We start from the raw sequence: 72,089 nt of genomic DNA on the forward strand, positions 1-72,089 counted from the left end.
GATATACTCTCTCTCTCTCTCTCTATATATATATATGTATATATATATATATCTCCATATCTCCAGAGAGAGAGATATACTCTCTCTCTCTATATATATATATATATCTCCATCTAAAAGCAGAAGCATAAAACATTATACCTTTAACATCAAGATCCAGTTAGGTGTGAGCCCCACAGGCACGCTGCTGGGCCCATGGGACCTCAAGTTTAGTTAATTCCAGAATTTGCCTTTAATAAGTTCAGAGTCTTAGTATCTAAATATATATTTTAAAAGATGTCTAAAACAAGTTTCCTACTAAAAAGTGTATATATTATATATACATATATATGTATATGTATATATATACATATATATGTATATAGTATATATACATATATACGTATATATTATATACATATACATATATATGTATGTGTGTGTGTGTATATATATATATATAGAGAGAGAGAGAGAGATAGTATTAAACAACTACTGAGTGAATAGAAGCTGAAAGTAATTTCCCACTTAGGAAGAAGTCATTTTGACTATGAGACTAAGCCCCTAAGTGAACTGTGATTCCCACACAGAGTTACTGTAGAAAGGATTTCCACATCAAATAGAAGGCTGAACCAGAGGACCTTTAATAACTTTTATCAGTTGAGACTGTGAGATTCAATGACTCCATGACACTTGCAGATTCAGCTTCAGATTTCAGCCACTTTACGGGAAAAAGAGACACATCGAAATCTTGATCCTGGGACTTGCAACCCCACAGTGGCACTTCTCCAAGAAATGGATGGTTTTCACCTGTGGGAAATAAAATAAGTATGAAGGTTTTTAACAATGGGAAAAAAGAGAAGGATCATCTAGCAGTGATTATAACCTAGACGGCCTAAGACTTATCTCTAAAAGGACCCAAAGCAATGAACTTTCTCCTCGTGTATAAAAAAGGCCTTTATGCCCTATATTCTCATCATTGAAAGAGGTAGACAACAGGAGGGGGGCAAAATATGGCCTTCCAGATGTGTCAGGGTTGTGATAAGTCATGTTTAAACTTTACCCAAAGTGAAATAAAGTGTCAACAGAAACTCCTGTCCAAACTCTCTGATCAGGTCAGGCAAACAACCAATCGAAAAAAAATCAATCAAATGTGAAAGGTGGCCCAAAGGGGTGGGAATGCTTAACTCCGGGATTCCCATAGAAGCCAGGTCTATTTAGCAACATGTTTCTTGCCAGCTGCTGCTTCTTCTTGTGGTCCTGAAACAGCCAGAAAGCACACCAGAGGGTGTCCTTTCATGAGCTGGTTTGACCCTGAGCAGGCTGAGAAGTTGGTGGCATTTGCCAATGCCATGAAGAAGGAAGGATTCTGGGATGGATGAGCTCAAAACTGATTGTCTGATCAGCCCCAGGGTCAGTGCTTTGAGAAGAGAGATGGCCTACACTCCTAAGAGGAATGGGAAATTTAGCCTTGATCTGGAATTCTATAAATGCTCAAAGAAATTAGTTAGTTCTTGAAGGTGAAAGAGGAGAGCAAAAATGTCTAAGTACACCTGGCAGAGTGATAGCAATATGCTTCCACATGGCCTGTCCAGTTGGAAACAGACTGCATTTCCCCAGGGGTAAGGAGTCAGCAGGAATCAGACAGAAGCTTGAAGCCCAGCCAGACAGACTGGTGTTTAGGACAGGATTACAACTGCAAGAAGGAGGTAAAGTATATATAAATCAGAAACGGGAGAAAGGATCCAATCTTATGAACGGAATAAATATGGCACAATTCAATGGGTTTTGTGGACAAGAAGGTGTTTGGATCTTACCTTCCACAATAAATCAAATTCTAGACCCCTAGTGCAGATGGAACTCTTAAAGCATCACCATTCTATCTGGGTACGCCCAGGAACCAAATGGGCTGATGATTTCAGCTAGATAAGACTGGAAGACAGCAAGGACTTGGAAATGTACTCACAGACCCTCCTACCTGTGATAACTGACTTCAGAGCACACCTTCATTCCCACCTTTCAATATTTTAACATGGGACTGAGACTGGGACAGAGGTTAATGAGGCATCTCAAGCCAATCAAGAACTAGATCCACATAACTGCATTTGATGGGGAATAAAAATTACTACAAATAAAAAAAAAAGTGTATATACGTTAACCAAGTAGCTATAATTCTAGGGTCTTATTTTTAAGGAAAAAAAATGCATTAAAGGTAGAAAAGGAGAAACGTAGGTGGAGGGAGAGGAAGAAAGCTGGAGAGGAAGGCATTTTGAACATCTATCACCATTATATTGGGAACTTCACATGAACCATCTCATTTACCTCTCACAAAATCTATGAGACTGAGACAATGCTGCTTATTGTGGCATTGTTAATCATAGCGAAAAATTGAAAACAGCCTTCTTGTATACTGCTAAGAGTGAGTAAGCACTATACTGCACCCTCACAATGTTTTACCACAGAGCCTTTAAAACTGTTTAAAAAGAATTCTGTCCTGATAGGCAATGTTCATAGTACAATGGTAGTAGAAGTATATAAAATTGATTATGAAATACAATTACCAAAATAATTATATATTTTACTTGTTTATATGTGTGTATGTATGCAGTATAGCTGTATCTTAATGTATCCACATGTTTATTAAAAAATTAGTGTTATAAATGGGTGGTGGGATCATGAATTATATTTATTTTCTTCCTTACTCTTTTCTATGCTTTCCAAAATTTTACAATGAGCATAACTACTTTTATAATAAGACAATGAAAATCTTTAATATAAATATCTTATTTACCATATGCTGTTAATGCTAATATCCGAACATACAGCACTTTGCTAAAACACCATCATCAAAGGAATTGACAGGGCTATATTTGTCAAACAATGACAAACTACAGTCAATTGGAAAACACCTAAAATATGTCAATAAATGCTCTGCTGCTATCGGCCTTGCAATATACTTTATCTAGTCTCATAAAAAAACAACATCACGAGGTGTATGACCCAAATATATATTCAATGTGTTTCTAGTTTGAAAATAATATGCCCTGATAATGTTCTCCATTGCTATTGAGACTACTTTGCAACTAGAAACATTTGCTTAGAAAATGATTAAAATCATATATGTGTTGTTATTCCCACTTTTAAAAATCTAAATAGTAAGTTGTAGTTTGTAGCATGTTTTATTAATCAATACCAATCCTAAGATAATAAGCCTAAGATAAAGAGTGTCATAAACATTTTAATAAGAACATATGGTGCGGGAAATTGACAGAGCGAGGCCTTTGAAGGGCGGTTTTCTTTCTCTAAAGTAAGGTCATAAAAGGCCTTGTGAGATGAAAATAGATTGGGTAGGACCCGGTGGTCCATCACTGAGTGTGGCAGGCAGCGGGTGGCTTCCTTCCTTCTGCTTAACTCTATAGCCCACCTGTGCCCTCATCAATGGCCTGGGACTCTAAGTCAGAGAGGGCTGAAAAGTGCTAATGAGACAAACTGGAAGGCAAATCATATTTAATGCCAAGAGACGTAACTGATTTGGAGTTTAGCAGCTATAAAATCATGACTATTCCAAGATTGTCCAGATAGGAGACTTTTCATTATATTCAAGAGTTTAGATTTAGGCAAGTAGGGTTATGTTATCTAGAGGACTCCATCTTGTTAAATACTCAAGTGTGTTTCCAAGGAAGAGTATACAATATCTTGCTTGGAATATTACCATGGATAAGGTAGATATTAAGAGTAAATGATTGCCTACACACAACCATTTGAAAAGCAGTAAAAGAGACCTGCAACCAAAAGTGTTTTCTTCCTTAAAGTATTATGATACCTAGGGTTTCACCACTGGAAAATTGAGCTAGGCATTTTTTTTTTCAAGAACCCCACTTAAAAAGGCTAATAGAGTTGCTAGTGGTAACACAAGGCAATGAGTTGCTGACATTTGGCCACAAAACAACAAATTAGTGTGTGCTCCTCCATAGATGCAGATATCTGAAATAGCCAGAACACTGCTCAGAGAAAAGGGGAGAGTCTCCAGAAGAAAAAAGACACCAAAAAATCTGCAAATGATGGAAGGAGAAGTAGTCCATGGGAAGCAATGTTGAAAACTGCATAATCCTCAGTCTCACCTTGGGTGGCTCCTGCGTTTGGTTCTCCAAGGCAGCAGGAGGGATGAAATAGTCATGAACATTCCCTTCAGATCCAGAGTTTCTGCATCCAGTTATTACATCCATTGCAAGTCTCTTAGTGACCTCCTTTCCATTTCTCACACAGAAATGTGTGAGATGACACATTGTGAATGGACACAGGACCCACCAGAAGGGGAGGCAGACATCTTTTGAAACCAATCTTGATAAAGGAGGTGCTTCCTTTTTACCCCATAGTCAGCCAATTTGTTGCCTATAAGCTAAAAACCAAACCCAAATACTGAATTTGAAACAGCACAATGACCACCACCATCTGAGCTCTCTGGAACCTACAGGTGCTAAACAGGGTTTCTCAACCACAGCACTACTGACTTTTGGAACCAGTTAATCCCTTGTTGTGGGGCAAAGGGCTGACAGCTTTCCTGCACAGCGTAGGGATTTTAGTGGCATCCCTGGCCTCTACTCACTGGTTTTCCCCTAGATGAGAACCACTGCACTAAATGAACAGAAATCTTTATTCTCAAGAAATGCAGGCTACATAAGTGCAGTCCCATCTCATTCAATGCTTTGTGCCAAAGTTCCCCACTGGACTTGCAGCATGATTATAAACTCAGGGGTAACAGCAATGGATGCCTCTTCCAGGTCTATGCAAAAGCTTAAACAATAAAAAGACAATTCCCATTACTAGGAGAGACCCTCCCAAGAAGACCATCGGCCGATAAGTCCAAAAGCCGTTGGGTTCTCCGCATGTGTGGTCCTAATTAGGAGATCTGGGTAGCATTTGTAAACAAGGCATCTACATCTTTGTCTAACTGACTAGTTATCATCTAGTCATACCCAAAGTTAGTATGGGTAGTTATCATCTCCATAGGGCACATCTCAGTTGACTCATAGCAGAATCACCATAAACATCTCTATGATTCCCCATGGTATATTGTCACTCTGATCCCTGGCTGGGTTTGAGAACATATAAAAGATAGTATAAAGACTCTCTATCCCATCCTGGTACCATCTTGCAGTGGCTCATCTGGAGTTAGAACCTACCTATCTCTTGTCTTCAGAGTCGACGAGGTACCTTGGAATCAAAGACCATAAAAGTCAACGCTGGAAAGAACATAAAAAACCACCCAATCAGCCCCTCATTTCACAGCGAAATTGGAAAGGGTTATCAGCTAAAAATGGACTGATCTAGTTCATAGCACTAAGGAAAAAATAGCCTCAAAGCAAACAGAAACCTCAAACCAATGACAGTCAATCCTGCTTGGGTGGCTCTAGCTCTTTGCACGAAAGCAGTAAAGCCCTCAAACATTTTTTTTCTTTTAATATTTTTAACTTGAAAAACTAAACATGCTCTATAGATCATTTTTGAAACTCCAAATGTTTAGAAAGGCAAGCTTTTTTTTTTTCTTCACTCTGAGAGCACTAGACAGACTGGTAGAAAAGGGGGAGGCAAAGGTGGATTATTTTTTAAGCCATTCAGTTATCCCCACTTTCTCTGATCCTTTCCCCTCCCCACACCATCCCCTGCTGTCATTTATCAAGACTGCTCCAATCCTGTGGAATTCCACTCATTCTTCATCAGGGCTTTGACCTCCTCCAATCAAACAAGCAAGGTACATTCTGGGAGAGCACTAATTCCAGGGTATCGGGGGTGCAGAGGAGGAAACAATCGATGCTCCAGGACTTTCCCACGCTTAGTGGAATCAATTTTATCGGTGTTTGGACACTGGGTGTCAAGGCTGATCAAATGGAAGCCAAAGGTTCTGTGGGGGAGGGACTGACAGAGGCTGCTGCTGAGGCTTCAGTCATGGGACAGCTTCCTGGAAGGGGCTGGTTCCCTCAAGTCCAACTCATTCGGAGGGACATGAGGATCACACTCCGCCAGCGCAGGTGCTGAGGGACCCTCCCTCTAAGATGTGAAAAAGACCCCAAGCAAAGTTCCCAATGTGCCCTCTCTGAACCTTAGAAAACCACAAGGAAATATGGATTGGTTCCAGAAAAAGGCAGATGCCACAGGCACTGGGCCCTGCCTTCATGATTGCATCAAAACTGTTCACGCAGCTGCCTTCTCTCAATTATCCAAGAGCTGTTAGTCTTCATGAGTCTTGTCCAAATCTTTTGCCTTTTCTCTTCCTTTGGCTGTTTCCTGGGATCGTGATGATTACTGCTCTCATCCAAGGTGAGCAGAAGGTGAAATTCAAACCGGTCACGCTGCTGCCTGATAGAATGTTTGGAAAGAGAAGGCAGGTGAAGCTGCTGCCTCAGTGGAGACCCTGACCTTCTACTTGCTGTCCCTCCCACTTTCTCAAGGGCACCAGTCTATGCTACACCTCTGAGCTGTGTTCACGTTGCTTCATCATTCCATGGCCCTTTGTCCCCCAACCCTTGCCATCTACTGAATATCCCTCCTGATAGCAGGACTCAGTTCATGCTCCTGGGTGAAGCTGTCCCTAATGTGCCCTAGTAAGTTGCCTCTCCTTCAACTCTGTTCCCATTCTGCCAGAAATAAAGTGACTATAATTTTTTGTTAATGTTTGAGCTCCTCTGAAGGCAGATTCATCTTTACCTGATTCATCTTCACGTTCCCTGGTCCCAGCACAATGGGTAGTATATACTAGACGTTCTATAATTATTTGATGAGCACATTAATCTGTAGATTTTTATAATCAAGATTCTTTCTACTCCTTATAATTCCAGAAACTGGGGCCTTAAGTGGGTGCAAATGTTTGTCTAAACCAATATATTGACTGCTCTACAAGAAAATGCTGGTGTGGTCCTTCAGATATTCTGCCAGGTGCCTCCCCAGCTAATCCCTGACCGTAGCCTCAGCCCAACTGCTCTGAAGCTTCTAGTACCTGCATGGCTGGACAAGGGACACTGGGATCACCACCCACAACCCTGCATGCTGCAATCTTCTTCCCACACCAACCCCACTCCCTCTGCCCCAAGCAAGAGGACTATGCAAACGAGAGAAGGCCTAGGATCTCAAGTCCCAGTGACTCACCTGCCAGCTCTAGGCATACATATATGACCTGTAGACTTCATATTAAATCATCCTCTTCCTGATACCAAACATCCTTATGGATGACTGGTACATCCTCTGGTAATCCAAAAATGTCCTACATACCTGTGTGATGTAGTAAGCTACTGTCTCCCAGCTCCCAAACCTCCAATACCCTGCTCTGGGACGCTAAAAGAGTCTCTGCAAATCATGTTTTTCCTTTGTTAGTTGCTTCTAATACATAGATTCTGGCAATAGGGGACACTAGAGGGAGATTGGAATCAGGAGAAGGCAGAATGCATTTCCCCACTTTTTTTTACTTGCTGCTCCCGCCAGTGCTACCTAGCAGCAATACTTCATCCTTACAACAGCAGTTGGATACAGCCCCCATCTCCTAGAGTCAGCCTCAAAGTGCTTTCTCAGAGGTGCAAGCTCTAGGAAGTCAGTATTGCTCCTTCCTTAGATATTTGAATTCCAGCTCTATAAGATCCCTCCTTCAATCTCCTGGGATGCCATCAGCAGCCATATAGGGCCTCCCCCTCAGAGGCTGGCCTTCAACTCCTCAAGGCCCTTCCTCTGATCCTTTAGGTTGCGATAGACCTAATCTTTTCTCTTATTCCCCAGCCCTGGTAGGGGTAGCTTCTTCCTGCAGTTACTATCTCTATGTTATCTCATTGTTCCCATTTCATTACTTCAGCCTTCCAAAAAGGCTGAAATATATATAACCAACTTCCTAAATTAAATCCCCTCTGTTGAAACACCTAATGTGCTTTCTGTATTCCTGCATGCACCTTAACTAACACAATATCCCAAAATTCTTTCCGGTTGTTACCTAAGGGAGAAATCTGAAAATCAACTCAACATAATGCTTAGGAAACAACAGGTGCTGGAGAGGATGTGGAGAAATAGGAACACTTTTACACTGTTGGTGGGACTGTAAACTAGTTCAACCGTCATGGAAGACAGTGTGGCGATTCCTCAAGGATTTACAACTAGAAATACCATTTGACCCAGCCATCCCATTACTGGGTATATACCCATAGGATTATAAATCATGCTGCTATAAAGACACATGCACACGTATGTTTATTGCAGCACTATTCACAATAGCAAAGACTTCAAACCAAATGTCCATCAATGATAGACTGGATTAAGAAAATGTGGCACATATACACCATGGAATACTATGCAGCCATAAAAAGGATGAGTTCATGTCCTTTGTAGGGACATGGATGAAGCTGGAAACCATCATTCTCAGCAAACTATTGCAAGGATAAAAAACCAAACACCACATGTTATCGCTCATAGGTAGGAATTGAACAATGAGAACACTTGGACACAGGAAGGGGAACATCACACCCTGGGGCCTGTCGTGGGGTGGGGGGAGGGGGGAGGGATAGCATTAGGAGATATACCTAATGTAAATGACGAGTTAATGGGTGCAGCACACCAACATGGCACATTTATACATATGTAACAAACCTGCACGTTGTGCACATGTACCCTAGAACTTAAAGTATAATTTAAAAATAATAATAAAAAAACAAAAAACAAAATGGCAGCAGAGTTTAATTCACGTATTTCACTATGGTTTTGATACTAGTGAATACTAGTATCAAGTATACGTTGAACAAATATCAAAGTATACTTGTCCAAAGTTATTTGGACAAGCCTACAACGTCCTTGAGTTTTCTAGTCTTGAAACCACAGTGGGAGCAGATAATCTCCGCTTCTTGCTCTGTCTTAAAAATGCAGCAAAAAGACAGTCCACATAAAAGAGCTTTAAGGTCTATGTTAGAAAAGCACCATCAGCAATACGTAACTACTTTGACTAACAACAGGCTGCAAAGACACTCCCTAGTTTTGATCTCAATAGGCTCTGCAAAACAGTTCTTTCACCGATGCCAACCACACAGGAAATATTTCAGAGCTGCTGCTTTGTGGAAGGTTCACACCTTGATGGGAAGAGGTTTAAATCTCCCATTTCCTGTATTGATAAGAGCATGATCACCTATTTTCAAAATAAGGTTCATTCTCAAATGTTGCAATGCCAGGCAGGCCATCCTCTCTGCTGGGAGAAGTACTTGTTGGAGGGTGTCAGTTTTGAGAAAAGGATGAGAAGCAGAGGGAAGGGAAACAGTGGAGTAAGGACAGGAAGAATTTTTTTTTCATGTTTGGAGCTATGCCAAGGTGTTATATTTCCATTAAGAATGGCTAGATCTGGAAGAAACTTGATGGATTAGTGGAAAGTGGAGGTGGGGAGAGAAGGCGGCACCATCAATTGCTGAAATTGGCCCCAGACAGGTTTCCTCATTGTTCTGCCAATTGGTTTTGCAATAAATTGGAGGAAATTTGGCGAGATATTCAACCAGGGCATGGACAGTGTACTAGGACCAAAATAAACAACGGTGAATAACTTGGCAGTTTTTCATTGGATATTTCAGAAGTGAGTTATGAGACACCAAGTTGTGAGTTATTTCTTACAAGTTTACATAGTGAGAATTAAAATAAGGCGACAGATGACAAGTTTTGCTCTTAAAATTTGGGAGACAAATACCAAATAGGAAATCTGGTTACAAAACATACAATGACCTGGAGAAGAAAAACAGAATAAGGTCAAATATTTGAGATGACATAGCACATAGTCAACATATTGAACTCAAAGGATTTACCCCAGAAACTCCACATACAGAAACTACCCAGAATATCTAGTAACTTAGGATATTTTTTTTTCTGGAAAAAGATATTCCTCATATGCAGCCATTGCTGTATTTTCTGGAATGAGTATCTATCAATTAACAGAGATTTTTAATAATTTGTTTACTGTGAACTCTTTTGGAAATTTGGTGAAGTCTATGGACTTCTTTTTAGAATTACATGTGTAAATGCATAACTTGAAACACACCGAATTATAAAATCAATTATATGGCAATGCAGTTGCAATCTAAAAATATTTAGAAAATAAAATTGTGAAACATAACACATATGCTTCCTTATTAATGCCTCCAATAACAAGACCTGAAGGTGGGTCTACTAACTACCATAATTTTGAAGCAGTGAAGACTATAGATGATATCTTGAGATTTTTACAACACTGCAGTGTGATATAAAAATACCTATGATTTTTGTCAGTGATAAAGCCTTAGTTATGACCAATACTATCGTGTCTTGTCACATACACTTGTGATGGAAAGAAATACTACATTTCAAATAGAGGTTAGAAAAAATAAAGATGTAATTTTTTCCTATCCTGACTTAAGGATTCCAAGAATTCTATTCATAGATCCTGTTTGTAGGGATCTATGCACACTGAGCTAAGGATTCATGGACAACTCTTAGACCTAAATATTCACATGATTTTTAAATAACCTTTTTTTTCTATTTCCCCAAAAGATTTACTCTATTCATTCCAAACAAATGGTTTCCTTCTAACATAAATCGGGTAAGACCACACCCTTATTAAAGACTTGGAATGAACCCAAATGCCCACAATGATAGACTGGATAAAGAAAATGTGATACATATACACCATGGAATACTATGCAGCCATAAAAAAGAATGAGATGCTGTCCTATACCGAGGCGTGGATGACACTGGAAGCCAGTATCCTCAGTAAACTGACACAGGAACAGAAAATCAAACACTGCATGTTCTCATTCATAAGTGGGAGCTGAACAATGAGAATACACGGACACAGGGAGTGGAACAACATACACCAGGGGCCTGCCAGGGGGTGCGGGGGGAGGGAGAGCATCAGGACTAATAGCTAATGCATGCAGGGCTTAATACCTAGGTGATGGGTTGATAGGTGCAGCAACCCACCATGCCACACATTTACCTATGTAACGAACCTGCACATTCTACACAGGTATCGTAAAGCCTAAAATAAAACAAAATGTAAAAATTAAATAAATAAAAAATAAAATAAAATATTTAAAAAAACACTTTTATGTTTTACGGTTTCAGATCTCAGGGGTAATATAAAGATATCTCACTGGTAAATATGGGAAGAATAAAATAAAATAAGGGGGAAAAAAATTCTTGCGGGCACTCGTTCTACGTTGTGTTCTAGGTTTTTCACATCGTATTTATATAGCTCAGAGCCACAACAGGAAGCAGATGGCACATTCAAAAAGGGATGATTTAAGAAAGGTTGATTTACAGAGGTGCGGTATAGGGAAATCACAAAAGACAACGCAGTAACCTGGGGCTTGCCATTTTTAGACTCAAAAGGACAAACAGAGGCAGCAATTACTTGATCCAATTAGTGAAAGGACAAGTTGAGTTGGCCAGCTTTAGAGAGTCAATGATCTTCACTCGGGGGAAACAGCCAACCCAAAATGGCTTCTCACGTAGGAAGCCACTGGAGAAAATACCCTAATCTTACTTTCCTTCCCTTTTCCTGCCTCTTGCCAGGGTTCTCCACTGAGTGAACTCAACCAGGAGCCAAAGGACATGGAAACCCATTGATGTCCCTCCCAGGACAAGGTGGATGAACAGAAATTGATCTGAAATGACAAATGGAAGAAATACAATGCAATGTTGATGAAATTTCATCCTCTGCCCCTCTTTCCTCCACCTCTCTCACCCCTTGTTCGTAGATACTTTTCACCATGGACATCCCAAAGCTTCCCAAATATACCACTTCTTTCAGTTGTCTACACATTAACACAGTCTACACTAGTATACCATTTGCCTCTTCCTCTAGTTGAGCTCCTAGTTCTGTCCTTACTTCACGTTCAGGATCAAGCTCAAATGTCACCTCCTCTTGGAAGCCTTCTTCAATATTCCACAGTGATTTTCATCCATGCTTGCCTCTGTGTTTCCCCAGCACATGCATCACTGCAACATTCCCCAAAGCATTTGCCTAAGAACATGAGTCCTGAAAGGTGTTATTAGGTGGAACATGAAATATCAGGATACCTTCCAGTATTTTGGAAGGTGATACCTTTCTACATTGCAGCAATTACCAAATTCCTGTAGTCTCTAAATGAAAAGCCCCCAGAATGAAGGGGCAGATTTGTCTGAAGAATTATTCAGATAGCAGTGCAAGGGAGAAGCAAAAATAGGAAGAGACTGTGCCTTTGTTGGGTACAAGGTATATCAATTATATAGCACTGCATAAATACACAGAGAACAAGATTCTTCCTCTAAATCACAATCCTGGTCCTCATAGAATAGACCGTAAGGAATATGCTTATTTAAAATAAGAAAATATCAATTGCATGTAACTTCAACGAGAGCAGGAAGGTCAGGCCAATCAGTTTATAAGGAGTGAAAAAGTCTAAGAGACCAGATGGCACAGAGACAGGAAGCCAGAGAGATGAAGACAAAAGTTCGTTGGTAATATCGGCAATTCTATAGCTATATTTTCGTTGTCTAAAACTTATTTTTTATAAACACAGCCATTTCACATTGTGCACATATTATTTCTTCCTTCTGATAAAAATCTGTTTAAAAAACAGTCCTACTTTTGAAAAATGTTAGGCTATCTTACAGAACAAAATAAAAAGTCTCTTAAACTTCAATGTTTATTGCTAAGTGAAAGAAAACAATCTGAAATGCTCTATGCTATATGAGTTCAACTATATGACATTCTGAAAAGAAAGCAAACATTGGAGACAGTAAATAGGTGAGTGGTTGCCAGAAGTTGGGGGAAGGGAGGCATGGATAGGTGAAGCAGCGGGATTTTTAGGGCAGTGAAAGCACTCTGTATGGTATTATAATAGTGGATGCATGTCATTAGACATTGGTCCAAACCCATAGAATATACAACACCCAGAGTGAACCCTAATGGAAACTATGGGCTCTGGGTGATAATGATGTGTCAGTGTAGGCCCATTGGTTGTGAGGAATGTACCACTCTGTGGGGCGTGTTAATAGTGGAGGAGGCTGTGCATGTGTGTGGGGGCAGGGGGCTACAACAGTTACAAAAAGTATAATCACTCTCTTTACTTTTTGCTCAATTTTGCTGTGAACCTAAAACTGCTCTAAAAAATACAGTCCAGTTGTTTTTCTTTAAAAAGAGAACAATTAAAAAGAAAAACAAAGTCTCCTCTTCCCACATTCTCCAATTTCCATAAGGAAAGGAGAACAGCACCCTCATGGGCTAAGCACAACTGCAGCCATGTCCCTGAGAGTGAGGTGGGATGTAATCCATAGAAAATTGGAGGACCTTGACTCTGCCATGTCCTCCCCACTAGATCTGCGTCTACCAGAAACTTTTTATGTCTTGTTCCTAGTCAGTAGGGGGTTTGTTCACGTAGCTCCTAACCCTATGTTTTTCTCACTTTACAGAAATGTCCCACCCCAAAGCAGCAATGGTACCTGAACCACCTCAGTCCCTGGTGGACACTATTTTTCATACACACCTTGAGGAATGCCCTGGAGGAATCGCTTGGCAATCATCAGACGAGAAATGCTCATGGTAAATTGTGGATTTCTTCTTTAGCTCCTTTGGGGGATGTTACGGATATCATGCCTCCATGGCCAGACTGTTAGGAAAGTTTAAAATCAGAGGTGATTACCAGGGAGTGGGTACCTGGAGCAACCTGGAAGCAGGGCGCTGAGACCTGTCACACACAGTCAGGAACTCCATCAGCAGCTGATGTTGGCAAGGCCCTGAGACCTTTCCAAAATACCAAAAGCAAATTCATCTCTTCCAAATGAGCTTCCCTAAACTTGGTTATTAGAGCCTGACCAGTTCAGACGGCTGGGTTCATGGAAATGAAAACCATTTTTCTTGTGACCAACTCAGAGTTTCCAGTCTAACAGCCACAGCAAGTAGCTTGATCTCTTTTCTACTCAAGTTCACAAAAAGGCAACAGGTCCTCAGAGGGTTGAGCATGTCTGCATTTTCATAAGAGGAAATAAAACAGAGGTAATATGCAGTAATGAAAATCCTTTGGGGGCACTGGGAACTCAGATCACTTACTTTCTATGTGCAGGTCCTGACTTCTCTGCACCTTGACTTTTCTATCTGTAAAACACACCTAGCAAACTTGACTTCTAAGCGTGTGATGTGATATAGCTAAAGAAGTCCCAACAAAGCTGGGAATTGTTCATCCCTTGAGATTATCCACTCATGTTGCTCCCTGTGTCTCTTACTCTCCTCTACACATCTATGCATTGCCAACTTAGCATACTTGCAAACAGCTATAAAAACTGAATCTGGATCTCTCGGATCCTTCCACAAATTTTTAGATATAGAAATACTGAACGAATGCCTGGAAACTAATTTATCAACCTCAAGAATGGATTGAAGAGTGTGTGTGTGTGTGTGTTTGTACATGCATATGTGCATGTCTTCCAAATCACTTTATTTTTTGACAATGGCTACAAGAGTTACAAAAAGTATAATCAATTCTTTTTTGGTTAATTACATTATGCCTTACTAAGGACAAAAAACAAATATGAAGACTAAATCTTACCCATATTGTTTTTTTCTCAATTAATGTCACCAAGTGTATCAATGGATTGTTTTTGGCTGCAAGAAACAAAACACCCAGTTAAAAGGGGTTTACACAGTAAGGACACACCAATAAATGAGGAAGTAGGTGGCTTCAGGAAGGGTTCATTCAGCAGCTCAATAATTGGTCTCTCTCAGAGTCTCCTGGCTTTCCCTGATGGTTGCAATTTGTCTGTCGCAGCATTAGGCATTACTTCTTACATGGCAAGTCAAGGCAAAAAGGAAAGGCCAATTTTGATGAACTGTTTTATGCAATATTTCCCAAGAGTGCCCAGCAAATTCCTGCTGTCTTTCTTGTACACCAAGTTTAGGATGCCCACCTCTAAGCCAATTGCTGGCCAAGAGATGTTCAAGAGCGTTATAATTGGCTCAGATCAATCAAGTTCCCTCCCTTAGGATCCTCCTGGTACACCTGCCTTGACACATTGCTGTTTAAACCTCGACCCAATCAAGGTTCTGCTAGGAAGGGAGTAGCAAGAATGGACACACTGGGTAGATAATCAATAGTTGCCTAGTTACAATACTTTCTTCATTGCTTAAATATGTCTGTTTAAACACAAACTGTATAAACATTCTTAACTGAATAACAGATTACATAGTTATCTGCAATTGGAACAGAAATCTACTGTCTATATGACAGAGGTCTGGAAGTCCTTTTTATGAATTAAATTCAAAGCAAATTTTCTAGTTTCCAACTTTTAAAAAACTTTATCTAGGCTATTAAAATCCTAACATTCTTATAAAGTTAATCTTTCCTCCAAGGTTCTCTCTTTTTTAGTGGTTGTAAGACTGAACTGCCAATCAAAGATCTAAATATGTATCAATAAGTGTTAATAACTAAAGCTGATCATCTTTCATCACTTCTGTTTTTATCAGACAAAATAAAACAAATAAATCAAACATTGCTGAGACTGGAATGATTATAACTAAACTCAGCTCACAATGAAGTGGTGTGTATGCACATATGTATCTTTGTGTGTGTGTGTGTGTGTGTGTGTGTGTGTGTGTGTGGTATTAGTCATCAACTACCCATGCTGACCTGTTAGCAATAGGGCTTGTTGATATGATTATTTGAATAAAGCTATACATTTCAAGTCCACTTAGGAAACCAATCAGCAATAGCTCTGAATTTAGTAATAGCTTAGATATTTTCACAAGGACCAGGCCAAATGTGTAGTCAGCCATGTTTAGCTTTATGCTGACATTGGAACCAATGTCCGAAAAGGGGAAAGCAAAGATATTCAGAGAAAACAACTCCAGAGTCAAAGGAGGTTTCATGCCAGCAGAAAACACACTTGTAAAGAGAATGAATGTCTGTTTTTCTGCTCTTTTATCCCCTTATAGAACTCTCCCAATCAGCATCATCCGCTCTCCAGCCCCCAACGTTTTCGTCCCAGGGAGCTAGGGCTTCTTTCCTAAATAGGCAACTAACATTGCAACCTTCCTCCTCGCACCCCCACCAAAGCTTACCTATCCTGTGTCCCGTTCCAAGATGACCCTGCTTGAAGTGATGGAAATGAATCCTAAAGATGAAATTAAATGTCACTGTACTCATGGGCAATAACGGTTTGGGAATGAGACTTGCAATGGAGCAGTTGCTTACAGGTCATGCCCAAAAGGAGTAATTCCTCCTGCAGATCACAGGTATCTCAGAGAGGGAGGGAGGTAGACAGCTCTATTTGGGACAGGAGAGGTGTCTCCCAGATCAGACCAAGGTGGTGGCCTTCAGTTCCATTTAGGTTTCTGGACAGCTCTGACGACAAGGACAGAGGTTTGGTCACGTGGAGGTCTTGAGCCCAAGTCTCTCCACTTTCAACGTGCACAAGTCACAGACACAGCCCTCAGAACCTCCACAGCAAAAGGCTGAGTCCAACTCAGACTCCACAAATTCCCTCTTCCCTCGCAGGCCAAACAAGAACTAATTTTAAACCACCACAACCCAGCTTGGGGAAAAGGCCCAGGAAAGCTCTGCAACGGAACAGACAAAACTGTGCACTCCACCCAAGTTGTTTACTTCTCCACGGAGCCTTTCAGGGACTAAACACTGGTCTGGGGTTTGGGATGTCGTCCATTCTACCCTGACATTCCCTTTTCAGGTTAGGATGAGGAAATCCATCCCCACATTGGTCCCCACCTAGCCGGAAGCTCCTGCCTTTGTCCTCTTTTTGGTTTTCATTAAGAATTCAAGTCTGGATTCCTATAACACAAGAGCTGAAGAAAGAGTCCTGCTAAAATTTGTCTATACCATATACACACTTAAGCTAGAAGCTTCTGTATCAGTCAGGGTTCTCCGGAGAAAGAGAACCAATAACAGAGTTTTTATATATATATATATATATATTTCATATCATTAAGAAAAAACAATAATTTATAATTTGTTGTATAACATAATATGGAATATAATACATAATATAACACAATATGGAATACAATATATAATATAACATAATATGGAATACAATATATAATATAACATAATATGGAATACAATATATAATATAACATAATATGGAATATATACATTATATTCCATATTGTTATATAGCAAATTATAAATTATTATAAATGCATGTATTTATTATGATATATATTAGATATCAAATTATAAATTATTATAATTTAAGTATTTATACATAAATTTACATGTACTTATAATTTATAATTTGGCACATAACATAATATAGAATATATCATGTAATATAAATTTTATTAGAAATAGCATATAATTATATTATATAAAGGTAACATAACTGTGTGATAGTTTATATAAAATAATACAATAACATAATATAAAATACAAGTATTTATTAGCTTATTTACTTTCAGGAATTAGCTCATGCAGTTCTCAGGGCTAGAAAGTCTAAAATCCATAGGGCAGGCTGGCAGGCTGGAAATTCCTGTGTGAGCTGAGGCTTCAGTCTTAAGGCAGAATTTCTCCTCCAAGTTTTTGGTCCCAAGGCCTTCAACTGATTGGATGAGGACCACCCACATTATCCAAGGTAATCCCCTTTACTTAAAGTCAACAGGTTGTAAATGTTAACATCCACAAAATACCTCCCTAGCAACACTTAGATTATTGTTTGATTAAATGACTGAATACTGCAGCCTGTCCAAATTGACACATAAACTTAACCATCACAGCTTCCAACAGCTTTGCTGGTATCTGAATCTCTATGAAATCCTTGTATGATAGAAGCTTTGGGGTTGTTCAAACCTCTTAGCTATGTAAAGCCACAGACTTGGTGGACCTAGGATACACGGTGTAACTCCACCCCAGGTCAGGCAGTGCCACCCCAGAAACAGAGGTCTCAGTACCCAATAAAGTAACAATAAAACTCTCAGGTTGAATGCTTATTATGTGTTAAGCAATTTGCTAAACACGGTAGCAGCAGCATTTGACAGGAGCTATCTCACTGAAATCAATCCCTCACATTCTTCCTTTAGAGATGAGGAAAATCTAAGGCTCAGAAAGGTTCTGTCACTTGTCTAAGGTCACACGGTGTTTTCAGTGGGGGATTAAGATTTGAACCTGACTATTCTAACTGCTGAGGCCTGCACCATGTCCTGGAGAAAAATGTTATCTCCAGGTCTAAAAGTGGATAGATAATGAATTTCTTCTTTCCCCCCTTCCACCTTCCTTCCCTGTCTTCTTTCCCTCCTTTCTTCCCACCTATGTCCCTGCAACTGCTATAAATGTCTACGCTGGGCACGGCCCTGAGTTCGCAAGTTAGCAGCTGGAGAAAAGGGGTGGCAATAGGGCGGGGAGGACACAGTTGAGATGCCGAGTGTTTTCAACCAGCAACTAATCAGGGTAAAGCAGGAAGAGAAGTTTTGAGTTGCAAAACGTGTTTTTGCCAAAACTAAAAATTTGGCTCTGAAATGTTAAAATGTTACCTCCGGCCAGAGATGCCCTAGAAACATCCACCTTTACTCACACTCGCACTTACCCTGATGACATTTTGATGCAAACTTTCTCTGACTCCCAAACTAGAAGAGACCAAAGGACGCTACCAAAATCAGTCCCTGTCTTCAAGCAAAAGTGCTCACTGCATTTCAGATCTTCTTGGAGGAAGAGTCCAGCCTCACCTAAGACACTCACCTGCACAATGAATGACACGTGACATTGTCATGGCAGCTTTTGTCCTGACCTAGCCTTAGGTAGGACTGACAAATCCAGTGTGCTCACTATTGGGTCATTCAACATTTGGAATTGGTGACCTGACAACACTGCCCTACAGAAAGGCTAAAGGAAACAGAGGCTGCAGCCACAGCCCAGGAAGGGTGGTCTTTCGCACACATGGGGCAGCCTCTGCCACGACTTTTTCTTCCAAGGAAATCAACACAAACGAAAACTGGCTGATGCTCTGGTCCAGCAGAGGCTGAAGGAGAAAACCGCAAAATGGAGACTGCCCAATTCTAATTTAATTCAGAAGAACAAACAGGGCATCACTCAGCAGACTTCAAATTCCTAGTCAGAAGATTTTGCCCGTGGAGCAAATCGTTTCATGGGCCATCTACCCCACCTACTCCCTCCTGCCACAGCAAGGAGGTGAAAATAGCTCCTGAAGCCATGGTGAGTGACATTCTCATGACTATATTGTTGTCAATGTTGATCTTGTACTTTTTTAAAATGTTAAGTCAAATACACAATAGGAAACATTTATTTATAAAGTAGCTACACTACTGCTATGTGAGGCTCCCATTCTCTCTCTCTCTGCTCATATCACTCAAGACCCTGCTCAAATGCCACTTCCTCAGAGAAGTCTTTCCTGGCCACCCAACACTTACTTTCCCTCGAGATCTGCTTTATTTTCTTCATGACATCAAACTGTATGTTTGTTTGTTTCCTTATGATCTGTCCCCACTATTGGAATGTAACCTCTATGCAAGATAGGGGCATTAATTTAATCACAGCTGTGTTCTAAGCATTTAGAACGATATCTAGTACACAGGAGGGGCCCGATAAATATTTGTTGAATGAATGTATCAATGGACTGGTCCAAGAATCAGTCATTTAAAAGACCCTGATGAAAACGAGCTGCCCTGGGGGGGTTTGATATTTGAAGTTTCTCTTATTGGAGAGCTAGTCTGAAATTCTTGACCACAGTTTCAAATCCCATGTGTTATGATTACACTGGTGTCAGGGAAGCTCTGACTTTGCTGGTCAGCAAACTAGCTGTGGAATTTTTCTACTTGTCACATGGACAAAAGTGTCCTTGAAGAGGTATATAGTGGAAAGTTTGAGATCAAGTGCTGAAAATCAGATGGCCCAGGTCCCAGTCCTAGATCTGGCACTTCCTAGATGAGTCTTGAAATACTGATTTAACATTCCAGTGTTTTAGTTTCCTTGTCTGTGAAACAGGGATGATACCCATTGTATCTACTTCATAGGGTTTCATGTAAGGAAAAATAAGCAGATACATCTAAGTCACATTTACTGGCACATAAGGGAGTGCTCAATAAGTGCTAGCTATTGTTAATATTATAATTTAAAAAAAACTAATGGAAACATATTATTTAATCTAGGGCTAGTGCTTGGGCAAGGCAAGTGAAGCACCTAGAAGGCAAAATGTTAAAGGGTGGCTCACTCTCAGGTGCTGACCGTGCACCTGTATGACTCCGAGAATTCTTACATTTTTAGTGCTAGGTACACCACACACCTCACCCCAGCCCCAGCTCTGCAAGGAAAAGACGAGCAAGAAATAAAACAATGTAGTGCAAAAAATGTTCAATGCAGTTGGTCTTGTGGTTTAATGATGTTTACAGAAAACACCTGACTCCAGTGAAATGTAATCCACGAGAAGAGCCAGAGTTCATACAACCACAGGACCACAGTCGCATTTTAGTGAATGTATTCCTAGAGGTCTCTGGATAAAATCCTTGCTGATAATGAGAACAGTGGTTCTCAGGGCCAATCTTCAGACTTGCTTGAGGCTCCTAGGGCTTCCACCCAATATATCTGTAGGCAGGTCCACACACACATTATGCAAAGAGAGATCTTTGAGATGAACCTATAAAGACAAAACTTTATCATTAGAAAAAAAAAGTACATTCGTAAATGTCATAACAATAAAATTATACTCCAAGACTTTGTACAAGATGAAAGTAGTATGAAGAAGGGGCTACAGGAAAAACCTCAAAATCATCAGATGCCCAACTCGTCCAAACACAATATAAGGAAAATGACTAATATGGTTTATTCCTATATATCATTGTATTAGTCTCTTTTCATGCTGCCAATAAAGACATACCTGAGACTGGGCAATTTATAAAAGAAAGAGCTTTAAAAGACTTACAGTTCCACATGGCTGGGGAAGCCTCACAATCATGACAGAAGGCAAGGAGGAGCAAGTCATGTCTTACACAGATGACAGCAGGCAAACAGAGAGAGCTTGTGCAGGAAAACTCCCCTTATGATAGCCATCAGATCTTGTGAGACTTAGTCACTATCATGAGAACAGCATGGGAAAGACCTGCCTCCATGATTCAATTACCTCCCACTGGGCCCCTCCCACAACACATGGGAATTCAAGATGAGATTTGGGTGGGGACACAGCCAAACCATATCAATCATGATGTAGTTCCTCCCATGTTGTGTGGATAAACCAACCCTGCTCTCTCTAACCACACATCTGACTGCCTTAGGGAATGGCTGAGAAGTCACAGAACCAGATACAAAGAAGGCTAACTATTTCTGGGATATGCTATCCTAAAATCTGCCCACTAAGGTTGTCCATGTAGAATGGTGGCAGATAAGCCCAATTTCCTCTCTTTCAGGAAATATGAATATTAAGCAAACCAAGACAAGATTGGTCTCTAAAGCCCAGTTCTCTAGGAAGGTTGCTATGCCTCACAGTCCTGGCTACTAGGATCCGGAGAGATAGCTCCCTTTCTCCCCCTCAGCATGTACCAATCTTGCAATAAATCCCCATTACAGAAAGTAAACTAAGTTGAGGTCCTCTTTGCAGAGCCTGACATAAGGTTTCATACTTATCCATAATCTCCAAATGTACTAATAAATTTTGGTAATAATACAACTATCAAACTAAAAAGAGAAAATGAAAAAAAAAAAAAAAAAAGGGCAGGGACCAGGCATAGTGGCTCACCCCTGTAATCCCAGCACTCTGGGAGGCTGAGGCAGGAGGACTGCTTGAGCCCAGTACCAGTCTAAGCAGCCTGCTAAGACCCTGTCTCTACAAAAAAATACAGAAATTAGCCAGGTGTGGTGGTGAGTGCCTGTGGTCCCAGCTACTTGGGAGGTTGAGGTGGGAGGATCACTTGAGCCTGAGAGGTTGAGGCAGCAGTGAGTTATGATTGCACCACTGCACTCCACAGAGTGAAACCGTGTTAAAAAAAAAAAAAAAGGCTAAAATGCCAAGAACAAATGTGTCTGTCTGTCATCATGTCCTTCCGGCATAGATTACTGATTTTTACAGAGTTAATGAAAATATCCACAGTGATATTCATGGTGCCTCCACATTTTAGATTATTTCTCCACTGTGCTTTTAAGAAAACAGTAGCTCGGATCTATAGTTTGTTGTTATAATCAATATTTTAGTGACCAACTTTCAAATATGCCATTTTGCCTGCTGAACCATTTAACTAAGTCAAAGGCTACACAACACATTCGGCCATCTTTATTTCTTCTGTTTCTCTCTTTGGCCAAAAGATGGTAGTAGGTAATCAACTGATAGACTGCCTTTCAAAAATGGAGGTCAAAATGTTCACATCCAGGTTCCAGATGTCCTGGTTAAACAGCTGGGAGTGGAATTTGACTCCCACGGAAAGAGTTTAAGCCATGATTTAGTCATTGACCTCCAATGTTTGCTCTGACTTCTTACAGGGGAGTTCGAAGTGGAACTGTGAAGTTTCCCAAGCTCCATGCAGGTCACTGAAGTCCACCCTGCAAACAACAGTCCTTCACCTTCTGAAGACCTGTCACCTATGAAGCAGCAAGGAAGGAATTTATTGGCTCTGCTTCCTGGCAGTCATTACCTGTGATCTTCTATCCCGATTGGTTGACCCTAGCAACTGAGCCCCAAGAAATATGTATTTAGTGGACTGAATGAATTGGACAATTGAATCAGAATAAGCAACAAGAACTCCCAAGGTTAAAACAAGTCCAGGGCTACACTCCTCTCTTCCTGCCTCTCCACATTGATCTGCAGCTTCTAGAGAAGACTGAGCAAAGAGATGCTGGTGTCTTTGACTTCAGGGAAGAGCAACGTCAAGGAGAGATTTTTTTTAATCTCTATTCACCTGTCACTGTCCAGCCTGCCATTGTGGTGGGTGAAGACAACATTTAGGGATTCTAGTGCTAGTAGGATACAAACAACATTTCTATTTTGTTATTGAGTAAAGAAATACCACTCTTTATCAACCTGCTCCTTCCTGGCGTGCAGAATGACTTATAGCTAAGGTAAATGGTCGCTCAGGAACTCATAGCACATACCCACTTCCATGTAGCTTCAGCTGAGCATTCAGCACAACACAGAATAAGGGCTAACAGAGAGCAGAAAGCCCCAAAACTCAGCACCTGTCTTTTTAGTATCTCATAGAGAAAAATAAATGCAGGAAGCATACCTCTGGATTGAAAGTGGGGAAAGCATGCAGTCTTCTGAGGTTAGGGCCAGGCTGCAGCAACAGCTATGGTTGGCTGGACTCCCTGACACCAAAGAAGAAAATGCTGTATGCTTTCAAGGAGCCTTCTGGAGTACTGAGCTAGGACATAAAAACATTCAACTGCTCTTGCCATTTGAATGGGGAAATATATGGTTCTAGGCCTGCAGCAAGAGAAGTGGTGCATTCCACCCAGCATTCTCATTCTAAAATGCAAATTGGATCATGTCTGTCTTCAGCTTCATGGTATTCATTGGTTTTGGATGAACTGCAAAGTCTTTAACATCGCAGAGAAGGCTTTTTCTGGTCTGACCCCAGCCTATTTCCCCAGGTTTATCTCTCACTCCATCCCATACCTGCACTGGCCTTCTGTTTTCCAATTACCTTACCGACCTGCCATTCCCAGAACCCACCATGTTTTCTCTTCTATCTGGATTTTGCACACGCTGTTCCCTCTACATGGAACATATTTTCCCGACCCATCCATTCTCTGGCTAACTTACTGGACTAAAAAGCATATGACAGAAAACAAACAGTACCAGCTGTCAGCGGATAGTTTTTGCGTTATATTAATATTTCCTTTCTCTGAAGCTCCAGAGACCAAAAATGCACAAAACAACAAATCAAGCAACCTCACATGGTAAATAATTTTTCACCAATAAATGTTAAATATAGTTCGTATATGCTTATATTATACAAGTCTTCTAGGAAGACAGACATTAACGATGCAAATTTTAAAGTTCATTTCTTTAAAAAAATCCATGTATAATATTAGCAGATTATTCTTTTTGGAGTCAGATATATGTGGCTTTGAGTATCAGCGCTGCCACTTACTAGCAGTATGATGTTACGCAAATTATCAACCCCTTTGTGCCTCAACCTTCTCATCTGCAAGGTGGAAATCATCCTAGCACCTGCCTGATGGACTTCCTGTGAGGACCAAATGAGATGATAAGAATGAAGTGCCCTGTGCTACTTACCAGGCATGCAGTGTACTCAGTCAACTCAATGAATGATCACTGTTACCATCTTCATTGTTGTCATCATCATCAACATGTATCAACAGCCCTGCTGCATCTTTCTCTGGTGGCTCCTGGTGCTTTAAAACTTGATATGCTGATTCCATTCTGCAGCTACCAAAGCTTTTTGGGGGTTAACCTAACCTTGATCACTCCTGAAGAGCATCCAACCACCACCTTCACCTTGGGCAACAGGAAACTACAGGGCTCTTCTCAGGTGGTTATTCCCAGGAGGGGAAACTTACTAAGACATACCAGAGGTCCTAATCAACAGAATAATTAAAGAGGGAGGCAGCCCTCTTCTGCAATCCCTGACATCTAAAGAGTCTGTCACCCTTTTCTAAGCCTATTCACATTTGTATGCCCAACTTGAGGGAACCGGGGCAGATATTACTCTTCTCATCATTTTAAAATGAGGAAACTGAGGCACTTAAAAGCAAGCTGCCCAAGCTCACACAAGTGAACTGTTCAGCTCTTTCTTCAGATTACCCCATCCCATGCCCACTGTGCACACACCCTGAGCAGCAGCCCCTAACCTCAATATCCTCTACCCTTCCCAGAGGCGCCACCAGCTCCTTTACACAGTTTAGTTTTCCCTTCTCCCAACAATGGCCGTCTGTAAGAGGCCCTAGGTGCCTGGAATTTGAAATTGTTTTTCTTCCCTCCCTTCCTGAGGACCAGATTGTTCCTAAGTTCCAGGCTGCCTGGCCAGTGCAGGCCTGACTTGCTGGCACCTAGGGTTGCATTAAGGATATGGATTTGTTTTTGCAGGACTGCTCATGAGCGATGGAGTGCTGGCGTTGGCTTCCTTGTGAAAGGCACATGGCAACTAGGCATGTATTTGCAGGGAAGGAAACTTCAAGAATAAACAGAAAATACACACACTCCACATCCTGCCAGCCAAGCCCCAGCCTCCCCAGTTCTGACAGGTGATCCATTCTGACTTCCTTACCGAGACACACACCCAAGCCAACTGAAAGCCTTGAAGCATGGCGGGTGGGAAGGAGAACAAACCCAGATTCTCCACATTCTAGGGGTGTGGGCTTGAAAAACTGAAATAAGGTCCACATCTGAAACCCAGGGAAAGCTATGCCTACCTCTTAGGGTTATTGCGAGAATTGGAATTCAAGCTTATAACATGCCTATCCCAGGCCTGGAGAGTGGGTGCCAGGGCATGCTAGCCTTGTCAGCATTCTTTTTGGCTCCTCCAACATACCAGTCTTCTCTACCTCAGGGCCTTTGAATGTGCTCTTTTCTCTGCCTAGGATACCCTCTCCCATCCCTTCTCCTCTCACTCTCTCCTTGTGAATGATGCCCCTCATCCTCCAGGTTCCAGTTTAAATGTCATCTTCTCCAGGAGCATTTTCCTAGCTACCCCTGATGCAGGAGAGAGCCCCCATCCCACCCCACCCCAATAATTGTTCTCTATATAGTTTGATTTCTTTGAATATTTATCACAATTTCTAAAAATTTTTATTTGCTCTATCTTCCAGTCCAAATTTTAAGCTCCTTGAGGGCTGCTCTCTGCTGTGGCAGAATTTGTGCCTAGAATTTGACAGGGGCTCAATCAAAATCTGTTTAATTAATAAATAAATGCCATTACTTTGTGTAGGCTTAATTAGTTCAAGGGAGAGATCAATAACAGCCACTAGAACCCAGAATCCCTGACCCTGTGGACAATTTTATCTCCAGCTGAGGTAAGATGAACAATAAATGGCAGTGGCAGAAAAAGGCATAGCCAAAAAGGCCAAGAACACTAATGGTCTTATTACCAGAAAGGACATTGCAAAAATGCAAACTTTTTATTGTGTGTTCTATAATATGGGGCCAGTATACTACACCAACTGGGCATTTCCCCCCATTTCTGCTTGAGAATCTTCCCTACCTGCATGAACGTGTTGACTTAAAAACATCTAAACCACCTAAGAATTTAACAGCAGACTGGATGAAAAAAATACTGTCAGTGACAAGTTAATACATAGGAATTCACAATTAACTTCTATCATACAATACAGATTTCTGAGGGCCTTGGATTACAAACAAATGTGATTCTACACTCAATAGCTGAAAAACTTGCTCAGAAAACAAAATACAAAATTTCTAAACCATTCCAGAGACCTATTTTAAAAAGCATAAAATAGTCTACAATAACGATTTGGTTAAGTGCTTTGAAGGTCAGAGTGAGTTAGAGTTAGGAAAAAATTAAAAGAAAGAGTTTTGGCCAAGGTCTTGAAGAGAGTGATTGAACAGAGATTGGCACCAAAAAATTATAACGTTTTAGAACTGGAAGAAGGATTCTTTTTATTATTAAATATAGCCCACTTATTTACAAATGCAGAAAATGGAGCCCAGTGTTCCCCACCCCCTCACCCATTTCCTACAGGAGAGGAGGGTCAGGACATTAGGAGCCAGGGCTCCCAGTCTTTCCACTACATCATCCAGGCCATTTTAGAAGGAGGTGGGGCAACATCTCAGCCAGGGCATCAAAACAAGTGAGCAGGATGTGATAGTGGCTGTAGCAACCAAACTAGGCTAGAGACGTGACAAGAAACGCTCGAAGGTGGATGGAGGGTGGCCGGCGGCCGGTTTCCTCACAGAACACCCTTATTTTTGGCCTGTTGACTTGCTGAGCAGCACCTGAGTCATCCCCCTCGAGGCTTGTAACCAACTCAAATAGAGGAGCTTACACATCACTCCTTTCACTTTGGGCATCGTGGGTGCCCACCAAATATGTGTTGATTTGCTTTGACTCTGATGCTGGGCCTTTAAGTGTGAGATGGGGGAGTCTGTGTTTGCTACCACCAGAGGGTGTTCTGTTTATGCTAGAAAAGTGCAGAGCAGGAAAAAAATATATAAACCACCTCTTTTATAGATAGCAGGCATTGCTCCTTTTGAATTAAAATGCTTTTGTTAGTGTGGAAAGAGTTGAGCTGGAAGAATGTGTCAGAGACTGGAAGAACAGCACAGAGGTACCATTTTTACCCTCCCTTTGCTACATCCAAGCATGGTACCATGGGTGTGGTCCCCTTTCTCGAGCTGGAGAAAGAGCCTCCCCAGAGACATTTGGATTCCAGCTCTATTTTTTAATAGCCACATGACCTTGGGCATGACTTTGACCTCTGTGAGCCGCACTCTCCTCTTCTGCTAACATTTGGGAAAGCATTTCAGCATTGTGCATGGCAAACAGTAGGTGCTCAAAAAATACCAATTCTTCTTTACTTACTGATAAAAGTAGCCCAAAGGGAGTGGACAGGCTGCATGGAGACAGGGAAAGCAACTTTTAAGTGGTCTGGTGGCACAAAAATGGGAGTTTGGGGAAGACAAATGGGAAGTCTGATAAAGATACCAGAGACTGGGTAATTTATAAAGAAGAGGTTTAATGCGCTCACAGTTCCATGCAGCTGGGGAGGCCTCACAATCATGGTGGAAGGTGAAAGGCACGTCTTACATGGCGGCAGCCAAGAGAGAATAAAAGCCAAGTGAAAGAGGGAACCCCTTATAAAACCATCAGATCTCGTGAGACTTATTCACTACCATGAGAACAGTATAGGGGAACTGCACCCATGATTCAGTGACTCCCACCAGGTCTCTCCCACAACACGTGGGAATTATGGGAGCTACAATTTAAGATGAGATTTGGGTGGGGACACAGCCAAACCTTATCAATAGAGCACTGAGGAATTGTCAAATCAGGAAACAAACCCAAAAACTTCTCAAGAGGAAGAAATGGGGCCATGGTTAGAAATGAAGAGCAAGGTTCAGAACACTCGGGCATGCAGCCCAGTACCACCAAGTCAAGAGCATTTGAGTGAGTTCTATTCCCTCTTTGGATCTCAGCGTTTTCAAGTAAAAATAAGGAAGTTTTAATATTGATCACTGAGGGTCCTTATAGCTCTATGGTTCAATGGCATCATACATGACCACGGCAAAGGGGAGAGGCTGGAGCAAAAGAAACTCCTCCCTGGTTGTCTTTCTCATCAACGGCAGAAGCCAAATAGACAATCACATCAGGACCTAGTGGACTTAATGATCCTCAGAATAGTGTCAAAGAGATAAAGGTGAAGTGCACTATTTTCAGCCCAGAGGGTCTCCATTCTTTCCAGGTTCCAGCTATATTGGGGGAAGCTGCATGGGAGGCGTATTAAAGGGAACAATCCAGTCTATCACAAAAGGCCCTGAGATTGGACGACGCGGTAAGAAAATCCATTAAAACTGCCTCTGGCTTTGACCATGTTTGCCTATAAATTAAGCTCCGGTACCTAAGCCATTTTCTCTTTCCTGCCCTTCAAGGTTGAAGGAAGAGAAGCTAACAGGATGAAATAGGAATTCAAAGTGCAAGTCCCTCATACCAAAGAGCTGTCTCAATTACATCCTGACCCCTTTTAGTAATGTGGTCAGGGGTGTGCTTGCAGTTGGTTTAGTCCCCTGACATTTCACCACCTCCAAGATAGGCCTGGGACTGCTGAGACTCCAGTGGTAACCAACCCAAGGATCCTGAGAACTTCCCAGTGCCCAAGCTGGCAAACAAAAGAACATGAGTGTTGTTTGAGTTGGGTAAGCTGATACTTCTCTTCCTTTCCAAACTATCTCGGTCTGTGGAAGCTGGATATATTAGTTTCCGCAGGTTGCAATAACAAGAGACCACAAACTGGGCAGGGGTAGGTGGGGAGGGGGTTGAAATAACAGAAATGTATTTTCTCAGAGTCCTGAAGGCTAGAAGTCTAAAATCAAGGTATCAGCAGGGCCGTGTTCCCTCCGAAGGATCTGTTCCATGCCTCTCTCCTGGCTTCTGGGAGCCTCAGGCATTCCTTGGCTTATAGATACTTCCTTTCAATTTCCCACCTTCTCATAGGGTTTCTTCTATCTCATCACAGCATCTTCCCTCTGTATATGGCTGTGTCTAAATTCTCCCTTTTTATAAGGATATGGGTCATATTGGATTAGGAGCCCACCCTACTGTCTGCAGTAATTGAGCTATACCCAAAGATGAGTATGACCTCATCTTAACTAATTATATCTGCAATTACCCTGTTTCCAAGTAAGGTCCCATTATGAGGTCCTAGAGGTTAGGTCTTCAACATCTTTTGGGGAGCACAATTCAACCCATGACAATGGGCTTCTGTAATTTGTGATCAAGGGGTCAAGATTTGAAAATAACATTCCTGAAAGATTAAAGACCATGAAGATGTACTCCTTGTCCCGTGTCCTTCAGCAGAAACAATACATTTTGTTGGACACCAACACAAGCAGTTCCAAGCCAGATACTGGCTTATAATCTCTCTCTCTCTTCACCCAGCCCACAGCTAACTCCCCCATGAGTTGCCAAACACTCATTATACATTCTCGTCACCAAGAGATGCCACTGGAATGAACCTGCACCAAAGCTGTTTATGTGACTAATGAAGCTCCATTACGTTGCATCCAAGTAGGAGTAAAATTTATATTCTACTCAGTGAAGGAGGGCTTTCTTGGGGGAGGGAATCACAGATGGCTGGGAATAGAGGCGGGCATTTAGAAAAAGCCACATATATGAACAAATACCAACACTGCAACACTGTAAAGGTATCTTGTATCAAGTTGGAAACTGTTTCTCCAAACCTCCACAAAAAAAAAAAAAAAAAAAAAATCAAACTAGAATACTTTCGGGGGTGGTGGGGGAGAAGGCATCCCCTTTTCTCCTTCCATGGTTTCAGGTACAGAAAGTTGGGGGTAGTTATAAAAAAGGCTCCATCACTGGTGTCTCCTAACATATTATTTCTATATTAGTATTATCAGACTTGTTAGCCAAAGACAGATGCCGAACAAAAAGCTGATCACATTTCCCAATCTTATTTGCAAACAAGCGTTCATTTCCTGCTTATCAAGGCACAGTGCGGGTACTTTGTCCATTCAAATCATTGTCTTAAGCCAGTGATGCAAACCAATGAGCAAGGTTCACCCCAGCCAGAGCCTGAACGCTCAATGTCATTGAACTCAAGGAGCAGATAATTAGTATTGAAAGGTGTGATTGCAGCCCAGCCGGCCAGGTAATCAGCCCCTGATTTCTCTTCAGGACTCTAGACCAGTTGGAAATCTTAGCCCTAGAGGAGGCTGGAGGGAATTATCCTGGAAGTGTAGTATCCTTTTTCAAATATAAACACCAGACAATTACAGCAGCCAGTTAGCCCTTCCTTGCTCAGCACACTTGCGTTTCAGGCAGTGATTGGAAGGGACCCCAGCTCTGCCCAGGCAGCTGTCTCCCAGCCTTGGCTCCCCAGGGCTCTTCCATCAGCTCACTAACATCTTCCAAGACTGTCGCAACCTTGAGATGTCTCTGCAGACTGAGCCTCCTCATCTCGGTGCTTGTTTTGCAAACATTTGGCTGCTTCATGGGAACCTGCCTCAACCTGAGGCCTGAGCTCCCTCTTGGCTGGGATGGTGAAGTCTTCTTGAGAAGGGCTGATCTCTTTTCTGATCACTCAGATCAGATGGCTTGGAAGTGACAAAGTGAAATGCATCTCTCTGCCATCCCTTCAAAGATGGAATGCCAGTTCTCCGTTCTCAGCAGCTAACAGCCAACTTTGACATAAAACTTGGTTGAATATTTAAATGAACACTCACATTGGAGCAAAATTTTTAGGAAAGCAGCTAAAGGTTCAAAACAGGTCCCCAGTCTCCTTTCTAACCCTGAGTGGCCCCTTCTCTCTGGACAGGGATGCCATCTGACAGGGAAGATACATATGGAAATACAGTTGCTTCTATATCAAAGAATGCTTTCTCCATTTTCTTTACGGTGCTTTGCTTTAACCAAATTCACAATGGCTAACATAGTTAGACAGCAAAATAAACATGAGTGGCCATAAAACACTGACTCTTCCAGACTCTGATGGAGGCTGTGCAGCCAGCTACCCGCCCCTGGACTTGGAGGGAGGGCCTAGTGTATAAACAAAGTTTGCATGCAAGACTCCATGTATTATCAACATATCACATTCAGGCTCCTGCCAACCCCACAGCAGACACATAACTCTACATTATGTAATGTGGAAATCAGCAAGGCTTTGAGAAAAGTGGCTTTTTGTTCCTTAGAACCTATCTTCCACCTAGGGTAGATGTCCTCCCAATCAAGCCAAGCAACTCTCCGTGGCCACCCCCCAGGCCAGGGGCTCAGAGCCTCAGGCCACTGCTGCTCCTTCTTTCTTCTAGAAAGTGCTGAGCTTTGGAACACTGGGCAAAGGCCTTCTTGCCTTCTAAATTAGCTTTCTCTTGCTTCCATTACACCATACTTTTTTCTCCCAACTTTTTATTAGGAAATTTTTCAAATATCCAGAAAATCTGAACCACTCCTAAGACCTATTTTTAAGTTATTAGTCTCTCGTGAATGGCTCTTGAATTCTTCTCCTTTCCTCCAAGTAACATTTTTCAAGATACCTGTTGTGGGAAACATGTGGCATGGGATGTCAGTGCCCCACATGGCTGCTCAAGTTGTAATCCAGGGCTTCTCTCGGTTTTCTTTCAGAGATGAGAAGAGTCCAGGCTTCAGTTACAGACAGACCGCGGTTCTTCCTAGCTAAACTCTGGATGTGTTTCTTTACTGCTCTGAGCTTGAGCTTGCCTTCAAATGGTGGTGGGCATGACAGCCAATCCAACTATCCTGTAATGAGCACTTATTAGATGCCAGGAACTCTTCCACATGACACCCAGGGTGTCTAATCCTCATAGTAACCTCAAAGGGAGGCACTAGTGTTATCCCCCATTGTAGATAATCAGGCTGGAAACCCAAGCCTACTGCCTGTGGTGCTATAGGAAGCACACAGGGTGTTTATGACACACTTAGCACAAAGCCTTCACTCATAGTGGCTTTTCAACAAAGAATTCAAGGATTATTCTCATCAATAGTGGCAACATTTTTGCAGAGGGCACCCAATCAGCACACAATCATAGCTGAGAACACAGACTGTAATAAGCGCTTCTCATTGTCCTGGCCTTCTACACACCATTCTTTTAGCATCTGAGTTTGTTATCAGTGGCCTAGCACTAATGGCAGCACCCCTAAACCAAGGCTTTACTTGGACAGCAATTTTCTGTGTAGCTGGCAAAGCCTCTTCTGCAAAGCAATGCTTTGAGTTCTGATTTTTAATTCCGAACACTGCATGGTATCGTTGTGATAATGGGAAATGTTGAAGTGCTGTCATTAGGTACTTCTACGTCATATCAGATAAACAGAATTCAGACACAAGCACTCACTACTGTAAACCTTTATTGGATGGATCATCTTTTTTTTTTAAGTGATGGAAATATATCAACTCTAAACTCTGTCCATATGCTCTACTGTAAACATGGCTTTTGGCATGGTGAAAATATTTCCAGACTGGTTCATCCCTCTTCTGTTCACTTCAAAGATATTTTCCGCAGTGGTTGCCATACAAATTCTAAACCCTAAAGATTCTGGGGCTGGTGCCCCATAGATGATTAGCTCTTCTCTAGGGTAAGGTATGGTTTCCTTAAAAGCAAATGGACTACCATCTTTCAGCCCAAAAAGCTCTTGACTGCCTCCAACTCCTCCTTCATCCTAAGCTCCTCCAAACTCACTCTCAACAAACTCTCCCACAAGGAAGCCTGTCGAAGATCTTTACAGTAAGTATCCTGGCCTTGGAAAAGGACAAAGAAAGGGCGAGCAGACACTGAATCTTGATGAGGAACTTTCTTTGAGTAAAAGGTAGAACTAGAACTGAAGCACAGAGAACGTGGCATAGCTTTTCTAAAGTCGCAGACCAAGTTGGTCAAAAGAAAGAGAGAACCCAGGAGTTCGGAATCCAGAGTGCTACTGTGCATTAGATCAGTAATAATTTCCATTAGCATTAAGTCCAGAGACCTTGGAACCAAAACAAATCCAACTGTAGAACAAGTGTTTTGGGGAAAAAAAAATGGAAAGCTCCCTAACAACATCATCTTTCTCACGGGGATGAAGTTTCAGATACACCAAGACAGGACACTTTATGAGTCGGATAAATGTGTATCCAGAATAAGAACAAAGAGATATACCCTGCATCTTCACTATTAATAGTTAAAGAATACAAGCTGGAATTTGGGGAGTGTTGAGGCTAGAGTTTGGGAAAAAGATTCCCAGTCCAGGAAAGGGACAAACAGCTACAGAAGGAACAGAATACTGACTGATCCAACAGTGAAACTCTCCCCAAAGGAGAGTTACAGGCAATTCCAGAGCTATATCTACACAAATATGATTCTTGCTGAAATCTAAAGAGAAGAAAGAGTGAAAGGCGAAGAGGGATGAGATAAGGTAGTAGGATCCACCAGGAGCCCACATACATTCTTGACAATTATAATTAAGGACTTGCTATTGGGACGGACAATCCTGCCAAGACATCTGGTCACATTAATCCTCCTTTGGGCTGTGGAAGTTCACCACCAGAGGTAGACGTGTCATTGCAGAGAAACAATCAAGGATGAGGAGAGAAAGGGATGTTTTAGGTGGGCTGGCAGCACAACTTTGTGGACTGCCCTGTTTTTTAACAAACCCACAGAACTCTGTGGAGCCAAGTGTTCTTCACGCTAGGCCAGACTTTCCTACCCCACCTTGGGGGTCTGCCAGTTTTTGCTGGCTCCCTCTCCAATGTCAAGCCTTCTTGTGAAATGACTGGTGCTTCCTGCTTCCCATCACACCCCCGACCCAGACACACCACCTCTCCCTGGGTATCCACCCCATGGCTTAATGAAAGGGAGCCAAGGGGCTCTTAAGGACAGAGAAGCCCCTGTTCAGAAGAGGAGAAAAAGAACAGAGTCACTTCCTTCCCTGTTTTCTAGGTTTCTTCTGCCTTTTTCTCTTCCCGCCGTCCCCTCCCATGGCCGCTGCTCCTTGGCCTTGATTCAGTACTGCATTCCTGCTTCTTTGTGTCCCAGCCTCCCAGCTTGCAAGGCCGTGGGGATGTTCAGAGAGGTACAGCTCCAAGAAATTCTCATCTCCATAGACCTGTCTACCCACCTCCCACCTGGGCTCCAGAGAAACAGCCAACATTCCTTCAGGCCCACAGAGAAAGGGTGTGACTCGAATTACTCAATGAAGCCTCCAAGCCAGCCTCTTATGCCCCCAAAACAATAGAGTTGTATTTTTCTTGGACTTCATTCATTTTATTTGGTTTCTCCTTTGATTCGCAGAAAGAACTCCTTTCCTTCCCTCTCCCTACCACCATTTTTCTTAATCCACCAGCTTCGCTCTTCCGGTAGAACCCAACCCCCCAACCCCAGTAGGGTGAAGCCTTGGATCATGAACTTGAGTGACGTCAGCGAGCTTGAGAAACGCCATCCGCCATCCGCTTCTCCTGGGCTTTCTCACACGTGGGAATCATCTCTTGGGAGTCTGCATCCCATCTCTGATCTGTTTGTTTTGGATGCTAATCCCAGGACGCTGGGTGAGGTGTTAGGCAGACTGACCTTTCCTGTTTTCTGAGTCAGTGATCTTAGATCACTAAGTCAGGTGCTAAGTGTTGAAAATTAAAATCAATGTGTGGGGCCTGCAAGAGGGAGACAAGAAGGTGGGAACAAAGGGTGAAAGGGGAAGGTGACATCTAGTTTTGGTAGAAACAAACAAAAACCTATCTATCTGCCATAAATCCATCCTCATCAAAAAGAGATTCTGGTAGCTGGTGTCTCGTGTGCCTATAGTCCCAGCTACTTGGGTAGCTAAGGCAGGAGGATCGCTTGAGCCCAGGAATATTAGGCCAGCCTGGGCAACGTAGTGAGACTCTGTCTCTAAAAAAAAAGGGGGGAATTGGAGGGATTGTATGTATTTGGTATAAGGCACACATTATGAAGAATATGATGTGGACATGAGTCCTCCCGACAAATTGCCTCTGAAAAGCTACAGCCCATCTTAACTCCCAAGGCAGCTTCCACTCAACCCCAAACAGCCAAATCTTCTGGTATTCAGGGAATTTTTGTTTGATTGTCTACTGAGCTCCTGACATATGTCAGGCTGTCAGGCTGCAAGGATTTTTTTTTTTTTTTTTTTTTTTTTTGAGACGGAGTCTCACCCTGTGGCCCAGGCTGGAGTGCAGTGGTATGATCTTGGCTCACTGCAACCTCCGTGTCCCAGGTTCAAGTGATTCTCCTGCCTCAGCCTCTCAAGTAGTTGGGACTACAGGCGCGTGCCACCACGCCCAGCTAATTTTTGTAATTTTGGTAGAGACCGGGTTTCACCATGTTGGCCAGGATGGTCTCGATCTCTTGACCTCATGATCTGCCCGCCTTGGCTTCTCAAAGTGCTGGGATTACAGGCATGAGCCACCGTGCCCGGACACAGTATCTTACCTCTGCACCAAGCTAGGGTATTTAAGGCACCACCAATTCCACCCCCAGCTTCTTTATCAAACAAACAGATCTGATGGAATAACAATGCTAATAATGCCAGGTGTTTGGCTTGGATTGGCTTTTTAAATCCAGCTTTTATCTCAGAAGTCAAAATCCTGAGCAGGCCCAAGACAATGCAGCCTAAACATCTTTAGAAACTCAGGACAACTTCTCATTTTAAATATGAGGAAACTGACTTGTTGAGAAGTGAACTGTTTTACAGGTCACATTAACATAGTTATAGAAACACAGAGGTCACATTTTTGGTCTAAGGCACTCCTGATTTACAATTACTCCCTGAAAGATCTATGGAGGTTGTACTGTACTGACAAAAATTGGCTTTTAGGTTTAACCAAATGCCCTACCCATCTGCCCAGTCTTTGTTGCAGGGCAGTCTTCAACCCTCCAATCTCCCATTCCAGCATAGAGCAGGGACTTCCTCTACTTCAGCATATCAAGGAAAGCAGGCACAATTCTTTTCAACAAATATCTGTTGAGTATCAGTTTTGTGCAAAGCATTTGCTCAAATCAAATAATAAAAAATACAGAGCCCACTTGTGAAACAAACCATCTCGTCATACTCTTCATAGACATGTTTTCAAAATTCAGCAACTCATCCTTTTTCCTACAAAATTCTGTTCTCAAGAAGAGACAACTTGACTATCAAATGAAATAAAATATCCCATTTTCTCTTCTCTGGGAAGCACACACACACATTTTTATAAAATAATAATTTACCTAGTAGGATTTACACATCACTGATATAAATATACTAGACCTGTCTAAATCAAAACTCCAACTACACACGAATTTTTTTAAGGCTCCGCAAAAAGAAAATGAGAAAAGCAAAACTCAACAACACCCTAAAGGAGTCAGATCCTCTTTCTATATTGTCAGGTAATTGTTAGCAGAAATCAGCTGTAATAACAAGCCATTTTAAAGGAATGCCAATTCCATTCTATCCTGCTTAAAGAAGATCCAGAATCCACCTTTGTTCCTAACCTGGGCAGTTTGGAGAAAATAACAATACCTTCTTTCAGAAACTGTGGGGAATCTGAAAGGTAGGATTCCTGCTCTCCCAGAGAAGAGCTGGCAGGAGAGGTGGCCGCTGTCAAGAGGGAGGCTAGTGTGAGCCCTGGGGTCAGCCAGGAGCACCCTGGAGAGAAGACCAGGACCATCAGAAGGGAGCAAGGTAAGGGGTGCGGCAGGGAGAAAGTGCTTTGCTTTCTGAAACTTAAAAAGGATCTCCACTCCTCAGTGTGGACTTGTGTGCCGCCAAGGCCTCCAGAGACTGCAGAACCACCAGTCTCTGGAAACGTCTCCTTCGTCGTCCTGGCTGACGGCATGTTTGCAGTTTGGGACTATTTTATGCAGCTGATTCCTTCCAAGAGTCTGAGGTTTAGGGTTTGGGTGAGCTTGCTGCTTAGCCTTTCCCCCCTTACCTTTTTATTCACAGTTTCCGACACACAAAGCACTTTAAAATATCCATGGAAACCTTTGTGACCACAGACTTAGAACACAGCTATGACCAAGTGTCAGAAACAGGCAAGGCATCCGCGAATGTCCTGCTATGTGGCATGAATGTGTTGCTTTCTCCTTTCCTAATCAGGTCCCAAAAGTGGCATTTCTTTGCAAAGGGCCACACAGACAAGGCCTTTAGCTAGAAAAGCACCACTGCCTGACATGCTGAATTAAGAATGAAGTTGCCCTTGGGTTGGTAAATTTGGGTAGTCGGATAGCACGCAGCCAGGCCTCTCCTAGCCGTTCAAGAAATGTTTGTGGAATGAATGTGCACTGCTTGTTTAAAGAGCATGCTGTCATTGTTAGAACACACTGGACACTTCCCAAGGCAGGAGTTTTAACATTTAAATTTTTCATTGTTCTTGCCCCCTACTCCCCTCAGCCTTCCTAGCTCCCCGGAGAGGGGCCTGAGCTCAGGGAAAGTCAATAAAATATATTCTTGAACTGACTGATCTTTGTCATTCTCATGAAATCCTCTGTCCTCATTCTGTCTATATTCACTGGAATCAATCCTTAGCAATGCCCTCACCCCATCCATTCCATTCTCTAACCAATTATACAGGAATAATTGCCAAAAATTAAAAGACTAACCCCAATTGAATTGGAATCTGGCTGTTTCATGGAGAAAACAGTTAAAGAACAATGGAAAGGACACCAAACTACTCAGAGAACCCTAACCCTATCTACCTCATGGTTTTCAGCAAGTCATAACCACCCGCCCTGTGTTTTGCCCTCTTTTTCCCTTAAAGGAGCATATAGCAACCCTCTTCCCACCTATTCTGCATGAGCAAGTTTTCAGCACCAGTGTTTGCTGTACCAAGGAAATGTGTTATCATTCAGACCTGGCTTGAACCAGAGAGTTCTAACCTCAATTTCCCCCAAAAAGAATGTGCCCTTCCTGTACGTGTTCCTTCAGCATTAGGGGACAATTGGGAACTCTGGGCAGATGGGGAGAATGAACACAAGAGCAAACAGCTTGAAGCAATGGAGATGCAGATAACAGAAGAAACCACTTGGGTGCCACACCTGCTATATGGCCTATGCAAAATGCAAGACAACTACGGAGATTCAGCAGTTCTCAGCAGGCAGGGCACAGTGGCCCACACCTGTAATCCCAGCACTTTGGGAGGCCAAGACAGGTGGATCACCTGAGGTCAGGAGTTCAAGAGCAGCCTGGCCAACATGGTGAAGCCCCATCTCTACAAAAAAAAAAAATATATATATATATACACACACACACACACACACACACACACACACACACACACAAATTAGCCAGGCATGGTGGCGCGTGCCTGCAGTCCCAGCTATTCAGGAGACTGAGGCACGAGAATATCTTGAACCCAGGAGGCGGAGGTTGCAGTGAGCTGAGATTACGCCACTGCACTCCAGCCTGGGCGACAGAGCAAGACTCTGTCTCAAAAAAGAAATTCTCAGCAGCCCCTCTTCCTTTCTAACCCACTCTCTTCCATTGACAACCTGGCTCAGGGACTGCCATCTCTAAATGTGAACTAACATTGCCCCACAAAACCTGTAGTCCAAAGAAAACAAGGCAAGGCCAGAAAGAAACAAGGCCATGGTAAACACCGTTTCCCCCGATGTGGAACAGAGATGATAACAGGGTAGCCATCCCAGTTTGTATTGAGTTTTTACATTATAAGCTTCCAAAATTTGGTAGCTACTGTTTTCTTGTTTAATTGTTGTTGTTAGTGTTGGTTTTTACCCCTTAACACCTACAGCTGTGAGATATGAGCCAAGTGAATTAACCACTCTGCACCTCATCTTTCCCATCTGTAAAATGAGGAAAATAATAAGAACCACCACAAAAGGTTCCTGGGGGCACACAAGGTAATATATCCAGGTAAAGCTCTTAGCAGATTACCAAGTTCATACGAAGGGCTGTGCAAGCACTGCCTTTTATTAAGAAATGTCAGGCCAGGCACGGTGGCTCACACCTGTAATCCCAGCACTTTGGGAGGCTGAGGTGGGCAGATCACCTGAGGTCTGAGGTCAGGAGTTCGAGACCAACCTGGCCAACATGGTGAAACCCCATCTCTACTACAAATACAAAAATTAGTCAGGCATGGTGGCATGTGCTTGTAATACCAGCTACTCAGGAGACTGAGACAAGAGAATCGCTTGAACCTGGGAGGTGGATGTTGCAGTCAGCTGAGATGGCGCCACTGCACTCCAGCACTCCAGCTTGGGTGACAGAGCGAGATTTTCTCTCAAAAAAAAAAAAAAAAAAAATGCCTCCAGGAGCAGAAAAAGGACAGGGTAATAGTAGAGGGCCCTGCACTTCCAAAATGATGAGGACTCTTCCAGGTGTAAGAGGGTGGTGGCATCCAATTTCTGCTTTGTAGAGTAAAATGATTTTGAAAATCTGGATCAAGATATAAAAAGGCTGCCACATCCCATAGAGAAGAAAGAAATCCCAGCACATAGCAGAGTAAAATAAAGTAACGATCGCTGTGAAACAAACTCAACCCACACACCATTCCTACAAACCAGGGAGAAGGGTCTCATGAAAAGGAAATTAAACAAATGGAGGACACATTTGATGTGCATGGTTCAAGTCACACTTTGTTCTCTGCTCCTAGTAGACAAAGGCAGCCAAACCCTGATTAGGGGAGAAGGGAGGAGATAAAATCAGAGATGCACTTCACAAAACAGTGGAGTCCCAGTCTCTCCACGTGACCCAAAAAAGAGTGAACAAGAGCACAGGGAGAACAAGAAGACTGTGGAGGAGTGGGCTTGTGGGGTGCACCCGTACCCTGAGTTCCGTGATAGCAGCAGCATGAGGAATTCTGTGTATGCACGTGGCGGCGGGGGAGGAAGGCGTGGCCCGAGACGCGGCATCCAGAGATCTGCCTCTCCATTAACTGTGTCACCTTGAGCAAGCAGCCGGCTATTGCCAGAGCTTCTGTTTCTTTAGGTGGAAAACAAAGAGAATAATTCCTTCCTTCCCCTCACAGCCTCCTAGACATATGCTGAGGAGTGGATGGAAGGGCACTTCAAAAGCGAAAGCAGGAAGCAGCAGCAAGGAATGTGTATTAGTGATGGAATTATTTGAGAAGGAACAAGAACATATGAATATGTGTGCTTTGGAGTGGCTCATGTGTGTGTATGAGAGAGACAGAGGGAGAGAATGAATAGGCGTGTCCTCCCAGGATTCCCCCACGTCAATGAGTGATGGTGCAGTGTGCGAATGGGTGTTTATTCAGGGGAGACTGCGTAGAGCTGTCATCACTGAGTCCAGGCAAAGGCTGGTTGCAGGGGAGAGGCATAGAGGCCACAGTTGTGGGTAGAAGCTGACAAAACAGAGAGAATACAGGCTCTAAACAGACAGGGGGCCAAAACCAAGGCTTCTCCTCCCCAAGCCGACATCCTACACTTCCTACATGTGGTGGCTGCCCACAGGCTGGAAAAGAGTGCCTCTCCCGTGACCCCTCAGTGCATCACCCCACCCATCTGAGCAACAGGTTTCACCCAGAAGCAGCAAAAAGCTACAGCACTTTTGACATTTAATAACTAAGTAAATAGCTGTTGAAATGAACCCCGCCCATCCTTCCCCAACCCCAAGCCAATGCAACAGTTCCTGAAGCTAATGTTTCTCTCCTCCTCCTGTCCTCATTTTCCTTTTCACCTCTTCCCACTCCTCCTCCTTCTTCTTCCAAATAAATCACAGTTTGGATTAGGGGCAAGAGTAGTGGTGGGTGATTTTGTTTCTCCAATACCCCGGGTCAGAGGATGCAGGGTCAGAGGCACGAATGATACAGACAACACACACTGTGTACACTCACTGCCATTCTTGCTTTCCCTTTAACTCCCACTCCTCCCCTTCTACAGGAGGGGCTGGGAAGGGATTTGTGCTTCTGGGGCTCTGGGGACTGCAGTCCCTGGGGCCATCTGGGAGTGATTAGCCTACAGATTTCAGGTAGCTCCAGCCACACGTGCAGCCCACATGACACCCGCTAATTCCATACCCAAGCTCTCCTTCTCCAAACAAACAGCAGCACGGTTTGCAGAAAGAAGAAAATGCCTTCCCAAGAGGAGCTGCAGAGAAAGGCCAGGTCATAATCGTCTCCTAGGCACCAACTCCCCACAACCACCATCTCCGCCCACCATTCATTCACCATTCAGCCACACCACCACCAGGGCTCATCTGTGAAAGGACTGTGCATTGAACTTAGAAAAGCAAGCAAAAAAACCAGGAAGAAAAAAAGTTATTTTCATTGTATATTTGGGCAGCAAGGTCTGGGGGTTTTAGAGGTCCTGATATGTTAATAATGATTTCAGTTTGCAGTTTGATTGTTTTCTCAAAACCTGTAAATCCAGGCCAGAAATGTATAAAGCTTGCAGTCTGAAAGCTTTTTATCCATCACTCCAAATACTCTCCAAAGGAGGTCTACAACACTCTTTCTTACAGAAGGAAGTCAAGGCCAGGCACAGTGGCTCACACCTATAATCCTAGCACTTTGGGAGGCCCAGGCAGGAGGATCACTTGAGCCCAGGAGTTTGGGACCAGCCTGGGTAACATAATGAGACCCCATCTCCACTAAAAATACAAAAAATTTGCAGGGCATAGTGTTGCACACCTGTAGTCCCAGCTACTCAGGAGACTGAAGTGGGAGGGCCACCTAAGCTCAAGAAGTCACGGTTGCAGTAAGCTGAAATCACACCATTGCACTCTAGCCTGGGCGATGGGAATGAGACCCTCTCTCAAAAAAAAAAAAATCAGAGGGCAGGAAATGTATATGAAGGTGCCAAGACAAGGACAGATTTCCTTGTAAGTGGCATAAGGAGTCATGTGCCAGACACATTTCAAAGGGAGCTTTAAGGACATTCCATCTAAGTGATCAAGATGTCACACTGTGTGCCTAATGGCTGAAATTCTACCATTAGGTATTCATTGCTTTGGCTATATTTTAGCATTCATTCCCTATATGAACATTTATTCAGCAGAGTCTATGTGGCGCACAGACTGAGGATACAAAGAGGATAACACTACGTGCTTTTCCTCGAGGAGATCACATTTCAGCTGTGGAGCATATATACACAAAGACAGCAGCACCATAGAGGCCTGAACAAAATGTTATAAAAACACAGAGATGGGAGCCAATAGCTTTTCCTGGGGAGTCCTCAAATCTTCACAGAGGGGTTAGCATTTAAACTAGATCCCTACCCCTTATTTAAGTCTCACTGCCTCTTAGACTGAGAACATATGAAGCCTTAGTAGTCATTTACTCCATAGTCTGAATAAGCCTCACATCTTTCCCAAGGTAAGATAGGTGCGGGCAGCTTTTATCTGGGAGAGGCACCTTTCCCTGAAAAGGAAAGTTGCAAGAAAGGACTGAAAGAAAGCCTTCCCAGTACATGAAAAAGAAAAGTAAAGATGAGGTATAGCATATAAATCCAAGATTTTTCAGAATCAAGAGAGAACTGAATTCTTTTCTCTGAACCCATTCTTTTATTTATTTATTTATTTATTTATTTATTTTGAGACAGAGTCTCACTCTGTCGCCCAGGCTGGAGTGCAATGGCACAACCTTAGCTCACTGCAATCTCTGCCTCCCGGGTTCAAGTAATTCTCCTACCTCAGCCTCCCGAGTAGCTGGGATTACAGGCATGTGCCACCATGCCTGGCTAATTTTTGTATGTTTAGTAGAGACCGGGTTTCATCATGATGGCCAGGCTGGTCTCGAACTCCTGACCACAAGTGATTCGTCCCCCTTGGGCTCCCAAAGTGCTGGTAATATGGGCGTGAGCCACCGCGCCTGGCCTGAATCTATTCTTAAGTCTCCAAAACTTCACTAGCACTTCCTGGTTTGCCTGACTAAATATCAAAATGCTTCAAGCAGAAGTGAAGTTGGAGTGGCAAATCCCAGAGACAGGAGAAGGGGATAGGTGAGTTTATATTCTATCCTCTGCCCAGACTGTGCAGTCCACTTGGCTGAGGATCCTATAATAACCCAAGAGTTGGCTGAAGTAGGCCTTGGGCCTAGCTGAGCTGAGGAAGGTGAGCTTAGAGGCAAATGTCCCCGCTGATATCACCCTGAAGCCCTGCTTTCCTAAAACCTAAGTTCCTGGAGGAGAGTCAGAAACCAGAGAACCATTTAAGTGCCAGGAAAATACAAAGCAATTAGTGACTTTTGCTTTAGGCAGAATCTAAAGGGGAAAAAGAAATCTTTGAGCCTCATGAAACTCCACCTCCCTGGGCCTCTTCCGGAACCACAATGTTCAGCCCACTCAGTGTTTGGCCAATGCCACTCTCTCCTCCCCCAGAACATTTCTTTGCTCCTGGAAAATCATCTGGAAACTGTCATCACCACTGTGCTGGTTGGCAGATGTCCCCCAAAGAGAGAGTGAAGCGTACCACACACTACAAGGCATTTCTGGGCTTGGACCAAGAAGGGGCGAGGGCGGGGAAAGAAGATGGCCCAGTCAAAGGGCAACACGGCATCAGCAGGGCTCCTGGGGCCAAGAGGAAAGAGATGGGACTGAGTCTGCCACCGAGCCAGGAGCCTGGGGTGCCACTCCTTACCTGTGCTTTACCTGCCTCCAAAGCACCTTGATGGAGCCGCAAGGATGGGAGGCAGCTTTCTGTGACCTGTGAGTCGTCTCAGGGAAATAGAGGGGGAATCCATGAAAGAGGCAGCAAGAGAGAGTCTCAGAACATTATGAGCCCAGAGGACAGAGCAGAGTTCACGTGGACAGAGGCTGGATTCTGTTGGAAACCAGACCTGGAGACAATAGCAGAGACGAAATCTTGTCTCCTCCAGAAGTTTAGGCACATTGTCAGCCCTCAAGCAATATTCACTGAATTGATTTATTCAAAAATCAGAATGATTTGACGTTGGGCTAAATGGGAGAGACATGACAAGTGACAGGGAAAGACAGGATGGAAAGGACATGGTGTCCCCACCACGTTGTACTTCCTCTACCCAGAACTCTACTCCGTCATTTGGAATCCTAGAAACATTTAGATGTAGCCACCCCATTCCCCCAATCCCTGCCCAGACTCATGTTCGTCTGTGCTTTGCAAATTTGCAAGCGCCCGCAACCGCCTGCTTTGCCGCCCATGATACCGCATATATTTAATATAGCTGGGGTTCAAACTAATGCTCTACTGGGAGCTCCCTAGGAAAACTCTAGAGCCAGGTCCCTGGGGAGAAGTGGACCCTGGAGGCGTGGGGATGGGGTGAACGCCTGGGTGGAATATCTGAGCAAACCCACTCTGCCTTTCTGTCCAATCATATGGTAGAAAGCATACCTTCCAGGTAGGGTATCAACCCCTCTGTCAGGGTCAGACACCACCTTTTCTCCTGGCTGCTGAGGAAAACATCTCAACCTATGAGATGTCTCCACTGCTCCAAGAAAATGAGTATTTAGGGGAAACATTAAATGCCCATATACTTGAATCTATAGTAACCCTACCCCTAAATTATACTAGTAACTGTTTATCTGTCTCTGCTTTGCCTGTGGATATTAAGGCAGATGAGACAAAAAGTCTTCTTTTGCCAACCAAAGCTAACAGTTTGGCGAGCTTTAGGCGGACCCCAAAGGGGATCAGTTTCTGTAATACAGTTGATGCCTTCTGACTGTGTTTTGTCAGGATTCCCTCACATTTTAGCCAACCTGGAAACTAGGGAAGAAAAAGTAACAGGTTCCAGTCCTAGAACTCTGCGGAAGAAAACAACCTGCCCTTTCTCGTGGGGGTAAACACATGTGATCCAAAAGATAGTGACAGGAACACTGTTATATTTTCTGGGTCTTAGTGATTTGGAAGGGGAATATTGTCCTCTCCTAGGCCAGTCCAAATTTCACAACCCATCCGGAAAACAAAACGCTAAAGACAGAAAAAGAAGACATTTACTATTCCACTTCTTCCTTTTACATCAGTGAGAGAAAGGGCCTTGGGAGAAAGATAGCACAGAGAGAAACAAAAGAAAGAAAGAAAACCAAAAATCTCTGCTTTCTCAAAAATCCCTGGTGTGCCTATCTAGGCTGGGAGAGACCCCGAGGGCAGCCTGTCTCTCCTGCAGCCTTGCAGTCAGCGACAGGCACCATGAAATTAATTTGAAATAAACAATGACAAAGCAGGAAGCTCAACGGCTCCCTGAGTTGCTTTGGGCCCCCACTCCTCCCCGAAGCCCCTGGGCTGTTTAACAAAGCCGTGGGTCCGCCTACCCCAAGCACTTTTTGTGACGTCACAGCTCCGAAGACCATCCGGGGGCTTTACTCTCGCGGAAGCCCAAAAGTTGGGGTCTGACCTCATGACCTTGGCCTTCCCGGGGGCGGGAGGCCCTTGGGACAGGACGCGCTACCCCCCGAGTCCGGAGCTCAGGCCAGTGGCAGTCGACCTAGCCCCCGAGACTCCCTCACGCCGCTCCAAAACCAAAACGGAGCCCAACACGAAGCTGGGTGAAGCTGTAGCTTGCAGGAGCCAGGGAGATGCGCTCTGCCCGGGACTTCCCGGGTCCTGTTGAGACGGAAAGGATCGCAGGAAAGACAGGATAATTGGTCTTTAACTCTGACCGTTACCTTCGAAATTGTACCTTACAAGCATGTCCTCTATTTCCGTGGCTTGATGGGGACATTTTCTCTGATTAAGATCCGGAATAATCACCCACCCAATGGGATCTCTTAGAGGGAAGCGCTGGTTAGAATCCCTCCAGACTGAGATGAAATCATCGCCATTGAGACTGCCCTCCCCTAGGGAAACCCCACAAAACCATCCTGAGAATCTCGGCTCTCTTTGGTCGTTACCTGAGACTGCATAGACCTAAAATGAAAGGTGATCGAAGGGGAGGAGCAGGTGCTGGTGCGGAGGAAGCTCTTGGGGCCGAAGTGGCCCCGGCCGAGTATGTCGCAAAGGAGGCACCACTGCATTGAGCGCTTACTTTATCTTTACTTTTAAATCACCAAGGCAAAATCACCTTCAGCTAAAAATGCCTGAAAGACTTTTTAAAGTAGTGGGAGTGGGCGTTAGGGGGAAGAGATGGCCTAGGAAATTTTCCGCAGGGTGTTCTAGGGATGAGTTGAGGGAATCCGCATGACGCGCGGCTCCCCGGTGCCACCGCTAAGGATTGATATTTTCGCAAAACCCAGAATGAAAAAAGAGCACACTCCCTTTGGGAGCGCAGTCCCTTTGGGACTGGGGCCTTCCACTCCCACCCCTCCTTTTTCCCTGCTCGGCTCCGCAGCTCCACGACAAGCCAGCTCGTCTGGTCTCCGGCTTGGGCTCCGGTCCGTACCCCCGGGGCGCCCTGCTGTGTTACAGCCGCCCGACGCCCCCAGACCCGGCCAGGTCACCAGGGCAGATTGGAGGTTCGCGCTCCCTCACCTGACACCTCCCGTCCACCTCATCTTTCTTTTTTTCGAAAACAGGAAAAGGAAGAAAACGGAAACATGCCTCTTAGTCTGCAGTGTTAGCGGGGTCGGGATTCCACAGCCCTGGGTAGCACATGCAGGTCAACTTCCCAAAGTCGGGCTCCCGTGTGGGGAGAAATACACACGCAGGAATGCACAAGCATCGCGTGTTCGCAACTGTCGCTGGGAGGTCTGGCGGCTGTGATGGGACATGCACTCACTCGGGCAACACGTCCACAGGTGACATCTATTCGGTCAGTCAACAGATATTTTTTGCGCACCTACGACGCTATCTGGTACTTTCCTTTTCCCCTTAGCTGTTGCTGTCCAGCCCAGCGCCAGTCCAGAGACGGGCTTACCGGTCGCTCCCTTCCACAAGAAACTCGTGTCCGGCGTGAAGAGCGGACGATAAACACGCTCCAAGCCCAGCGAAAAGTACTAATTACTGGAGCGGCTGGGAGCCCGGGACACGGGGACCTGTCCCTCCAGGGATTGGAGTCTTCTACCTGCAAGGGACCCGGCCCGGGGAACTGGAATGGACAAGGGGTAATCCCTTTTCCCATCACCCCTAATGAGAACATTGCCCGGGGCTGAGATATTTGGGGGACGCCGCTGCTCACCCCACCAAACTTTCCCTAAGGACAGAAAAGCGTCCCTACTGAAAACGGATTTAAACACCGTCCCCACTTTTGCTAAGGAAGTTTGGATAGGGAGGTTGTGGTCTTTAATTCGCCAGGTAAAAGGAACCCCATCCGCTCGCATCCCTCACCCCCATCCTGAGCAATGAGTGTTTGCGCGAAACTCGCCCTGCGCCAGCAACTCTGGGCTCCGGTCTCAGCTCCCGCGTAGACGTGGAGGAGAGATTGGCGGCCCCCGCTGGGGAAATTGAGCCCGGCGCCGGCCCGGGACGTGCAAGAGGGGGAAAGGGGGAGATCCCAGACCTCGGTTTCCCGAGGGCTTCCCTGGGGAGCCACTCGCACCTCTGTGTCTCCGCTCCCGGCGGCAGACCTCGCGCGCGGCGCTTGCTCAAGAGCGGGTATCCGAAACCACGTCCCGAACACGGAGAAGCGCCCTCCGTCTCCTGCCTCTTGACCTGCGCCCTTTCCTTCCCTCACCGCATCAGATGGAGGAGGACCCTGGCTCGTTTCGCCCCTGGCTAAATGCTCTAGCTAACTCTGGGTCAACAGCCTTAGTTTCCAGATCTGTAACCTGAACATCAGGAGCGGGTTCCTTTCCTTCTACCTGTGTCTGAGGTCCTCTGGTCGGGGACTGCGCGCGTCTTCCCAGGTCAGGGAGGAGGGGTCGGGACGACCTGAGAAAGACACAACGAAGCGAATGGAGCTCCTGAATGGGGAAAGGGGAGTGGGCACCGGGAGGCCCCTGCAGAAATGCAGGACCGATCCACTCGCGAACTGACAGTGCCACACGCTAGACTTGGCCTTACTGTGGCAACGCTTGGCACCTGGGGGATAGGGGCCTTCTCCTGGCCTCAGTCCCCAAATTCTGCGCAGAATAGAAACGGCTGGCATCTCAAGTGCTCTTTTTTCACCCGGATCTCTACAGACACAAGTTCCCTCACTGAGCTGCGCAGAGGCGGATCCGCACGGGAGAGAATATCGCGTAGGAATTCCTGCAAATATAAATCTCAGCAGCAGAGCAGTCCAGATTGACTGGAACACACCACCCCCAGCCACCACCATCCAAGTTTTCCCTGGTTCTCGGAGTTGGAAACAGTTTCTGGGCTTTTGGCGCCCCCTCTGGATACAGATAAAAACTGCAGTCCATTTTTAAGTCGCCTGTTCATCCTAAGTTTTCAGAAAGATATAAAATTCAAAAATGCTTGCATCAAATCAACGGGAAATGTATAAATCCACGTCGTTTATGATGTAAAACTCTACATATTAGTATCTTATTGCATAATTGCATTAAAAGTATATTTATACATATACATATATATCTTGACACATATTTAGTGAAATATTCCAAAATATCTTAAAGTCATAGCCCTCTTCACTAACTTTATTCCAGCAAACATGGTAATTACAATATAATACAACTAAGTACAGACGACCTGGCTAAAATGTCTGCCCGATGGTCTCCGAGTCTCCTGAATCAGGTGTCTGAGAATTACACAGTTATACTGTACACACAATGCCCTTCTACCCGGGACACAGAAATAGGTCCACACTACGCGGATTTTTTTCTCCTAGGAAAGGACGATGCTGTTCTTAACACTTTCTGAAAGTAATCACAGAGCCCTGGATACGAAGCTATTGTATGCAAATCTCTTAAATTTGTAAACGAGCTATAGGGCACCAGAAACATCCCATTTGAAGAAGTTACATTCGTTAAAAAAAAAAATGCTGTTGAACAAGACTGTAACTTAGTACCTTATGAAGAGCTCCATTTCCTTTAAGAAATGTCGGGCTTCTTCCGAAGACGAGAGAAAACAAGATTTTAAGGAATCCTCCCGGAAGGACATTGATTTGGATCTTGTGATAGTGTCCTCACTTCGCAAATTAGAAAGGGAAAAAAAACTAGTTTTTAATATGATGTGGGCCGATTCACCATAACAATAATTTAATTGAGGCGAATTTTTGCAAGAGCCCAAAGGGGGGGGGGCAGAGTTTAAAATTAAGAGTTTCCCAATGCTGTGCGTTTATTTGGGATTCTGAAAGCACAGAACCCGCAAGCGACCAAGACTTTTCTTCTGTCCCAGAGCAGATAGCTCCGCACTTACCCAACCTGGCTCTAAGCATTTCGTGTAAACACAAAGGTTGTGCTCAAATCACACTTGAAATACATGAGAGACACCAATGCCTCCCCCAGAACTTCCAACTATATATGCAGGTCTGAACCGACCGGACTAGAGTCAGAAGCACCGGCGCTTCACCCCTTCAGGTGTTTAGTAAATGCAGGCAAGCAGCACGACTCCGCCAGAGTGGAGCGTTTTGTCTGCGGTGGTGCCCATTTGTTTGGTCTTTTACAAACCAAGTGACCGGCCTGGGCCTCGCGGCCCGGGACAGCCGCATTGGCAAACTTCGATCTCTCAAAGCCAGAGCAGTTAGCAAACTCTCCCCAGACAGGGCGACTCGGCTGACGTTTTTGACTCGGCCAGGAGGCAAAGACCAAAACGTCAGAGCAGTAGCCCTGTTACTGAGGAGTGTCGGCAGGGTCGCGGGTAGAGGCGGCTGGAGAAGGACTTGTCAGAGCTCAAGGTCGATGTGGCGCGGGGCGGCCTCGAGAGCGCCGGGCTCCTGCGTGGCCACGGCCGCCGCTGCCAACCTTCGCGGGGACTTAGCTTTGCTTTCCATTGACTCCCTTTGCAAAAGCGCAGCAGAATCCTGACCAGCCGCACCAGCCCCGGCGAACCCGAGCATGTTAATCTATTTATATGGATTATTACGGAGGAACAGCGGGCGTTGAGTCACCAAAACATTTGCTTCAAAAGACTATTTCTAAGCACTTTTGCAGGCAGGCAGGCTCGCTCTAGGCGCGTAAACTCGGCTACGCGTTAAGAAGCGGCTGCTTTTTGAATACTGCAAACTCCAGCTAAGTCCCCGGTGCCGCGGAGAGAGCAGTGAAAAGAAATGTCGGAGGTGGGGGTAGATCCTAGTCTAGACACACACACTTGCACGCACACACACACACACACACAGATTCGCGCGGAGAAGGCACTAAAATTCTGGCATTCCGAGAGTACGACAAACTTACACACTTGGAAGTCCCGGGTCCCCCGCCTTCCCCGCAGCACCCCCCGCCCCCGCTACCCGACCGTCCACCCTTTGGCTGCGCTCCCCTCCCCTCTCCTCCCCTCCTGTCTCGTCACCCAGCCCAGTGCCACAATCCTCCTCCCTCCCCAAAATCGGGTCCAATCAGCTGCCTGCCAACCTTGGGACTGCTGTGCTGTGATTGGCGGGTGGCTCTAAGGTGAGGCGGAGTATTTATTAAAGAGACCCTGAGCTGGGAGTTGGAGAGCCGAGAGCGGAGCTCGAAACTGACTGGAAACTTCAGTGGCGCGGAGACTCGCCAGTTTCAACCCCGGAAACTTTTCTTTGCAGGAGGAGAAGAGAAGGGGTGCAAACGCCCCCACTTTTGCTCTTTTTCCTCCCCTCCTCCTCTCCAATTCGCCTCCCCCTACTTGGAGCGGGCAGCTGTGGACTGGCCACCCCGCGCCTTCCTAAGTGCTCGCCGCGGTAGCCGGCCGACGCGCCAGCCTCCCTGGGAGCCGCTCGCTCCGCATCCGGGCAGCTGAGGGGAGAGGAGCCCGCGCCTCGAGTCCCCGAGCCGCCGCGGCTTCTCGCCTTTCCCGGCCACCAGCCCCCTGCCCCGGGCCCGCGTATGAATCTCCTGGACCCCTTCATGAAGATGACCGACGAGCAGGAGAAGGGCCTGTCCGGCGCCCCCAGCCCCACTATGTCCGAGGACTCCGCGGGCTCGCCCTGCCCGTCGGGCTCCGGCTCGGACACCGAGAACACGCGGCCCCAGGAGAACACGTTCCCCAAGGGCGAGCCCGACCTGAAGAAGGAGAGCGAGGAGGACAAGTTCCCCGTGTGCATCCGCGAGGCGGTCAGCCAGGTGCTCAAGGGCTACGACTGGACGCTGGTGCCCATGCCGGTGCGCGTCAACGGTTCCAGCAAGAACAAGCCGCACGTCAAGCGGCCCATGAACGCCTTCATGGTGTGGGCGCAGGCGGCGCGCAGGAAGCTCGCGGACCAGTACCCGCACTTGCACAACGCCGAGCTCAGCAAGACGCTGGGCAAGCTCTGGAGGTAGGGCCCGGCGGGGGCGGCGCAGCAGGGTGGGCATCGCGACGGCTGGGGGCGCTGGCCAGGGCTGACTTGCCCCGCCCCGCCTCCCATCGCCCGGGAGCTGCCGTTCCGGGAGCCAGCGGGACGGGGGTGAGAGTGGGAACGGGGTGTAACTGTGACAAAGTTCTTGGGCTGCTCGCGGGGACGCGGAGGAGGGGGGTGGTAAGTGGAAGGGTTGAGGGAGGTAAAGGTAGCTGGAGGATGGACCAAGACTGGTGGGAGACGGAAGGAGGGGGCTGCCAGCCTGCTCTCCAGTCGCCTGGAAGCTCAATGGGGCGGGGAAGTGAAACTTGCCTCCCCCCTACCCCGCCTCTTAAAACTGCACTCTCTCGTGTAGCCCCACTACACCCACGGAGATGGGGCAAGGGAGAAACTGAGGTGGGAGGAGACCCTTGGCAAGAATTGGGAGGCGGGAGGAGGGAGGCTACTGGCAATAGGTGGGAGTATATGGTGGGGGTGAGAATTGGGGAGCTTCTTGCAGCTTAAGTAATTTGGGGGAAAGTTTTTAAAGGGTGTTGGGGTTGGGGGCGGTAAGTCGAGCAGCAGAGGCGTTTAGGGGGCAGCAGCGGGAGTCGTTTTCATCTCCAGCGTTTCCAAAATAGAAATAGAAGGGGAGGGGAGGGAGGGGGCGGGGAGTGACCGCTCAGGTCAGACTGCAAGAACTTATTTATTATTTATTTATTTTTAAGAAAAGTTATGAGCTGTGGTTGCAGGCAGGAGGGAAGATGGAGTTGTGTGCAGAGGAACCGAGTGGTCTGGGTCGCCGCCTCCTCCCCGCCGACCTGACAGTTCGGCGGATTTCACTGACCCCTCTCCCTCTTTTTCTCTGTGCCCCCCTCCCCGCCCCGAGCAGACTTCTGAACGAGAGCGAAAAGCGGCCCTTCGTGGAGGAGGCGGAGCGGCTGCGCGTGCAGCACAAGAAGGACCATCCGGATTACAAGTACCAGCCGCGGCGGAGGAAGTCGGTGAAGAACGGGCAGGCGGAGGCAGAGGAGGCCACGGAGCAGACGCACATCTCCCCCAACGCCATCTTCAAGGCGCTGCAGGCCGACTCGCCTCACTCCTCGTCCGGCATGAGCGAGGTGCACTCCCCCGGCGAGCACTCGGGTGAGTCGCCCCTCGGCCCCGCCGCACAAGCCAACCCCGTCCCGCCTGGCACACCCCCGCCCTCCGCCTGGGAGATTCTTCGTGGAGACTTTATGCTTCCCGGGAGGGACACACTACCCTTTGCGCCTGTCCGGCTCCCCTCTCTACCCAGAGCCTAAGAGGCACCCAAACACCACACCCACACACACACACACACACACACACCCCAACTCAATCCCAGCATCCGACGAGATTAACTTTTTTATTGGGAGGTAAAATGCCCTTACAGTCTTACAAGACCTCCCCCTTCTTCTTTGCTCCCCGACCCCAAAAGCACACACAGGGCTCTTATACAAGTAGCAATTAGGTCTTCCGAACCCTCCGGGCCCCAGACCCTCCCCTGATAAAAGGGGGCTGTCCAGTGTGTACCGGCGGGTTAATCATTGGGCGACTTATCTCTGGTGCAGCGCGCCTCCTGCGCGGGTGCGGGCTCTTATTACACTTTAGCAACGAGGGAGGGTCCTCGGAGGGTGCCTAAGACTAGGGCGTTTGCACAGCCCTTGTTGATTTTCCCGTGCTTGTTCTTTTATTGTCCACAGGGCAATCCCAGGGCCCACCGACCCCACCCACCACCCCCAAAACCGACGTGCAGCCGGGCAAGGCTGACCTGAAGCGAGAGGGGCGCCCCTTGCCAGAGGGGGGTAGACAGCCCCCTATCGACTTCCGCGACGTGGACATCGGCGAGCTGAGCAGCGACGTCATCTCCAACATCGAGACCTTCGACGTCAACGAGTTTGACCAGTACCTGCCGCCCAACGGCCACCCGGGGGTGCCGGCCACGCACGGCCAGGTCACCTACACGGGCAGCTACGGCATCAGCAGCACCGCGGCCACCCCGGCGGGCGCGGGCCACGTGTGGATGTCCAAGCAGCAGGCGCCGCCGCCACCCCCACAGCAGCCCCCACAGGCCCCGCCGGCCCCGCAGGCGCCCCCGCAGCCGCAGGCGGCGCCCCCGCAGCAGCCGGCCGCGCCCCCGCAGCAGCCACAGGCGCACACGCTGACCACGCTGAGCAGCGAGCCGGGCCAGTCCCAGCGAACACACATCAAGACGGAGCAGCTGAGCCCCAGCCACTACAGCGAGCAGCAGCAGCACTCGCCCCAGCAGATCGCCTACAGCCCCTTCAACCTCCCACACTACAGCCCCTCCTACCCGCCCATCACCCGCTCACAGTACGACTACACCGACCACCAGAACTCCAGCTCCTACTACAGCCACGCGGCGGGCCAGGGCACCGGCCTCTACTCCACCTTCACCTACATGAACCCCGCCCAGCGCCCCATGTACACCCCCATCGCCGACACCTCTGGGGTCCCTTCCATCCCGCAGACCCACAGCCCCCAGCACTGGGAACAACCCGTCTACACACAGCTCACTCGACCTTGAGGAGGCCTCCCACGAAGGGCAAAGATGGCCGAGATGATCCTAAAAATAACCGAAGAAAGAGAGGACCAACCAGAATTCCCTTTGGACATTTGTGTTTTTTTGTTTTTTTATTTTGTTTTGTTTTTTCTTCTTCTTTTTCTTCCTTAAAGACATTTAAGCTAAAGGCAACTCGTACCCAAGTTTCCAAGACACAAACATGACCTATCCAAGCGCATTACCCACTTGTGGCCAATCAGTGGCCAGGCCAACCGTGGCTAAATGGAGCAGCGAAATCAACGAGAAACTGGACTTTTTAAACCCTCTTCAGAGCAAGCGTGGAGGATGATGGAGAATCGTGTGATCAGTGTGCTAAATCTCTCTGCCTGTTTGGACTTTGTAATTATTTTTTTAGCAGTAATTAAAGAAAAAAGTCCTCTGTGAGGAATATTCTCTATTTTAAATATTTTTAGTATGTACTGTGTATGATTCATTACCATTTTGAGGGGATTTATACATATTTTTAGATAAAATTAAAGCTCTTATTTTTCCAACAGCTAAACTACTCTTAGTTGAACAGTGTGCCCTAGCTTTTCTTGCAACCAGAGTATTTTTGTACAGATTTGCTTTCTCTTACAAAAAGAAAAAAAAATCCTGTTGTATTAACATTTAAAAACAGAATTGTGTTGTGTGATCAGTTTTGGGGGTTAAGTTTGCTTAATTCCTCAGGCTTTGCGATTTAAGGAGGAGCTGCCTTAAAAAAAATAAAGGCCTTATTTTGCAATTATGGGAGTAAACAATAGTCTAGAGAAGCATTTGGTAAGCTTTATCGTATATATATTTTTTAAACAAGAGAAAAACACCTTGAGCCTTAAAACCACGCTGCTGGGAAACATTTGCACTCTCTTTTAGTGCATTTCCTCCTGCCTTTGCTTGTTCACTGCAGTCTTAAGAAAGAGGTAACAGGCAAGCAAAGGAGATGAAATCTGTTCTGGGAATGTTTCAGCAGCCAATAAGTGCCCGAGCACACTGCCCCCGGTTGCCTGCCTGGGCCCCATGTGGAAGGCAGATGCCTGCTCGCTCTGTCACCTGTGCCTCTCTGAACGCCAGCAGTTAACCTTCAAGACATTCCACGTGCTAAAATTATTTATTTTGTAAGGAGAGGTTTTAATTAAAACAAAAAAAAAACTTCCTTTTTTTTTTTTTTTTCCAATTTTACCTTCTTTAAAATAGGTTGTTGGAGCCTTCCTCAAAGGGTATGGTCATCTGTTGTTAAATTATGTTCTTAACTGTAACCAGTTTTTTTTTATTTATCTCTTTAATCTTTTTTTATTATTAAAAGCAAGTTTCTTTGGATTCCTCACCCTAGATTTGTATAAATGCCTTTTTGTCCATCCCTTTTTTCTTTGTTGTTTTTGTTGAAAACAAACTGGAAACTTGTTTCTCTTTTTGTATAAATGAGAGATTGCAAATGTAGTGTATCACTGAGTCATTTGCAGTGTTTTCTGCCACAGACCTTTGGGCTGCCCTATATTGTGTGTGTGTGTGTGTGTGTGTGTGTGTGTGTTTTGACACAAAAACAATGCAAGCATGTGTCATCGATATTTCTCTGCATCTTCTCTTGGAGTGAGGGAGGCTACCTGGAGGGGATCAGCCCACTGACAGACCTTAATCTTAATTACTGCTGTGGCTAGAGAGTTTGAGGATTGCTTTTTAAAAAAGACAGCAAACTTTTTTTTTATTTAAAAAAAGATATATTAACAGTTTTAGAAGTCAGTAGAATAAAATCTTAAAAGCACTCATAATATGGCATCCTTCAATTTCTGTATAAAAGCAGATCTTTTTAAAAAGATATTTCTGTAACTTAAGAAACCTGGCATTTAAATCATATTTTGTCTTTAGGTAAAAGCTTTGGTTTGTGTTCGTGTTTTGTTTGTTTCACTTGTTACCCTCCCAGCCCCAAACCTTTTGTTCTCTCTGTGAAACTTACCTTTCCCTTTTTCTTTCTCTTTTTTTTTGTATATTATTGTTTACAATAAATATACATTGCATTAAAAAGAAAGTGGCCCTGTGGATTTATTCACCCAGTTCTCCTTTTGGATGATTTGGCAAATTTGAGCACAAAAGATATTGTGGAGTGCTGATCGCTGTGATGTTTTCGTTTTTTATCAGCAACTTTGGCAATCCTGGAAAACACGCTGAGGAAAAGACTGTATCTCCAAAAATCTAGGCAGAAAAATCTTGAAAAGTGCCACTCCAATAGATCACACAGAAAATTACATGTCAGTAGTTGCTCACTCTGGCAAAAATGTTTGTTGTGGTTTTCATGACCTCATGCTTCAGGGCAAAAGCTGTCCCTTGTGGAGGTCACAGGGAATATTAGACCTGAAAGCAGGAGCTTGTCAGTAGACAGAATGCCAGAGGGGTGACTTGCTTATCTGGTTTTAATATGGCAAACTTTCTGTTCCTATGAACACATACCCAAGAAATGGAGTATCCACTTAAAAAGCAAAGGAAGCCAGAGAAAAACGATGTCTACAGGGAACCAGAGGGAAGCCTGTCGTATTAACCCATTAAATGATTCAGAGCCTTCCAGATTTCTCTGTAGAGACAATGAAGGGATGATTTTTCTGCTCCCTCCAGTTTAACTCATTCTAAGCAGACGCAAAGCCATTGTAGAAGAAATAAGACCTAATCCTGTTTTCCTTGGCCCCAGTTAGATGGGGAGTTTCCAGGTTCAGAGAAACGTTCAGGTCATTTTTCATTAAATAGATGAAATCACCCCTTCCCTCACATGGGCACACCTCCCCATCCCCACTCCCACACCCCAGCTGATTGGAGAAGTGTCTCTAAACAGTCAGTCACCTTCACCCTCTCAGGCTAGTTTTACTACTGGGCCTGTGTCTCTGACAGTCTTAACCAGAGTCCAACCTCTCTGGCGTTACCTCACATTGTCTGTTTCTGCTTACTGGATTCCTGGCTGACATCCCACACCAGGAACATGGCAACCAGGAAAATGGTAGTTATCAAATGGAGGCAACATTAGTACTCGACCTCCTTTGCAAATTCCTTCGACAAACATTGATTGAGGGCCTGTGATCTGCGGGGGACTGTGCAAATCCTTCCCTACCCCTTCAGACATCAAATTCTGTTCCTTGTTTGTGACATAGCCTTCCATGCGCTGAGGCCCTCCCTTCTTACAAAATCTCTATTTTTTTTTCTCTTGCCAACACTCACAAAGTCCTTTTAAAAAGCCTCTGTGGTGTTCACTAATTCTTGCCTACCTTATTCGTTCTAATCCCTTTGTCTATTAAAATCAACACACACCATTCCACTGCGACTACCCCCTTCCCTAGCAAATCTGTATGTTTGCTAGACTGTTCTCCCTTCCAGAAATACGCTCTTTTTCCCAGTATGTGGCCTTTGCCAGGACTTCTTGAAGCCGAAATGTTCCTTTGGGACATAAACTTGTCAAGGGACCTGAAGCAAGTTGTTTTGCTTTCCCGTGCCTCACTTTCCCCTTTTGCTGAGTATGTTTATAATTCCTCCTACATAGAGCAGGGTTGTTAATAGAGGAGATTTTAGCCAGAGCAATCCGGGAATTGACTGCATTGAAGTCCCCTGGTCTGTACAGCAGTCCCCCTGCATTAGAATTCCTGGGAGTAATACCCAGGAAAAAGAGTTTCATAAGCTCCCCGAGTGGCTCTGATACACAGTAAAATACAAGAGACACAGGAGTGCTGGGAGAGAATTCCTCAGAATCCCGCTCACCCTCATATCTATCAGATCTAGTCAAAGCCCAATATCACCAGATTATAAAATATTTTGGAGGAATTTTTAGTCTAACTCCAGAAGCACAGAGCTTATCACCCTGGCAACAGCAACACATTGACTGGAAACCTAGGAGAGTCCTTCACACCGGAAAGAGCTTGTATGTAGATCCAGGGTTATTTGTTTGTTTGCACTTAAAATAAAACCTTTTCTTTTCTAACCATTTTAACAAAACTGGAATTTTTAGCAAAAGGGAATAAAAATAAACTCATTTAAGAATCGGTCTTTTGCTCTATTATTAAATTAGAGCCATGTGGATTCGTTTGAGCTGTTTGACTTTCCCACTTCAACTCCATCCCATCCCTTTCCTTCCCTGATTTGCAGAATGAATGTTTTTGAGGCAGCATGGTGGCACATTTATATTAAAGTAATTGATGAACTATCACTACAGCCAGAGATGGATTTACTATGAAGCAAACAAAGCTCAAGCTTCAGCACCTCTCAAAAGCACAGGCTCCTTTTAAGGCTCTGGACTTATTCTTGAATTTTTAAAATTTAAATTCTTTTTCTTAAAGAACTTTGCCTCAAAAAAAAAAAAAAAACAAAAAACATAAACTTCATGCCCCACAAAAGCTGGATCTGCCCCTGATCACAGCTATTGGCCAGTAAACTGCAGCATTAGAGGCTGCCATAGAAGATAGCAAGATACTTTTCTTTCTGTTCTCAACAGTGCCTGAAACATAGTAGGTGCTCAACAAATACCTACCTTCCATCGTATCCGTGAACATGATGGTATTGCCAGAGAACACACTGGAACCTCTGCAATAACACTCTACCACTTGTCCTTACACAGTTTCTTATCCCTCTGAGAGTCAAATGAATTTTTGCTTCTCAAATGACATTCACCTGCAGGCATAAGACAGGTTTCTTGCACACGAGAAACGCAATGACCTGCCCTCCTATTCTTTCCCTTCCCTCTTCCTGCTCATTCCTTTTTTTCTTTTCTTTGCCACCTCTCCCCTGCATTTTCTCAGAGTCTCCCCTTGACTCTGACAGCTGAAAAGTTTGCTGGGCCCTGATTGAGCTTTTCCTCTTCTATCAAGAACAGACTAGAACTATTTTACTCTGAATTTCTGGAGAATCATTCTTTTTTGACCAGATACAACATGGGCCAGGTAATCTCAGAAAACAACCAGGCTAAATTTGGGGCAATAGTTCCTTGAAGCTATTGTTAGACACATTTCTTGAGCATTCAGGATTTTATATTGAGGTTCATCCGATCATCTTTATTTCCCGCTGTCATATTCCACTCTAGAATGATTCCCACTCCTCATTCCTTCTGTAAACATTTGATTAGGATGCAACCATGAACAAGAAAGACTGCCTCATGGAGCTTACATTTTCATGAAGAGGAGGCAGGCACAAATAAATAGTACTTCCTGGTCTTTCCTTGTTTGCATGCCATAGGGGAAAAAATGCAGCTCATTAGGGCCAACTGGGAGAACAGGCACAGGGAAGGAGTTGATGGATTTGGAAATGGTTTTGGTGAGAACATGCTGAGTTCATTTTTCCTCTCCTGATCTTCATCTCTTTTTCAGTGATATAAAATTGACTCCATTTACATAAAGGGAACCCACTCTATTTTTACCTTAGCTACTCCCTCCTGCCCCTCTGCCCCACCCCCCAATAACCCTCTATTAGTCTCTCTACCTCTTCATGAACCATGGATTCATGGGTCTCACAATCCTCTTTTTAGCAGAGACCCCAAGAGAAAAATCCAGTCCCTAGTATCCAAAGGGTCTTTTGATCTCTACAGATTTGGTTAATGTACCCTGCAGAAATGAGGAAGGAATCAGAAATGAGGAAGGTATAAAGAAAGGTCTTTTAATTTATTTGTGTTTGCATTGCAAAAATCTCTTATACATTATCTCAGCTATTGAATACTCCTCCATCGCTTCCAGAATACTTGCATGGATTGAGAGCTCACATCCACCATAGAGATCTTTAATTGTGGAAAAATCTTACCTCTGCAGTTTCCACGCAATGGTCCAAGGTGGCCCACCTCCACAGCAGAACAGTGTGTCTTATCTTTCTTCCAAGTGACAGCCTTTCAACTATGTGTGCAGTTTTAAAGTTTTCTTTTACTCTTCCCAATCTAAACACTTCCAATACATTTTACATGTGATAGGGTTCCAAAACCCTTTTATATTTGACAGCCTTCTTTGAATGTACTTCACTTACCAGTATTCTCAAATGAGTGCACTCAGAATTTTTTCCAGGACTCCAAATACTTGGCTAACATGGAAGACAAATAGATTCATCATTCTTGTCATCAGAAATCATATTTCTATTAATTTAAATTAAAATCATATTAGCTCTTGTAGCAGCCAAGTCACCCAGTTATGTTACGTTAAGTAACTTCTTACCTATCCTGTAATTGTGCAATTGATTTTTCGACCCAAGTTTTACATATCCTCCTGTTTTGACTGGCGTATGACATATACAGGCGCAATGGAAGAAAAAAAATGGCAAAGGGATTTGCATTATTGAGCCCTTACTTTCACAGTCACTGTGACAGATGTTTTATATACATGATCTCATGTAATCTATTTAACAACACTTTGAGACAGGTATTCTTATTACAGCTTTATGAAGAAGGAAACTGAGGCTGAGAGATTAAGCAATTGACCTAAGGTTATGTGACTGGTAAATGGCATAGGCAACTACCAGAGGCTCCCCCCACCCTCTCAGTTTTCAAAAGAAAATTAGAAATAGAGTTCATAACGGGAAAGGAATAATAAATGGAGAAAGACAATTTTTATGTTGTAAATTATGCTACAGGAACCTCTTCAAAGCAAAATCTGACCATATGACCCCCTGTTCAAAACCTCTCAATGGCTACCTATCCTTGGAATAAAATCCAAATTCCTTACCATAGGATTCAACTGCCTTACTCCAGGAGTTGGTAAACCGCAGGCCACGTACCAAATCCGGCCCACCTCCTATTGTTGCAGATAAAGTTTTATTGGAACAAAGTCATGCTCATTAGTCTACAGATTGTCTATGTGCTTTTCTGCTCCATGGCAGACTTGAGTAGTTGAAACAGAGACAGGAGCCAACAAAGCCCAAAATATTTACTAGCTGGCCCCTTTACAGAACGATTTGCTGACTGCTGCCCCACACAATGTAGCCCTTGCCTAATTCTATGACTTCATCTGTTGCCACTACTCTCCTTATTCCCAATGCCCCACCCCTCTGCCTTCTTTCTCATTCTCAATCTCTCAAACTCTTTGCTATTTCAGGGCCTTTGCACTTCCTAGTTTCGTGACTTAAACACCCTTTCATCAGAGTTTTCCTGTTATTTCTTTTTCATCTTTCAGATATCAGCTGAAACGGGCCAAAGGGCCATTTGGTCCAAGGGACCTTCCCTGCCCATCCTGGATACAGTAGTCCACACTGCCGTCACCTCAATCCTCACTAACCCATTATTCCACTTTTGCAACACCATCACTTCCTGAAATAATCTTTGTCATTTATGTGTTTGTCTCCTCCAACTAAGGCTTTGAATGTCATCTTGTTCTCAATTTATCTCCATTACCTGGGAAAGTGTTTGACACATAACAGGAGCTCGGTAAGCATTTATTGATGAATTCATTGGTGTATTAAGTTGCTGTATTCTCCCAGATCCTGAGATGGGAATCAAGTATTAGGGGTTAGAAGGCAAAAAAAAAAAAAAAAATCAATTACTCCTTAATTAAATTATCAATTAAATGAACATTTGATTAATGTTCACTATACGCCAGGTAGCAGTTGGGCTTCAAAACTAATAAGATAAGGAGCTCACAAAAAGAAGGGTGAAGATAAAGACATTAAACAGACAAGATTGTTGAGCGTTGAGTTAGAGATGTACATAAAGAATGCAGAGGAGAGGGAGGAGGGGGAAATTGTCCAGCTAAGGAAAGACACTAAGGCACAGAGGAGGGACTGTGCAAGAACATGGAAATATTCAACAGGCTGGTGCTTTGGGGCAATTGTAAGTTGGTTCACTGTGACTAGTATTCGATATGGGTAGATAAATAGCAGAAAATTAATTAAGAGATAAGCAGAATCATAGTGAACTTTAGAAGGATTTGAACCAGGAAATGGCAGGAGTTGTTGTGTGTTTCAAAAAAGAGGACATTAGATGGGTGCGGTGGCTTGCGCTTGTAATCCCAGCTACTCAGGAGGCTGAGGTGGGACGATCCCTTGAGCCCAGGAGTTCGAGGCCAGCCTGGGCAACATAGCAAGACCCTGTTTCAAAAAATATATATACAAATTTAAAAGTGGACATTGTTCCCCCTGCTCCAACCCAGACTTTTGACTTTGCTGTCAAAATCTAGGAAACCAGATCATTAAGGAGACCACTTAGGAGTCTCTAGTTTAGTCCATCATAGAAGAGATAAAGCCTGAGCTAAGGCCAAGGCAGTGGGAATAAAAACGGAGAGGATGGGATGGCTAAGAGAGGACTCAACGGCTAGAAGTGATGGGGGTTGAGAACTGGTGATATGTAGACTACTCAGAAGGTGACATCAAGGCTAACTTCTATGCCCTACCTTCAGTGGCAGAGGGAGAGATGGTGTCATTTGAACAAATTGTGGAATATAGGAATGTAGTTGGACATGCTTAGTAGTCAGTTGGAAATACATGTAACCTATGTGGATTGTGATCAAAGCTGCAACTTTCTACTTGCCTTCATTGACTCTTTGGATTTTATTGAGAAGCTAGATCTTCCCTTGGCCCTGAGTGTTCACTGGAAGTGGGAGAGGGGGTGGGAAGGGAGGCAGGCATGACTTTTCCTATCATTCTCAGAATGATAGGGAAAAGAAAACTTCTATGCTTACTTTTTTTTTCTATTATTATTATTATTATTATTATTGAGATGGAGTCTTGCTCTGTCACCCAGGCTGAAGTGCAATGGTGTGATCTCGGCTCACTGCAACCTCTGCCTCCTGGGTTCAAGCAATTCTCCTGCCTCAGCCTCCCAAGTAGCTGGGATTATAGGTGCCCACCACCATGCCCAGCTAATTTTTGTATTTTTAGTAGAGACGGGGTTTCACCATGTTAGTCAGGCTGGTCTCAAACTCCTGACCTCAGGTGATCTGCCCACCTTGGCCTCCCAAAGTGCTGGGATTACAGATGTGAGCCACCACACCTGGCCGCTTATGTTTTGTTTAAGTCTCATTTTAGTAAACTGAAATGTCCCTCCAGGAAATGTCTAAATTGGCTTAATAGTAAATCTTCCCTCCTCCTCAACTCACAAATGCTCCAGGATGAAAACCCACTCTGGGGAAGAGGGTGGTTGTACACCTCTCTATATGTTCCCTGTTTTCCTCTCTCCCACTAGCTGGCTGCTTTTTCCTGTCTGCCCAACAGAGTCAAAGAGGATGAGACTAACAGGGGAGGAGAAGAAAGAGAAAGGGGTATTTATATGGATGGTGCCAAATTCTCCAGTCCTAGTAGATGGTTAAGGCTGGTATTCCTGGTGGGCCAGGCACCTGAGCAGCACTGCACTATTTCCCCTTGGGCACTTTCATGAACTGCTCATTTATGCGGCTGTCTTGACCGAGGCAGATACATCACTATTAGACAGGTAGTTTCACTGCCTTTCCCACCACAGAGCATGCTCAGAACACCCCCAGCCTCTTTCTGCGGAGGTCTCCTCATCTTTGCAGGCAACTCTGCTAAAAAGGACCCATGATGATGCCATGTTTGCCCTCTCTTTTAGATAGGGACCCACATTTGGTCAATGGAAACATATCCCTCCCTCACCCAAGAAAAGCCAACACTTCTCACAGCTTACCCTAGATAACTAGATTCTCAAGGCAAGCATGAGTTCTCCATGCTTCTGAACTGCAAGAACTCTTTTCAAAGCTTTGCAAGTGACCTATTTTAAAGCCCCATTTGCTCAACCTGGGGATAATAGATAATACACCATACCTCCCCAGTGAAGGGAGAATGAGTATCCATTGATGAAACAACTCTTCAAAAAGCATCTTTACAGATTTCCTTTCCCCTCTTGGACTCCTGTCCTGCTTTATTGTGGGTTGTTTTTTGTTTTTTTAAAGAAAACTTTACATGAAGTGAAATGCATAAGTCTTAAGTGTGCAACTTGATGATTTTTGATATATGCGTACATTTGAGCAACTGCCACACCAGTCAAATTAGAGAACAAACTAATCACCCGAGAATGTTTGCTTATTCCCTCTTTCAGTCCATCTTCATTTCCACAGACAACCACTGGTCTGATCTCTATCACCCTAGATTAGAATCTGCTCTTGAACTTAATATGAAAGAAACTATACAATAGGTACCCATTTATATCTGGCGTGTTTTGCTTAAAATAATTTTTGAGATTCCTCAATGTCATTGCATATATCAGTAGTGTATTCTTTTCTCTTCCTAACTAGTACTCCATTGCATGAATTTACAAGAATGTGTTTATCCATTTTCCTGCTGGCAGACATTTGCACTCTTTCTAGTTTGGGGCTATTGTGAATAAAGCTGATATAAATCTCTCCTGGACCTAGAAATGTGATTGCTGAGTCATAGAACAGATAAACGTTCAACCTTACAAAAAATTGCCGAAGCATTTTCCAAAGTGTTTAAATCATTTTACACTCCCACAAGCAGGGAAGGAGAGTTACAGTTCCTCTACATCAACACTCCCATCTGTTGTCAGATTTTGTATTCGCGACACCCACTTTTGTGGGTGTAAAATGGTATCTCATGCTTTCACTTTATATTTCCAACACACTTCTTCCTCAATGCCCTATCCAGTTCCCTTGCACACTGTTTGGCCTTACAAAATTCGAGAGACATCAGATCTGATGACCCTGATACTCTTTTGGAACACAGATGTTTATTTCCTTTCTTTGGATAGGAGGAGTTCAGATATCCGTTTTTCTTTTGACTTTTCATTTTTGCAGCTGCCTCAGCACTGTATGAATCTAGCTAGACCCATGTGGGGACGTGCCAAGCTCTGTGAAGAAGCTGATTATGCTGGTCCTCTAGGTCCAGCTGGTGACAAATAGGGCTGGGAATTCAGGAGTGTCTAATGTGAGACTTACAGGCTCACTTACAGGCAGCTTGGGAGGTGGAAGAAATCAAGGGATAAGGGGGGAAAGTTAAAGCCCAAATAAACATCTGGCCTTCTAGGTGGCACTTATGCAAATTGCTCTAATTCCTGGAACTGTGAGGAGCTGACCCACCTCTATGCAAATAAAGGACCTTTAGAAAGATAATGTTTGTGGAACTTCTGCACTTTATAGCTTAAAGCCCCTGGAAAGGGTAAGATTTGCTCCTATTCTGAATGTCCTACATCTCTGTAAATTTAGAAAAGAAGAGACACTTCTCTTCAAGGGTTTCCCAAAGCAGAACTAGAAGGAGTCTGGGTCCTCATTTTCCCTCTTGGTTGAAGTCCCTGGGTCTCAGAATCATCATGTGTGTGTCCTTCCCAGTCAACAGATCTGCCTCCCTCCAGAGCCAATTTTGAAAGTCCCTGAAATTTCTGAAGTCTTCACTGAACATGAGCACATATCTGACCTCTCAGTGGATTTCATCACCCAGCTGGCCCCTATGTGAACCCCTGCCTCCATGGAGAATTCTTGAAATCTATCCCATTCTCCACCTGCAGCTGTTTTCTGGGATTTAAGGGAAAAAAAAAATGACATGGCATATTTAAGTCTCCCCAATGCCCCTGCCCCTTGAGCCCCTATTCCCACCAAGACTCCTTTCCCTCCAATGTTCACCTGTGTTACCTGATCATTTTGATTCAACCACAGTGCAAGTAGGCAACTATGAGAACCAAGCTTGTACCTCATGCTAGACAACAAAATTAAGACGGCAGGAACATAACCTGAGCCAACAGCATGACAGACATCAGCCATGCATAGTAGTCAATCAATAGACATGAGACCAGATAAAATCCAGCTTCCGGCTAGAGACCAGAGCCCACAGCTGTTCATTAAAACCTTCCTCACGGGCATACAGTGTGGGAAGAACTGACATGCTCAGGTCTATCCAGCCACATTGCCCAGGAAGTCATAATCGTCAAGACGACCAATGTTTCTTGCTCATCTACTACCTGAGAGGCTCATGCTAGAAGCTACTGGTACAGAGGTGAACAGGACAGAGGGACCCCACACCTAGTAAGAAGAGACCAACATTAAACAAATGATGTTAATAAATTATGGATACTTATGTTTCTTCATTAAACATAGTCAAGGGAGTTAAGCAAATAAAGAGCTTATGGTCAGGAGTTCCCTAGGTTCTAAAATTCATCATCTAAACGTGTGTTGCTTTTAAATACAAAAAAAAATAAAATAAAAGATTCCTTAATAAATAAATAGGTTATCTGAAAAAAAAGTAATATCCTGATTTGTACAGCCACTTGTCATTTGATCAGCAATTGGATTACTCTACATAGCAACATTATACTTTATTACTGCATTAGTGATTCAACTGAAATGATCATTACTATTCATTATTGATGGTGGGAAGTAGAGAAGGAGTAGCAAATTCTTCACTTTCTCAGAAACTCTTTGTCTCTTCTGATATGATATCTGCACTCTTCCTTCAAGTTGTCACATTTTCAGTCTTCATTTCTCAGAGCTACCCGGCCTAAAAGTCCCTCTGGAGAAAGAGTCCAGTTGTTCTTGAATGGGAGCCAATAATTATGACTAAATGTCTTTTCTGCTTATTCAGTGAATCATCCTGGTCGATCGGTCATTGGAAAATGCCATCTTAACCTGCTGCGGACTTTATGTGCCAAGAACCCAACAAAAAACAGGTTTCAACAAAGTTAGGGAAACTTACATGAGATCGAAGAAAGAACAGTCATGCTGCATGGATAGGTTCAATGGCAGTTATGGGGCCTATTTGTCCATGTTCTCTGATATATTAAAAAAATCATTCAATATCCATTTTTACAGTCTAGCTTGGAGAGTGAAGAGGGAGGAAGGCCACAGGGCACATCTGATGACCTCCAGACACTCTTTTTGGTGATACCCAACCAGCCGAGGGGCAGAATCTTGACAGACTGCAACCCCCCCCTCAGGCTTGGGCCCACCCCACAAGCTGCTGTTGTCCTGCCACAGCTGTTTCCGTTTTTTATTACAATTTTCTCCGCCTTTCATTTTTCAGGCCAAAGAGAAGCTCAGGGGGCCCATCTGTTCCTCTCTTGCTCTTTTGCCTGTTCCCAGAAGGAAAGCTCACACATGCACGCGTGCACACACACTCCACACCAGACCCCACAAGCTCCTTTTAGGACAATGAATGGGAACCAGAAGTGAACATCACCCACCCAGCAACACTCCAGGGACCTGAAAGGAAAGGCGGCCTTTTGGGGGAGGAGGCGGTGTCCTCAGAAAGCCCTGATGGAAGAGCATTCCGTGGAAGGAGCATCGGATACAGGAGCAAAAGCTTCTCACGAAAACAACAGGTTTTCTTCCAAGGAGGACTTTTTGTTTTGTTTCTGTTTTTACTTCAACTTATCAAAACAAACACACAAAACAGGGCTCGCAGTGCGAATTATCTCAAAGTATGCAGTGCAAATTATCTCAAGTCCAGAAAACCTAAGATAAATGATCTTGGGCTGAAGAAAAACGTTAGAAACTAATTGATAGAGCAACTTACCCCTCAAGATGGAGTGAAACAGTGTCACTTTTAAAACAAAAGGCAAAGTCCCTATGGCCCCAAGTTCAAAGCTAGGTCTCTGAGGACATGGTCACATGAAAGTACCAAAATTGAACTTTTGATAACAGTTCTTCATTCATTATGGAGCAGGAGTAAGTCTGCATGTCCTGTTCATTTTTCCTTCCCAGTGCATCTCTCCAGAGCCACACACCCAGAAAAAGCTATTGCAGCTCAGGCTACAGTTGGTGCCATTGTCCCCTCACTTATACTGTCATCCAAGCATTTGGAAGCACCGGTTGTCTTGTTTCTGAATTGTTTGGGAACCAACAGCATGGGATCCTAAAGACCACTCTGAGTCAAGTGAAACTTTATAATTTTTTTCAAGCACACCTCTCCTCAATGGATCCATCTCCAGCCACCTCTCTGGATAATCTGTCCCACACCCCACTGCATTGTGGGATGACTCACGTGGGTTTCATAGCCTGGGCACAACTGCATTTTGTGGCATTTTGTTGCAGGGGGACTGTTCTATATATTATAGGTGTTTAGGGGGACTGTTCTGTATATTATAGGTGTTTAGCAGCATCCTTGGCCTGTATCCACTAAATGCTAATAACACCCCTCTCTAGTTTCAACAACCCAATATTGTCTCCAGATATTTCCAGATGTCCTTGGATTGAGGAGGGTTGGGTGCGGGGGAGAAGGAAAACTGCCCCAGTTGAGTTGATCTGTTAGAGATCATGCCTTTAAGAAGGTAGCATTCATGGGAAGCCAAGGTGGGCGGGTCACCTGAGGTCAGGCGTTCAAGACCAGCCTGGCCAACGTGGCAAAACCCCATCTCTACTAAAAATACAAAACTTAGCTGGATGTGGTGGCGGGTACCTGCAATCCCAGCTACTCGGGATGGACATGGTGGCGGGCACCTGTAATCCCAGCTACTCAGGAGGCTGAGGCAGGAGAATCGCTTGAACCTGGGAGGAGGATGTTTCACTGAGCTGAGATCCCACCACTGTACTCCAGCCTTGGCGACAAGAGCAAAACTTGGTCTCCAAAAAAAAAAACAAAAATAAACAAACAAAAAGAAGACAGCATTTCAGAAAGGGAGAACAACCCATGCACAGTAATTACGATCTGGGATAGGTGTATAGGAAAGATCAGGTGTCAGAATACATATTTATTGCATTGATTTTTAAAAGCACATTTTGTCTTTCAGCCAATTGTATCTTAGATTTGACGAAATGCAAGTTCGTTCAATATACTTTGGTAGTTTAGAGGAATGAATGATTCTTTTAGCTTGGGCACAAGAGTGGAGAGGACAAGGCTCAGGAAAGGCTTGAAGTTGTGGGATGGACAGAATTTGGGCAGAAGACAATGGGGACAAACAGTTTAAGGGAAAGAATAGAATAAACAAAACATACAGGTAGTGAATGGGAATGGCGGGGAGAGAGTGAGAAAGGCAAGGTTGCATAGGGAAGCTCAGGGATTTCTGGATTTTATTATGCAAATCAGAGAGGGTCAAGAGAACCCTTGCATGAGAGGGTGGGGAAGTAGTGGTGAATAATTATGGCTGCATTTCACAAGATCCTCAGTCTGGGATATACTCCTTCCTATTACCTCTCCTTGTTTAGAACTTTGAAGACTTGAGTCATCTCCTCCAAAGAACTGGAGTTAGTCACCATTAAGCTGTGTGTTCTATGTTCCTATGTCTTGTTCCTGTGTTATGTAGCTATTTCTTGTGTTTTGTGTTGTCATTGCTTCCCAACTGTTTTATATGGCTTTGTCTCCTTGACAGCAACACTTCTCAAGCATCTGGACCACAGGGGTTGTGCTTTCCTCCCTCTTAGGTACCACCTGTAGCACTTAGCAACCTGTGCAGCATTGCACTCATGGCAGAGTACCTGGCACGTAGTAAGCCCTCAATAAACATCAGTGGCAGGAGGGAAGAATGGAAGGAAGAAATGAAAAGAGGGAGGAAGGAGGGGAGCAATGGAGAGAAGGGGAGAGGGAAGAAAGATATCAAATGACTTCTTGTAGAACTAGAAAATTAGCAGATCTCCTAAATTGTTTCTGTCCTGATCCAAGTACTCCTTTGTGCCCTTACTGGCACCTGCTTCCCAAATTACTGGAATCATCAGAAAGCCTAAGTCCAGGTGGCCTTGGCTTTGGGCCTGGATGTAAAGATTTCTTTCTGATGACCTCAGTTTGAAAACTTCCCTAAATGCAACAGTCACGCACCAAAAGCTATGGCTTCTGTGTTTCCAGTTCTTCCCCCACACTGTAGAACACACTTAGGAGCTGCTACAAGTAAAGCCGGGGCCTTATGTCTCCTCCATCCAAACACTGAAGAACTAAGGCCACCTCCAGGATGCAAGTGAAGGCACACCATTGCCAAACATGTGGAGGGCATGAAAACAAAGCAACCAAAATGGACAGCCTCTCACCACCCCTCCCATAAGGCACAGCCATGGGGATTAGAGTTGGGGCAAGGTCTGTTCAAGATTGCAGTGGGACTGAAGCGGATAACTGAAGCTGGAGAAGGAAGACAGAGTCAATTCATTTAATTTTCCCAACAATTTCCAAGGTCATTTCAAAGGGCACATGAGATAATGACTGCTGCATTGTATGGGGCCAAGAACTGGGCTTCCCTTTCTCTCCATTACTTCTCCACCAGGCTGTCATAATAGCCTTCCAAGTCACCTCACGCTCTACCTCCCATTGACCTTCTGTGCCCCTGTCAAATCAAATCCTGAAACACAGCCCTAATTATTCACTGCAACTTCCCCACCCTCTCATGCAAGAGTTTTGTTGACCTTCTCCGATTTGCATAATAAAATCCACAAAGCCCTGAGCTTCCTAATCCCACCTTGCCTTTCTCACCTCTCTCCCCACTACTCTCATTCACTGCCTGTATGTTTTGTTTATTCTGTTCTTTCCCTTAAAGTGCTTGACCCCATTGCCTTCTACCCAAATTCTGTCCATCCCAAAAGTTCAAGCCTTTCCTGAGCCTTGTCCTCTCCATGCTTGTCCTAAGCTAAAAGAATCTTTCTTTCCTCTAAACTACCAAAACATATTGCACGAAGTTGTATTTGGTCAAATCTAAGATGCCATTGGCTGGAAGACAAAATGTGCTTTTTAAAATCAATGAGATAAATATATATTCTGACATCTCATCTTTCCTATACATCTATCCCGGATCGTAGTTACTGTGCATTCCCTTTCTGAACTGACATGTTCTTAGAGGCATGATCTCTAACAGATCAATTTTTGTGTTTCTTATCAATCCTAGCATAGTGCTGGTGCTATATTCACAAACACACATCAGCATACATTCATATGAATATGGAAAAATGACAGTAAGAGTGAAAAGCATTTCTGCCCTAAAGAATCCTTATATATTCAATTCGTTAGGTTTTATAGTTTAAAATGTGTACTTAAATAGTTTTAAAAGCCTGACTCACATATTTTAAAATATTGACTTATATTGACAAGATACAGACACATATGCATGCTAATGAGGAACAGAATAAACATCACAAACTATCAAAACTATCAAGGTATTGCACCTGAGCACCTGCTGAGTGCAGACACTGCAAGCTGGCTGATTGATGCATTTTATTTTAATCCTCGCAGCAGCCCTATGAGGTAGGTACTGGGATCCACTTGTTATAGATAAACAACCAGAGCTCATGGCTTTAGGTCCCAGCTCACAAGTGGCTGGGGCAGATTTGAATGCACGTTGTCATAATGCCAAAGTCTGAGCTCAAGAATTTCTAAACAATGTCTCGTCTAGTTTTCTCATCAAAGAGGCAAAAGGCATTCGCTCTCCTAGAAATGACCAAATCTCATGCCAGTCTCACAGTTGCTCTGCTGACACTCAAGAAGGAAGTAGGGTACCTCAAAATATGGTTCCAAGAGAGGCCATACAGGGAGTCATGGCATTTTCCTTCTTCCTCAGAGGGAGAAACCAGCAAGGATCTTCCCACTTGGCTTCCTAGAGATTGCAGATAGGAAAACAAAAGCAAATAAATAAAAAGCAAACAACAAACCAGTGTGTTAGCCTGGGCCTGCTGAGAAGCAGATGCTGAGATAAGATTACATGAGCAAGGGTTTTATTTTTTTATCATTTTATTTGTGACAGGGACTCACTCTGTCCCCCTGGCTGGAGTGTGGTGGCGCAACCATAGCTCACTGCAGTCTAGAACTTCTGGGCCCAAGCGACCCTCCTGCCTCAGTCCCCCAAGTAGCTAGGACTACAGGTGCACACCACCACGCCTGGCTAATTTCTTTTTTCAGTGGTTTTGTAGTAACAGAGTCTTGCTATGTCACCCAGGCTGGTCTCAAACTCCTGGCCTCAAGTGATCTTCCAGCCTTGGCCTTGCAAAGTGCTGGAATTACAGGTATAAGCCAGCCACCGTGCCCAGTGTCATACGTGAAGACTTTATTTTATTTTATTTTATTTTATTTATTTATTTATTTATTTATTTATTTATTTATTTATTTTTTTGAGACAGAGTTTCGCTCTTGTTGCCTAGGCTGGAGTGCAGTGGCGCGATCTCGGCTCACCGCAACCTCCGCCTCCCGGGTTCAAGCAATTCCCCTACCTCACCTTCCCAAGTAGCTGGGATTACAGGCATGCGACACCACACCCGGTTAATTTTTTATTTTTAGTAGAGATGGGGTTTCTCCATGTTGGCCAGGCTGGTCTTGAACTCCTGACTTCAGGTGATCCGCCCACCTCGGCCTTCCAAAGTGCTGGGATTACAGGCATGAGCCACAGTGCCCAGCAAGTGAAAATTTTATTAAAGGAAATGCTTGCGAGGGCAGGGGGATGGGGCAGGGGGTAGAGAGATCCGGAAAAGTTGGTAGGG

General features: G+C 44.4%; 1 protein-coding gene and 3 long non-coding RNA genes across 10 annotated transcripts; 2 read left to right on the top strand and 2 right to left on the bottom strand.

The window, feature by feature from the left end:
• Positions 1-441: 441 nt before the first annotated feature.
• On the bottom strand, positions 442-53,230 carry LOC103892893 (uncharacterized). 7 transcript variants are annotated; one of them, XR_008515154.2, is made up of 9 exons: positions 53,026-53,158; positions 48,852-48,971; positions 18,535-20,598; positions 14,550-14,605; positions 13,491-13,613; positions 5,163-11,627; positions 4,101-4,378; positions 1,958-2,104; positions 443-789 (listed from the first exon to the last, which is right to left on the bottom strand). It is a non-coding gene; the product is annotated as an uncharacterized LOC103892893 (long non-coding RNA). The 7 variants fall into 7 exon arrangements; XR_008515157.2 differs by lacking the exon at positions 53,026-53,158 and adding an exon at positions 50,176-50,265; XR_010138009.1 differs by lacking the exons at positions 48,852-48,971; positions 53,026-53,158 and adding an exon at positions 50,176-50,266 and having other exon boundaries at positions 442-789.
• LOC129051104 (uncharacterized) lies at positions 18,814-23,739 on the top strand. The gene is made up of 2 exons (XR_008515161.2): positions 18,814-19,160; positions 22,431-23,739. It is a non-coding gene; the product is annotated as an uncharacterized LOC129051104 (long non-coding RNA).
• Positions 32,454-37,012, bottom strand: LOC129051105 (uncharacterized). Its single transcript, XR_008515162.2, has 2 exons — positions 36,599-37,012; positions 32,454-34,733 (listed from the first exon to the last, which is right to left on the bottom strand). It is a non-coding gene; the product is annotated as an uncharacterized LOC129051105 (long non-coding RNA).
• On the top strand, positions 50,416-55,840 carry SOX9 (SRY-box transcription factor 9). Its single transcript, XM_009251989.4, has 3 exons — positions 50,416-51,233; positions 52,126-52,379; positions 52,958-55,840. The coding sequence occupies exons 1-3, from the start codon at positions 50,803-50,805 to the stop codon at positions 53,800-53,802; spliced, it is 1,530 nt and encodes a 509-aa protein (XP_009250264.1). The 5' UTR covers positions 50,416-50,802; the 3' UTR covers positions 53,803-55,840.
• Positions 55,841-72,089: the final 16,249 nt, after the last annotated feature.

The sequence above is a fragment of the Pongo abelii genome, chromosome 19 (assembly GCF_028885655.2).
Source record: "Pongo abelii isolate AG06213 chromosome 19, NHGRI_mPonAbe1-v2.0_pri, whole genome shotgun sequence".
In the NCBI taxonomy this organism is placed as follows: Eukaryota; Metazoa; Chordata; class Mammalia; order Primates; family Hominidae; genus Pongo; species Pongo abelii.

Coding starts and splice junctions, on each gene's coding strand:
- SOX9 (XM_009251989.4), top strand. CDS start 50,803: ATGAATCTCCTGGACCCCTTCATGAAGATGACCGACGAGCAGGAGAAG. Junction 51,234..52,125: donor ACGCTGGGCAAGCTCTGGAG/GTAGGGCCCGGC, acceptor CGCCCCGAGCAG/ACTTCTGAACGAGAGCGAAA. Junction 52,380..52,957: donor CTCCCCCGGCGAGCACTCGG/GTGAGTCGCCCC, acceptor TATTGTCCACAG/GGCAATCCCAGGGCCCACCG.